At 38.3% G+C, this 72089-nt stretch overlaps 1 long non-coding RNA gene across 2 annotated transcripts; it reads left to right on the plus strand.

Moving 5' to 3' along the window:
• Window positions 1–2373: 2373 nt before the first annotated feature.
• LOC144379828 (uncharacterized) lies at window positions 2374–58013 on the plus strand. 2 transcript variants are annotated; one of them, XR_013443266.1, is made up of 4 exons: window positions 2374–2468; window positions 51622–51705; window positions 53830–53956; window positions 57902–58013. It is a non-coding gene; the product is annotated as an uncharacterized LOC144379828 (long non-coding RNA). The 2 variants fall into 2 exon arrangements; XR_013443265.1 differs by lacking the exon at window positions 2374–2468 and adding an exon at window positions 48363–48497.
• The last annotated feature ends 14076 nt before the right edge of the window (window positions 58014–72089 follow it).

Raw genomic sequence — 72089 nt, forward strand, 5'->3', positions numbered from 1 at the left:
AAGTCTGAGAGATCAAGTCTCCAGTTCTAATCCCCAGAGCTGCCTCTGTCCCCACCCTTTTTTTTTCCCTCACTGCTTGTGCTCCCATAAGATTTTTTGGTTGAGTTTTAGTAACCAAGAGTGCTGAGTTGGGTTTTGGTAGCCAGGAGTGTTGTTCTTCATATACTTTCTCACCCCAAAGTTTCTAACATGATGTCCACCATTTTTTCTCCTTCTATAGAAACCTAACTTCAAAAAGGTAAACTCTTTGCTGTTTTTTCTGTGCCCAAAGCTATAACATGTCCTTTTGACTTATCAAGTAAAAGGAGAGTAGAAACAATAGTCAATTCTTAAACAAAATGAAAGAGAATGGAGACACAGATATGTGTTCATCGAGGCTTTCTTTTTTATTCCCCACAGTCAGAGTCTGGTCAGGAAAACCATTGCTCTTTTTGAGTAAGAATTTCAAATTTCTCAAATTGATGATGTCATGACCTCCCAAATGAAAATACCATTCCCTCCAGGCTGCCTGCTGGGAACAGAAGTCATACAGACAAAGAGTGACTCAATATAGACAACTTCCAATGGAAAAAAACTATAAAATCATTTCAGAAATATGTGCTGAGTCCTTATTACAACCTGCACTCGAGGATTCTGTGACACTGTGGAGTTTGAGACTTCTGTAGTTAGCTAACTCATTGGCAGGACATACTTATCTATAACCATAGCCCTAAATCCTCCTTCGTAATAATAGGGCCATGATCTTCAGGTTGTGATAGTCTCAACTGAGTCCTTCAAGTCCCAAGCCCATTAAAACAGAAGTGTTCTCTCTGCAAGAGCTAAGGCAAATAGAGCTAAGGGCCCCTACCTTTTATTAATTCCCATCTCAGTGATGGAGTTACTAGACTTCAAAAACACGTTTCTTCCATCTATGCCCCCTTCCCACCACTAAAATTGGAAAATGAAATTCATGTTTTTCTCATGCGGCTTTATTAAGAAATATGAATGCCTTTCCCTATTAAGAGTAAAGAAAGGGAGTGAACAGTGATTACTTCCTCTAATCCTTCTTGTGTGGGGTCCATCTGAGAGTGTATCATCCTGAACTCAGTTGCTGATCCCCAGGGAAATGATCAGTAATGGCATCCAGTAAAGATTTGCTCTATTTAAGTGGCAAAAATGCTGATTAGAGGAAAATTTTTATGACTAAATACAATAATTTGACTTAATAATTATTTTTTGAAGGAAATTTATGAACTGAGTGATGTGAGGAAATGAAAAAGTCTGAAACATGGTCTCTACCCTCAAACATAATATAACTGGGAGAAAGGAAAAAGCCGAACACACAAAACTTCTAAGGAATAATAAAAGATAGTGTATAATTAGCTTCATGGAAAAGCTTAATACGTAATCACGAATAAATACTGGCAATACACATTTTATAATTTTTAACTTCTCTGGGTTTCAGTGAATTCATTGATAAGATGACAACAATAACTTGCCCAAAGTCAGGATTAAATGGGATAAGGTATAAAGTGCTGATGGCATTTTGATGTACAGCAGATCCTCAATATGTGTACTATTATTACTCTCGACTTTTTTAATAGACTGTACTGTTACGCCTTTCCTACAGGCTAAGCAACTGAATGTGAAAAATCTAAATCTGTTAAGGTAAGATTATTGTTCAATAGAGTAAAGATTATTGCACTGGGCAATCTATGTTAATAGAAATAAGATATAGACTTAGAAACTTAAATATAGCCAAAGAAACTTCTGGCTGTAGGGAAGAGAACAGTGTTTAAACTGATCTATATTTCAAGGCTTAAATAACCTGCAATAAGCCAATTAACTAATCAGGAACAGATTAACTATAATATGCTTAAAACAAGTCTGGTGTTCAATAAATATTTGTTGTGGGAACAAAACAAAGAACAAGGATGGGAAAAGAGACCTCTATGAATGTGGAACCTATGATTTGAGGGGCTACTTGAATTTCAGTCCAGGCAAATAGCAAATGTAACCCTTCACAATTTATTCCTTGGGTTCCCCCAAGGAAACGCAGGAACTAAGAAAAGAAAATGTGCTAATTTAGCAAACATGGCTTCAGGAGAAATAACCCAGTTCACCTTCGAAACAGGTTGACAAACCTAAGACACCCGTATAAAAATTCTAGCCCCATCACTGTATGCGTGTGGGGTTGCAGAGCCCAGGCAGAAGGTACAAGGCTTGCTTCAGTCACTAAACAGGGAGAGGAGGCCTTAGATTTGTATGTATAAAGATACATATGAGAGGAGCTACTGGAAATGGAATGAAAGGTGACAGTTCAAGTGTAATCATTATTTTAAGCTCAGTGAAGCAGAATTGAATAACAAGACTGGTATTTGTCATTTTAGAGGTTTGTCTTTGCAAGATTTTGTTGGATTTGCAACATTGTTTGCAACAACATAAGTGATTCTTACCAGTTGAGCACTAATCTGAACTACAGATCAAAGGTACAGACTTAACCATGGATTTTCCTCTCATTATCTTTGTTAAATGAAATTAGAAACCTTGATTGAAACTGCTTGGAAAAATGCATGAAGCAGTATTTTTAGATATTATGTTTGGATGAAACAAGATTTTAAAAATATACATCTGGTATTGTTATATAATCATTTAATTCAGGAGAGTTCAACCTTACTTGTTTACTTACTTTTTATTTTGCCTCTAAGTAAGTAAGTAACAAAAAATAAAATAAAATAGATAAAGAAGTGAGAAAAAAATTTAAATAGTACAGATAATTCTGTTCACCATTACACCCATGCAATCTGCACTATTTAAATAAAGTAAAAACAGAAACTATGAAATAGTATGTGTGTGTTTGTGTGGCTTGCTTATCTCAGTGATCCAATGTATAGCCCAAGATCCCCAGGTTAGTCGGATAGTAAGGGCCCAGAGATGGAAGGACAAGCAATGGGATCAAGCTAAAATCAAGTCAAGTAGGGCGGTGCTGTGGATAGTAGCTCTGCAAACTGGAGGTAGACCTTTAACACCTGCCCTACTGTTTGAAGGAGATATGGTCACAGACATCTTGTTGATTCTCTGAGCTAAAGTATCAGGTATTCTAAGCAAACTCCAACCTACCAAGTGGCAGCAATTTATCCTCACATAGAAGAGGTACAGGGCGCCTGGGTGGCTCAGTTGGTTAAGCGTCTGCCTTCAGCTCAGGTCATGATCCCAGGGTCCTGGGATCGAGCCCCTCATGGGGCTCCCTGCTCCACGGGGAATCTGCTTCTCCCTCTGCCTCTCTTCCTGCTCGTGCTCTCTCTCTCTCAAATAAATAAATAAAATCTTTAAAAAGATGATTAAAAAAAAAGAAGATGAGGTACAAAGTCTTGTAAAATTAGTACCTTTTTTCTTTTTCTTTTTTTAGTACCTTTTTTTCTTAAAACAATATTTTTAATTCAATAATGGACAAATGCCAAAGAAGTTACTAAATTCCTTTTATCTAGTTAAAATATTTAGAACATCAATTAACCTACTACATAGAAGTCTCAAGTTTCAGAATCAAACAAATACAGATTTTAATCCCTGCCTTTCCACTTAGTACATAAGAGACTTTTGCAATTTGTATCAAGTCAGTGAGCTTTGGTTTCTTCACCTCTTCATCAGGGATAAAAAAATAGCTAGCTTGAAGATTTGCTGAGAGTATGAAATGAGATAATACGTGTACCTACTTAGGATTCTGCCTGCCAAAAAGTAAGTACTCAATAGAGGTAACTATAATTATTATTTATAACTCTCTTAAAATCCATATTTTTAAACTTTGTTTCTAGATCTCATCTGAAGCTACTACAGGGTGTCGCAGACACACAAACTTTCACATCCTCAACTTCAATTACCAAGGAACTAATTACGTATTTCTAGACCTACATGGTACATCACTTTTACTTACTACCACCTTAAATTTTAAAGGTATTACATTAACATGAGCAAAACAACATTGATTTCTGACAAGTTTACTGTAATCACACACTTGAGCCCTATGTAAATATAGGTAAATATGTAAATGATGCGTTATTATCCTAAAGGGAAAAATAAGAAGTGATAGATTGAATTTTCAAGTACTTGTTTATTTTCAAATAACAAAAAATTTAAGCCACAATATTTAAATAACTAAAAAAAAAAAAAAAGACAAATCATTCAATCATTAAATATCACGTTGGATACTATTAGACAAAACTCAAGGACATATTTTCAAGTCATAAATATTAATAAGCCAGGTTTGACTTCAGATTTTAACATGATTGAATCAGCCAGATGTTCTTCCATTTATTTCTGTTATTTTGATCTGCACAGGTATTCATTCTACCATAAAAATGCCTTCAAAGATTGTGAAAATATCACTAGAAATTGAAAGATAGAAATAAATGGAATGCAGAATGATTCCTGATCCTTTTATTGGCTCACACCTACTTTGGCTGTATTAATAATCCCATCCCGATGTCAACATTTAATTTTGAGAAGGTATGTGAAACAGTAGGTCAGATAAAGGACCCCCTGAAGGATCAAATGATACTCTGTCTCTATCACTGTACTGTCCTTGTCTCTCTCCAGCAAGCATAGAAGATCAAAAACCCCTGGCTAAATATTGTACCTCCCACCCCAACATCCATACACAGTATGAAGGGAAAGGTTGTCATTATGGTACTTGTTAAAATGCAACATGACTTTCAAAACTTTGTGTTAAAAGATGCAGTAATTACCTGCGAAGCATGTCTCCTATGTCTGGTTTTTCTTGTTCCTTTATGTGCAGGAATTCTACCTCTCTGTGCAGGCCCTTGAGTGTGTTTATTTTCTCTAATACCTCTCTCTCTATCTAGACAAGTTAACAAGGGAAAAACAAACAGAAGACAGTAACATGTATATCTCCCATATACATGGGAGACCCTCAGGGAAATGAGTGACTCTCAAGGCAGTGGCTTAGAATTCAGGCTCAACGACCATCTTCAGCTAAATCAAAGAAAGAAGGAGGCCAGTTATGAAAAGGCGATCAGGAAAATATATGGCAAACAAGAGTAAGGCTGTTCATGCAAATTTAAGTGGTGCCTTCTCCGACTCTAAGGTTGTCTTGTGATTTACAATCATCCTTCCCTTCTTGGTATCCTCACAAATGGGAGATGGCCTTACAACAGAGTAACTTCTACTCTGTTTGCAGAGTTCTCCTGCATCTGCTCTTTCTCAAAATATTCCTTATGCCAAAAAGGTATATTTTGGGGTGGCATACTCTAGTCCCCTCCAGTCATAGTTGGGTTGGTGTACTCTGGTCTCCTACATTTTCATGAGATAAGAATCAAGACATGACAGAAGGAAAAAGGCAGTAACCATAAGAAAAAGTATTAATTACAAGTGGGATAAGGACCAAAAACAAATGGTTACAAACAGAAACAAATACACATTATAGGGACTCAATATATAGTTATGGAATGGATATTTCATTTTAATCTCACTAGTAACCCAGTAGAATATGTATTTTTCTTCCTCATAAATAAACAAAAAATTGAGGTTGGAATAGATTGTATAAATTGTCCCACAGCAGGAAAGTAGCAAATTGGAATGAAAACTGACATTGATTTGGAAACAAAGCACACATTTCTTGCCATGATGTCACACCTGCCTTCCCACTGGTCTCTTTCTGTATACGGATAGCTCTCTATCTCTCTCCATGTTGAAATCGTTTCTTTCTATCTCCTTTGTCTTGGACTCCCTTAAAAAAAAATACCACTATGCACATTTTTAAAAATTTGCTGTGATTATTGAGTAACATTTTTTGTTCTTTGGTTCTTAATTTTAAAAGGGATTGAAAGGCATAAAGGAAAATGTTGAATTTCTTTTATGAAATAGAGTAAGAAACAGAGTAAGGCCAAGACCCTACAATTTTTTTTTTCTCCCCTGTGGATCAGGTCAATGAGAAAAAAAAATAATTTTCTATCCCTCCCTCTAACCTAAAAAATGTCTCATATTTTACTGCTACTAGCCCCTCAAATCAAAGCCCCTCATATGTTTGAATGTTTATACTGAAGTCACTAACAATATAAAAGGAAATATGACAGATGTAGGAACAGACAAGATAAAGCCATTTTTAGCTAATTACATTTTTAAGTGGACATTTATTTTTAAGCCCATTCTGCTGCATCTATCCCAGTCACCCCAAAGGCAAAGGAAACAGGAAGAAAAAGGGGAGTGGGAGAGATCAGAGGAGAAATAGCAGAGAAAAGCTGTTAAGAGGGGCCGAGAACGGACTTGGGAAAATAATACTTTAAGGAGGATTCAGATATATACTTTTTTTTTTCCCTCAAAAAGATGTAAGGGGAGAACACAGAGCCCCAAAGTATCATAAGTCTTCTGCCTCCACAGGAAATCCATTTCTGTTGGCGGAGCATCCTCTTTACCGTTTACCCTTGGTGACTAAGATCTGCACATCTGAGCCTGACTTCAGGTGTCCTTTTCTGCTTCCTCTACTTCCCACATATGAGGGATACATGAAAGGATGAAAACCATAGAGACAGTTCAGCTCCCCTTTACATTCTAGTTTGTAAGGCTTCCCTTCACTTCTTCCTTCGAAACTGAATTGGGAACTCACCTCTTTCCAGAAGTTTTCCTTGATGAGGCACACTCCATTCTAATCTGCCTTGCATTCATATAGTCCATTTGTGCTAGATAATTTAAAATGTTTTAAAATGTTTTAATATAGTATCATAACACCAGCAGGGCATTTAGAGTAGAATTTAAGTTCCTTTCTGGTAATCTTTCTTGTTTTAATCAAATAAGGACTGGAGAGGTTAGGCAGCTTGGAATAGTCACACGGCCAATTAAAGGAAAATTTACGGCACCCAATCCTCATGTGAGGACTCATTCTACTATATTACATTGTTTGACTCATTTATTCTTCTGAAATAATTAACGGCTGTGCGATATTTTGGAGATTTGAAAAGAATCCTTCAGTCATTATTAAGCTTCTTGCATTTAAATAGCCCCACACTCCACTAGGTATAAAATGTCATACTTACTGTAAAATTCCATGTTTCAAGTATAATAATATTTTCAAATTTTTGAGAATACTAGCATCCACAAAGCCCAAAATTCCAATAACACTATTTCCTCTGAAATCCCGTTAGAGGAAAATATTCAAGACATATATTTGTCTTAGATAAAATACACACACACACACACACACACACACAGAATTAAAGGACCTTATATCCTCCGCAATCTGGAAAAATCCTAAGCCAAAATATTCTTTACCTTGACTGCGCAAAAAGACTCTGTTCTCAGCCCTTTGATAACGATAGCTCTAACTACCAAAATTTATAGAGCACTTCCGTGTGCTGCTAGGCACTGTGCTAGTCTTTGGAGGGAAGAAAAAGAGAGATGGGGGTGAGAGGGAGGAAAGAAGAAGGAGGAGAAAGATAGATGTAGATTTGCTGGTTAGTGGAACAGAGGGGCATATAATCAGATTTTTCATATAATACGAAAAGCGACGGCATTGAGTCATGCTAGGGTATCCTCAGTGACAGAGATATATCAGTAGAGTGCTCTATCCCATCTGAGTAGTGAGGGAGAGGGGCATTCTGGAGGTTTGCCAAGAAGAAGTCTTAAAGGATAAGTAAGAGCAAGAAAAGTAGGAAGGGCATTCTAGGCCAAGCAAAGAACTAGAATAATGTGTCATATGCAGGGAGCCATAAGCGATTTGAAGTTACTGGAATGTAGCATGTAACACGAAGAGCAGTGGGAAAGGAGTTTGAGAAAGAGATATGGGCAAGTTCTAGAAGGCCCTTCCTTAGTGTGGAATTGATGGGAAGTAATATCTGCACTCAGCTCTTAGTTACCTTATAATTATTATAAAATAGAGCTGTGTATATTTTCCTAGCCTTCCATCACCACTGCCACTTTTCATAAAAAATTTAAGTGAACATATAAGAAACGTAAGCTAATCTTCAGATTCTTTCAAAGGGAGCTGTCATTAAGACGCATGCATTAAATGTTTTTAAATGGAAGACTTAACTCAGAAAGATATGAAAATACAAGTGAATATTCCTAAGAGCAGAAGTGACTATTTATATGTCTCCCACATGGAGAAACCAATTTCAACCTAGGAAACATAATGGTAAATACTTCTTTTTTTTTTAAAGATTTTATTTATTTATTTGAGAGAGAGAGACAGAGATAGCGAGAGAGAGAGAGAGAGAGAACGAAACAGGGGGAGGAGAAGCAGGCTCCCCACTGAGCAAGGAGCCAGACTGGGGGCTCGATCCCAGGACCTTGGGATCATGACCCGAGCCAAAGGCAGACGCTTAACCGACTGAGCCACCCAGGCACCCAGTAAATGCTTCTTTGGGTCACAAGTGGAACGTGGCCATGTCATGCTTTTTCAGTTGCTTTTTTAAATAAACAAAGAGCAGCTAAAGCTTTTGAGAAGTATAGAGGTCCCCCCCAAATTATGAAGCAGCCTTGCAGCACTGGAGTCCTCTGTTTGTGATCCCGTTCCAAGCCTAATGACTGTTTTCAGTCTTTGTAAAATGTGAAATCAACAAAACCCAAATCAAGCTGCTCCACAGCAAGTGCCTGATCTCGAGGGGTCTACAATTTCTTTTCACTCAACTAAGATGGCTCCTTTCAAATCCTCTATTCCATTCAACGCATGCAATCTCAAGCTACCTAATGTGTTTACTTCTTTGGCTTTCCTGAGGAACATGTCCAGCTCTGGGCATGCTGGGATAACTAGATACATTTTCTTTCAAAAAGCCACCTTTCTCTAAGCTCCAAGATTTATCCCAATCAGCATCCATCCACTTTTGAGTATTTGTGTATGTTTAGGGCTGCCCTGGGATGGTGAGACATGCCAACTAAAGAAGGAATCCCAGCCTGGCTCGCACCGAGTTCATGATCAGGTTCGGGGAGACAAGACTAACATACATGCAACCACTGGAAACAATTGGAGATAATGTATAATTAAGTGCTGAATGTAATACTGACTAAGTGCACAATTCACTAATTACCAATTGCTTTAAGGAATTAATACTTAACTTCGGGGATTTCAATCACAATTTCTCTATAAGCATTAATTCTTGTAACCAGCAATTCGATTCATTTCAAAGAGTTACAAACATACCGTAGTTTTAGCGAATTATCAGCATTGTTCTTAGAATTTTGGTTTTTTCCATTAAGCAATTAATTTAAATCCTGATTGTTCTGACCTCCAGGGCCTTTGCTGGGGGCGGGGGAGTGCTGCTTACTCCTCAGACATAATTTAATTTTTCAAATGGTTTTTTTGGGGGGCGGGGGGCGCTGGTGCAGGATTCTGAGCCCTGAAGGGAAGAAATCTGCTTTCTCTCCAGAAGCAGGGAAACAGGATACTCTTGGTCCCTCATAGGCTCACTCTCCCCACCAGTGCTGGGCTTCTTGGCTTTACCTTGTTTTCCTTAATTCTCTTTTATTTCTTGTCCTTTCCCTCTTCCTGCTTCCCCTGCTTTGGTTCTCTTTCCCACCCCCTTCTCCTACCTTGTGTTGGTCTGACAGGACCATGTGCAGAGAAAGTTTCCTCAGCTGGCACCCCTTAGGATAATAGGGAATGTTAACCCTGTCTCTCCCACCAACATGTTGGAGATGGGCCTAGGAGGGATTACAGCCTCTGAGAACAAACTCAGTTCATCTTTTGAGTCAGCCAGTAGGTGTGCTAGAAGGATCACATACATATTTTTCAAATGTGCTTCCAGACAGAGACCTCACTGGCTCCTCACACCTTCCCTGAGCTTTCCTGGGCATCTTCATGGACCTGCTTCCCTGGGACAGCATGCAGGGCTCTGGCAAACAACCACAGACAGGCATAACCACATCCAAACCTGCTTTTGGCTCCTCTAACCAGGAAAGAACTGGCCACTAATGTGTGTGACGTGACACTTACCTCCCTATCGGCATGTGGTAGAGGGTAGAAGGCGAGTGCAAGTTACTTCACGTCCCTGAGTTCCAATTCCTCCTAAGGAAGAGACATCTACACAATGGCTTGCTGTGGGAATTAACCAGCATGGTGTGAAGAGCTGGATTTTCTGGCTTCAAGTCCCAGTTTTTTCTCTTCCTAGCTGGGGGGATCGAAGCAAGTTGTGTAACTTTTCTGTGTTTCAAGTTCCTCTTCTGTGAGACAGAAAGAAGAAGAGTAGTTACATCACAGACTTTGTATCTCAGGATTAAATGAGTTGAATCATGTAATACATACACAAAACACTCAGTGGATATTAGCGTTTATTAAAGTAACTCACACATAGTAGACACTCGGTAAATGTAACTTCTTCTTTCTGTTCATTTGTACCAAATAAGTGGAGGGTAAACTACCACGGTGTCAACTAGGAAATGTGACTTCTTGTAGCCAGAGCTAGACAAATCCCAGCATTTCAAATTCAAATTCAAAGGCATTGTATTTACCATTAGTAGAAGAATATGTTCTGTGATCTGATAAATGTCACAATGTGCACTGCAGGATTCCTGAGTAGAGCACTGAAAACATTAAAGGGTGGTCAAAAGAGGACGAAAACAGGTGCTGCCATCAAGAGTATTTCTGTAGTGGACAGCGCTCCATGAGCTCTTACCCAGACTGGACAATTAGGAAATTTGGATTGGGTGAAAATAAAAATACCCAAGAATGCCCTAACAAATTTAGAAGGTGGACGTGGGGCCAAATGGATGGAGAAAGGCTCTGCCATTGTGCTTCCTTCTGCAAGTCAATAGAAAATTAAATTGGGGAAATGGATGAATGAAGATAGCTTTTCTACCTAGAAGGAGGGTTCAAGAGTGGTTTTGACTATGAGCACATTATTAGATGGACCACACCGATGGTAGGGAGCTAAAAATACAACTCCCACCAAGTCTCCCACCCTTGAATTACTAAAGTTTAGAGGAGCAATTTCTTTCCAGAGTTAAATTCCTCAGGACCTAAATGACTCAGATGACGATGTTGGGGGTAATGAGGCTGATAGGATGGCTGGTGAGTATCAAGTGCTAGCTATACGTCAGGCGCTGTCCAAAACAGATCACATATATTATCTCACCGAATCCACTCATATGACCTCATTTAATCCTATCACAACCGCATGGGCAGAACCTATACTTATTTCCATTTTACTAAAGAAGAAACTGTTCAGAGAGTTAAGGATCAAGCAGCCAGAAGGGTAATCCCTGCTAGTAAGAAGGCAGACAAGGCAAATCCCAAAGCACTTTGCAATGAACTTTGAAAGCAATTGAGTTAGGTCGGATTTTGTCAGTAGCAGGAGTTACCCATAATATAAAAATCTGAACACTCATTAATTTTTATGGTAGTGATACTGATCTTAAATACCAACTACCTCCTTATTTGCAAAGTCGTATAGTTCTGCTCCTAGGAGCCAAAGACTAAGAAAACTCACGTGCCACCACAAACATCCAGTTTCATTGGTGCAGCACTAGATCCTTCCAGTCCAATTTTAAACCAGGAACCCTTTTGCAATAGACAAGATCAGAATACAATGTAATCATTCCTTTCCTTTCATAGAAGAACAAGTGACCAGGCTACTGGCCAGTTTACACAACAGGTACCATACCCTTCAAATTCCTCACTGCCTTCTGGTTATCAAGGAAGTTAATTATTATCACACTCCTAGCACTCAAAAGGAGGACAGAAGTCACCTTTCTCCAAAGCCCTTGCTGGGTAAAATAATGTAGGAGAAAAATGACAGTCTTACTCTGACCAAAACTCTCGATGCTCTAGAATAACAGATAAATTTAGGAAACCAGATAAAACTTATAAGAAAAGTTGCTACATGGGGCTTGGCGTGGGGAGAAAGGACATGGTAGAGAGTAAATTACTTAAGAACCACAAAGAAAGATAATTCAGAGTAGATGATCAGCTATTTCTAAGGCCAAATGATAGAGCTTGAGTGGTGTACGTTAGAACATTGCTTAATGAAGAGCTAATCTAATAAGATCGATTGCTTTCTTTCTGTGCCTAGAATCTTAAAAGCTACCCAGGCAGTGACTGAAGGAGAAATGCCCATAAAAGATCTGGATGCTTCGGAATTAATGTCTTACAGAATCCCTTCCATGCCCAGAACTAGTGGAGAGCATAGACTAGGGCATGATGCATCTGTCCACATATGCAAGGATATGATGGGGGAGGGAAAGAGGAGAGGGAAAGGGAGTGGATGATAAAATAATGCATTTCAAAGAAAAGCCAATAGTCAGAATATTTTTTACTTTATAGAATCATTTGAAGAGTTTAAACTCTTGCTTGCATGGGATTTTGGAAAAATTGATTTTTTTTTTTTTCCTAAAGCCAAATGGATAGTGAATTGTGATTTCACAAAGATTAAAGTAAAAGTAACCATGGTGGCCTATATCATTCTCACAGATGGCTCTCTTGGTTCTGAACATATGGACTGATGTGGATTTAATAGATTGCAAGGGAATTCTAATTTATAAGCCCAACTGGTTCAGATGAATTAGGGAAAAAACAAAAAACAAAAAAACGACTTAGACAGAAATATCTCTCAATGTATTTGAGCCAAAAAAGGAAAGAACTTTGTGGTGAAGCTGATAACATATATAAAGATTTTACTATAAAGTACTGATTCCATAAGCCACACTCAAAGAAAAAAGAAAGGAAAAGAAAAAACCATTCTAATTCACAAACAGAAGCATATCATAGCGTACGGGAACAGCACAATAGTGTCACATATAACTTACAATTCTAGAGCATGATAAATCATTGTTTTCTGGCAAAAAGAGCCCCAGAGTGTGGACTGGGTTTGCAACAAGCCCAGTTGCCTGACTGACATGGAAAGTGTATGCATCCCATACCAGACTTCTCGAGCAAAAGGAAATGCCTCTTTTAAAATCGGCGACTTCATGTTATCTCCTTTTGCAACGGTGATTACATTCGGGTTTATACATTATGAGTGTGAGGAAGCTGGAATTTACTGCCTGAACAATAGATCAAAGCAAATCAGTAAATAATTAGTTGATATAGCAAAGGGCTGTTTATCTGAATGACTTGGTTTATGGAACATCAAGGAACAAGAAACCTTGACTTAAGCTTTTTGAAAGAAAAGAAGAGGAAAACTATACCAAGTACAGTTTATTGTTAGAAGAGAAATCGACATCTAATCTTTTCTCTTGCAAAATAGTTCCCTTTCTACCTTGGTACTAAACTTCCTAATCTGAGAATCCATTTCCCCTCTCTGCATGTTTCTCTGGAGGCTGCATATTCATTTTCTGGATATTAGATACCCTATTTACCACAGCCTGGAGCCTGGAGACATTTTCTGTGCAGGGTTGTTCTCCTCCCCTTTTGGTGAAGAATTTTATAGTGAAAATTACTGATAAAGGAAGTGAGTGACAGACCCCTGTTGGGCAGCCAGTGATCGCTACACATTTAGATTTTGTATTATTATTATTTAGCATATTAAGTGCCCGGTCTATCATCATCGTGGGTGACTTCTCGGGGGGTAGCAGAGCATTCAGCTTTAGGAAGACAGAGTTTAATATTAGGTTGAAAATGGTTAACAACAGGCTGAAGGTCTAACGGAAACACATTTAGAAAGTCAACCAAAGAGATTTTTATTTTAATGAAAAAGAATAATGAAAAGCCCTCTGCAGGGAGAGCCAATTTGACAAGGTTATTTAAACATGTATGTGGGCTTTAATGTTTCAGAAGAGGTTTTTAAAAATAATGGGATTTAATCTAATTTGTGAGTTTGGACCTGAGTCTCTGGGTGGCTAGACGGTAGCCTTGGAAAGCAAGACTCCTTTGTCAAGTGAGAGTTTAAGATAGATGCTAGGATGCTTGAGTTGGATGGGGACTTAGAGATTATCTAACCTGACTGTTTCATTCACAGGACAAGACATGGAAACCCAGAAATCTGAAATGAGTTCCCCAAGGTCATGCAGTTAAGTGACAGAGCTAGACTGAGAGTAACCATATTATGAGCACTTACACACACCAAGTCTGTTAGTAACTTTACATTCTGTATCTGTAATCCTCACAATGGACCATGAGCAAGGATTGTCAGTTTATAGATAAAGAAATGAAAATTCGGAGGAAATACATAATTTACCACAAAGGTCGCACAGCCAGAACAAGGTGAAGCGCAGACTGAACTTGTATGGTCCTCGGGGGGTATTAACTGCTCACCCGCAGCAGAAGGTGGAACCCTCTGTGGCTCCCCACAAGGCCTTCAGCCTCCAGTACACTGAGCTTCAGCAGATCTAGCCAGATTCTGTCTACCAAACCAGTCCTGTTTTGAGTTAATGCCAAGCTCTTGACTTCATATCTTCAACCTACTCTGGTTTCCAATTCAGCCCTAACTCTCCGGATATTAGAACCTCTTCCCTTCAGCTCCTGCCCAGGATACTCCCGTCACTTTCCTCCTCCAGGTCCAGATCCTGAGACCCCAGCTCAGGCCAGTGCCCCTGGCTCAGAATCAACTAGGGGCAGGTCAGAGGGAAATAAAATCTACCCAATCCAAATGGGGGATGTAATTGGAAAACGAAGTAGAGGCCTAAGCCACTGTCAGGGGCTGGTCAGGTCTTCAGCCATGACACACCTGATAAGTAAGTTAAGAACTAAAGAAAAAGGGCCAAGGCTAGTTTTTCAAAGTGAGTTACTAAGGAAAAGAGAAAGAGGGAGATATAAGTACCCAAGGAAGGGAATCAGGGAGAAGGGAGGGATCTGAGACAGATCTGGCAACCCAGGAACTCAGTTATCAATTCTATCACCAGACCCTAGGCTTAGTAATAAAACATAATCCTAAACCCTGTCACAGAGTGGGGCAGAAGCTCCCACTCTGAGGAGGGCAGCTTCAGAGAAATGGCAGCAGGGAGCCTCTATGGCCCCAGCGGTGAGGGGCTGGGGCAGGTAGAGGCAGGGGATCCGGGGCATGGTTTAGCATGTTGCCCCCCACCCCTCCCATGGTGGCATGGAGGGACAGGAGCTGGGGAGTACCTTACCTTTATAGGTCACAGTTGTTTCTGTGATTGACTTAGTCTACTGACTTAGCAGCTTAGTCTTTTATTCTGGTTATAGCTCATCTCTTGCTTCCAGGCAGGTTCTTATTTCCTGCAGACATCGAACAAGTCATGGCAGAGTTACAATGGCCCCTGAACCCCTTTCCTGGTCAATGCGGTAACTGTGTGCTAGATATGGCCTCCCACTCCTCCTTCCTTTGTATTAATGGGGGATACCCTGAGGAAGCTGTGGGCATGCTTAATCATTGCACTTAGCTGCAGAAAAGCCTAGTGTTCCCTGTGCTTCTGTGGATAATGCTCTCTGGAGGCCCTGCTTTGATTCTTCTTTCATATTGCAATGTTGGATTGAGTATCATCTCTCTCATCACCTGAAAAGGCATGGGGACAGCAGGCAGCATGTCAGGTGTGGATTACCTGATCTGGTTCAGATTCAAGCAGATCTGGCCCATGATGCCTCGCTCACTGTGCCATCCCAGTCCTGGCAGAGCCCATGTGATTGCCTCTCTGCCTGCAGGTGAGACCGGTTGCAGACGGTCAGTGCTGAGAGGACCAACTCCCCTACTTTCTCTCCTTATCAGTGCCATCTGTGTGGGGAGAATCATGGTTTTTTAATTTTCCTCTGTTATATCCTGCGCCCATCCTTTACTATGGCTATTATATTGCAAGAGCCTTTTAATCTCCTTCAGCCTGTTTTGTTATCTCTAAAACTGTGTATGTGTCAAGACGTTGTTGTGAAGAATGAATGAAGCTTTGTTTGTAGCTGTGTTTCCAGCTCTGAGATTCCCTAGTGTGTTAGTGTCACTAATAAGTCAGGGTTCTCCAGGAAAACAGAGCCAATAGGATATATATACACATCATATTTCTTAATTTATTATAAGGAATTGGCTCACATGATTATGGAGGCCAGTGAGCCCCAAGATGTGCAAAGTGAGTCAGCAAGCAGGAGATTCAGGAGAGCTGACATGTGGTTCCAGTCTGCGTCCAAAGGCCTGGAACCCAGAGAGACCATGGCAGGGTTCTAGTCCTAAGGCTGGCAGTCTTGAGGTCCAGGAAGAGATAGGGTTCCAATTCAAGTCCGAAAGCAGGAAAAAGCCGATGCCCCAGTTCAAAGGCAGTCAGGCAGAAAAGATTTTCTGTTGCTTAGAGGAAGGTCAGTGTTTTTATTCTATTTAGGGTTTGAACTGATTAGTTGCAGCTCACCCACGTTGGGGAGGGCTAACTGCTTTACTCAGTCTACCTACTTCAACATTAATCTCACCCAGAAACATCCTCACAGAAACACTCAGAATAATGTTAGATCAAATATGTGGGCCCTCTGTGGCCGAGTTAAGCTAACACATAAAATTAACCATCACACCTTGTGAACTTAAACATACTAAATCTGAGCCAACTTAGGCCAGCAAGTACATGGGAATAAATTCACACCTGTATTTCTAGTCTTTATGGTGAATTTGTATGTCAGGTAGATCATACAATATGATCTACCAGGACTGGGATGGCACAGTGAGTGAGGCATCATGGGCCAGATCTGCTTGAATCTGAACCAGATCAGGTAATCCACACCTGACATGCTGCCTGCTGTCCCCATGCCTTTTCAGGTGATGAGAGAGATGATACTCAATCCAACGTTGCAATATGAAAGAAGAATCAAAGCAGGGCCTCCAGAGAGCATTATCCACAGAAGCACAGGGAACACTAGGCTTTTCTGCAGCTAAGTGCAATGATTAAGCATGCCCACAGCTTCCTCAGGGTATCCCCCATTAATACAAAGGAAGGAGGAGTGGGAGGCCATATACATACATACATACATGCATCAGATCACAATCGATGTGCCTGAAAACCACCATTAGAACAGCATATATCATAAAAATATGAGAACTTCCAAAGGACTTTAAGAAACCATACCTTAACAAAACTAATTTTTATTCTTGGGTAAGTAAGTAGATCGAGAATTAAATTAAAGGCAAACCAATATGCCTATAGTACGAAGTTTACAGAATCAAAGAAACAACCCCCCCCAAAAAAAATGTTTGTCTCTCATCTATTAATTCCCCCCATTTTAAACAAGATCTACTTATAGCATACTATATAAGTGACCCAGTAGGTATAATCTGCTCAGTTTTTCAAAAAGCTTCTGGAGAAGTTTCCTTATAACAGATTAATAAAGGAAAGAAGTCACCAGAGGGTAAATGGCAAGATACTGTCAAAAGTTGCCATGAAAAGTCATCACAGCTGTGTTCATGAACAGTCGTGGCCGAGAATGAAGTTAATAATTAGACAGCAGGGGTCTACCATTGGTTCTGGCATTGTTCAATACAACATATTTAACACGAAGGAGGAGAAACTAGGAGGTGAGTTGGTAGGGATATAGAGTCTGACTGCCAAATCTGCCAAACACTTTGCTTTTGGTAAATGATGGTACTCAGTCAAAAACCATGAATGTTATCACATGGATTTAGCATTTCGGGGTTTCAGCAAAAATGAAAGCACTGTTAAGCCAACTTATACCAATAGTCATACCAGCATAAATTAAATTGAACTCTGAAATCTCTTTTGAGACGAGAACTGGTTAAAAGAATATCTAATGTCTACATGAACGGACAAGAGAGAAGATAAAAATGCAGTTGTAACATAAACCAGTTGTCCAGATAAGAAATTTAACAGGTTACCCATGAATTTCTGTGAAATTATGGTAAGAAAGACAATCACTTGTTGATTTTAAAAAGATTCAATACTTTCTGGTTTTAATTTGAAGAAGTCACTTTAAAGATGGATTCAGAGAAAAGAGAAATAATTCCATGATATTGAGAAACAAAATCTCTGGTGTAAAACCATACTGCAGGAAAGTTACTCAGTGATTGTTGGATATTCTCATTAGCCTGCACTGCTCTAGGCCTTACCAGCCTGTGGTCCAAAAGAATTCATGTTAGCACTGATACATGAATTTCCATGGCTAATAATCCTCACTCTCATAACTGCCTCAAAATCATCAAGGTTTCTTGGGGAGCTGGATATAAGACTAGCATCATTCCTTTCCTGTTTTCTTATGTGGCTCCCCTGTGATATCTTCTGCCTAAGAGCCAGGAGAAGAGCACACTTCACCACAGGACTGGTGCCTGGATGCTTCAGGAGAAACCTATGTGCCTAATGTCTCCTCAGCACTTCGAAAACTGTTTAACCCTAGCGAGCTCCTGCAACCCCATGAGTCTTGAAGAAAGACTGCATTTTCCAAAACTGGTCACAGCATAACTTCTGGTCCCACGTGCTCTTCCATGATTTTGCCACTCCCCCATCAAGAAGTAGATTCTCTTTTCCCTCTCCTTGAACCTGGGTGGCTTATGGATGTTTTGAACAATAGAGTAAGGCAGAAGTGATGGTATGTGACTTCAAAGACTAGATCATGGAAAGGACATAACTTTCTCCTGGCTCTTGGCTCTTTAGGATCTGGGCACTTGGAAGCCAGCCACCATGTTGTGAGGAAGTACAAGCCACATGGAGAAGCCATGTGTTTCCACCAGCAGCGCTAGCCAAGCTGCCAGCCTACAACCCGCATCAATTGCTGGATGTGTGAAAAGAGAGACCTTTAGGCCATTCCAACTCCCAGCTTTGGAGACGCTCCACCTGACAGGTAGTTGAGCATCAACGAGTTATTCCTGCCAAACTCTGCCCAAATTGCCAAAAAAAGTGAGCAAGAGAAGTGCCGTCATTGCTTTAAGCCACTATTTTGGGGTGGTTTGTTACATAGCGCTACATGGCTAAAACAATCACACATATTTCAGCACAGAACTGAGAGGAATACCAACGTCCTCAACTCTGTGTGGACCTTTGGACATAAATTCCGGCCTTATGCCTGCCCAAATACTGAACATTCCTTCGTGATAATATGGTCTCGGCTTCTGCTGTAGACACTTCTAAACAAGAAGCAGCTGACCTTCCTTGGCCAGGCACCACATTGCCTTCCTCACCTCACTATTTCTCCCCAAGGAACATTAACCCTACATTTCCTCCTAGCAGATTCCTCTCCTGCATGCATTTTGACTCATGTAAATAGATGCCCAGAGATTGGGAGTAGGGGTAAGGAACTGGTCCATAACTTCAGACGAAACAACCAGATTGACTCAAAACCCCACTTCAGGCCCAAACCTACTTCTACTATTTTTTGTAAACCACCTCTGAAAAAGAAACCTTCTAAGAGGCTGTGATTTCATTCTGTTGTGGTGATGTCATTTTACAAGGGGTAAAGTGACCAGGAAATACAAATATGAATAAAAGAGATCTTGGAGAGAGAAACTTTCTGGTCAGAAATGTACTTTGTGAAAGTTATAGGGCCACAATAGAAGAAAATTCACGAATTTTATTAGCACTTAGAAAGCTCCCGTGCTACTACCAAGCTAACATTTAGTGAGTTGAGGTGGGAGGGTTATAGAAAAAAACTCTTTATGCTTTAAGAAAAAGCACCAGCAAGAGGATCCTACAGGAGACAATTAAAGAAGAGCTGAAAGAGTATTTCAAATAAGAGAACAGGAAGTGAACAAATCTCTTGCTAAGAAATGAATGGCATCTAAAATCAAGTGAAAAGCTGTGTGTACTCTCACGCCACCCTGTGCATGCCCTTTATAGCAGAGGACTCTCCAATACAAAAATTGCATTTCAAGGTAGTTAATTGAGATATTCAGAATTTGAAGTAGGTACAATAATTATATATTTTCCTTTTTGTTACCCTAATTCTACTAAGTAATACAAATTGAAAAATTATACATTTATACTCAAAATGAATACAAATTTGAAAAACATACATAAATATAATGCTCTCTAATGTCTCATAAGTCAATTTTAATAGTTTCATTTGGGGCTATGTTTGGCCTTTTTATTTCTAAAAAATTATTTTTTAATTTTAATATCTAATTACAGTTAATAACTGTAGCTTCCAGCTCTTTAGAGCTCAATGGAGCAAGTTGCTCTACAAATTGCTAACAGTATCTCACTTCAACCTCAAATAACCCTTTGAGGTAAACATTATTTTTATTTATTATCTCTAGACCAAAAAAACAGAAATAACTTGCCCCATACCCACAGCTGGTAGAACCTGTCCTACAAGGCAGGTCTGCCTGGTCCAAATACCTATGTTCTGGAGTCCTGAAACAACATCCTCCTGCATACAATCACACGAACTGCAGCATCAAAACTTCTGTGTTTAAAATGTCCTTCGCACCTCAGTTTAGAGTTAAGAAGACACAACGGCTAAATCCGATTCTGACTTTTCCAGTTCTACCCCTCTCTCCCTCTTTTCCCAGAAAAGAAGCCAGTTCTCTTCCCTCTCCCTTCTAACAACCACACAGCCTCTGCCTCAGTGATCTTGATCTTCATGGAGTATAGGAGTGGTGATCCAGGACTCAGGATTTAAGGAGTATCAGGAAAAGGAATTTATTACTGTGATTGGGGGCGGGGGGGAGACTATTACTTCCATGCCAACTCTAACCACAACCACATGCCTCAAAACTCCACCAACTTCCAAACTTCTCTTTTGCTTTTTTTATTTTCTTGAGAAAATATTCAAAATATGTGCAAGCCAATGCAATGACACTGCATTTTACTTTCCTCTTATTTAGAAGGTCAGAGAATTTGGCTTTTAGAAAAGGAAGTAATGGTAGGCACATTCCAAATGTAGAAACATCTAACTGGTTTGGGCAGAAAAGACATTCTAGTCTGTTGAACACTCAGCTACAGAATCACTGAGAGCCAGCCTTACAAGATCAGCAGTGCCAGAGACTTGAAATAAATGCAGATGTGCATTTTACACATTATCATCATGACCATTGGGTCTTCATCTTGTCTATTAGCCAGAACAATTCATCCTTAATATGCCTTATATTTTTATGATGGAAAATTATATTATTTAATGTACTCTCAGGCAACATTTGTAGGATGGCTGCTTTAATCATTAAGATATAACTAAGAATGGAAATTCACACATAAAATAATATTATCAAGCAACCTGTACAGATTTTCCAGGGGATGTGACTGAGGTTGACTGCTTACAGAGAGTGACCGTAATCTTTTCTGTGAACCTTTGCTATACAACCTTGTACCTCCTCCCATCAAGACGAGGCTCCTCTTTCCTCTTCCCTTGTAGCTATACTGGATTTATGGCTTTTTGACCAATAAAATGTGGCAGAAGTCATGCCCTGCTGATTCCAAGCCTATGCCACAAACAGCCTGGAAGCTTCCACCTTAAGTCCTGAGACCAAACACAGCAGTATGAAAACTAGCTCAGGCTGGACTACAAAATAATGAAAGATTCTGCAACAGAATGGCCCCAGACTTCAGCCATCTCAGGCACAGATGAAGATACAGTAGGCCCTCCAACTCTAGCCCAGCTGACCCCTCAAAGGAACGAAAAGCATGAGAGATGCCAGACAACCAGTAGCAGGCCACAGACTTGTGAGGCATAATAAAACATTGTTCTAAGCCACTACATTTTGAGAAAATTTATTATCTAGCAATGGATAATCGATACAGTGGATTAAATCAATGCAAAAGTAAGTTTTGCTCTCGTTGCCCTAGGACCCAAATACCATTATTATCAGGAATAGCCTCCCAAATTGAATAGACATGTTTATGTTACTGGTCAATCAGCGTTCTTGTTCAATGTCAGATATAGACCAGATATTAGACCTTACTCTTATCAATAATTAATAAAGAAATAACATTGTTACTTTAGTTCTATATCGATTGCCTTGCCTAAAAGAATTAGTCTATGGCTTAACGCCGTGTTTTGGCTTTGGCGAAAATTATATTTTTCCCTGAAACACAAATGTCAGATTTCCCCACATCCTTCCAGTGGATGAAAGGGAGACCCTTTATCCTTCTAAATCCCATCCTAAGCCTAAAAGCTTTGACTCAAACTCCGGGGGGGGTTTCAAAATTCAAAACCTTTAAAATAAAGCCATGTTTCACGAGAAAGACAATAAGTACTTGGGGGGAAAAAGAAAAACTTGTATTGAATCTAATTTATAATCCACTCACACGTGAACCGCCAGTGTCACTTAGTTAAGAACCAAACACGACCTTGAGGGGTCACTGGTTCAGTGTTTTTTAAATACTGTTTCTAATCCGCTGATTCTTTTCCCCCTTCCCTTATGCCTTATTTTCCCCAATATCAAAAAAGCCAAAGAATTCCCCAGCTTAATAATGACTTGGTTAAGAAGTATTTTTATTCAAATATACAAAATTTTGAGTGGGAGGAAATTTTATTTTTCTTTCATGTAATCTTTTGCAGTTGGTGTGCTGGAAAATGTTTAACGAGCAGCTCTCAGGAAGTAGAAATGTGTGCATATACATGCACGCATAATTTTACTCTGCGTTTTAATGATATAAAAGATGTGTAGTGCACAATTTACAAAAAATAAGAACATATGAAATACTATTATTACAAATGCCATGTAGCCAATTGGTTCTCACAGAATGCTTTCATCGATCTTCACCAATTTTTATCCATAGTCAACTTATAGTGCAATTCAACCATGATTGGACAAATGGAATTGTATCCCGATCCGGGAATTGTTTTCTCAATAACCTTATTGTCATTAGATGTGATATGTGATGTGTGATTAAGCCAATTCTCACTTTTGTACAAATGCCTACCATTAAATTGAAACCTCTTTCAGCCTCAGCACCAGACATGACATACTTTTAACTTTAGTCTTCATTATTAACATTTTCTTCCTCCCTTTCTCAAGTCTAGACAATTAACAGAACAATAAATCAAACCTTTACAATTAACAGAACAATAAATCAAACCTTTATCATAGCGTTTGCTGATTTCTATGGGATAAATACTCTCACTGCACCTGGCCTCCAGGTACCAACGTGACATCATTAATTCAGGGTCGGAAAGATGTATGCAGTAGCACATGGTCAGATAGCATTTCCACACTCAAAGGTGTAGATGACCTTAGATGTCAGTAAAATAATTAGGAAGTAATGTGGCTTGAGAATTTATTACCTCTGTTTTGGGTATAATTTATTTAATTTTAACTCTATGTAATTTCTTTTTAAGTAATGAAATTATGATTAACAGCTGGTTTGTAAAATCTGGTGAACCTCTATTAGCTGGGGTCAGCATACATTGTTTAAATGCAGTTGGAGGGAGCTTGGTCTTTTTGTTTTAGTTTCTAAAGAAACCAGTAACTATCATTAAGGCCACCTCTATACCAAAGTCAGACCAATGCAGAAAGGAACTGCCGGAAGACTAAATTTAGTGAACAAAAGTCACAGCCTTGTATGTGGTTATGAAATTTTTTTTTTGCCTTAATCTCTTATATTCCTATTTCCTTATTCTGTTCTTTGTGGATATGAAAAATAAATGAGTTTTGACATATATAACAAATCTGTTCTGTCCTAAGCTTAATATCTATTTGCCTATGATAGGTATAGTTCTTCAAATATGGTTTTATTTGTCATTCTCCAATGTGAGAAATCCTAAAGTAAGAAGATAAAGATAAGCAATTTGAATTTAGGAAGATGAATGATATTTGAAAGGGAGTCAGGGAAAGTGTTTAATGTATTTAACATTAAGACATCTTCATTTCCATCTAGTCACAGCGTAGATGCGGGCAGTGCTCATTCCTTACAAACAAGCAGCCTCCAGGCTGACAGACCCACAGTTCCAGAAACCCTTGTACTCTTCTCCCACCACCTGATCAAATAAAAGCCCTCCAGATTCCCGGCGCTCTGCTCCAGGAGAGAGGCAGTTGGGATGGCTGCCTTTTAAACTCTGGTACTGCAGATATGCACTTCTGAAGAGCTCATTAACGCGTCAGGTGAATATCCATTGGCTGCTAAAGCACGCAGAGAATGCTCTTCTGTATTTACTGTGCAGGCTCTCAGAACCCCCATTAAGAAAGTACATATTCAAGATTGAATTTTCACACTTCACTCTGGCCAAGTTTCTGAGTGATAAGCTAAGCACTAATTTTAGGTAAATGCCTTTATTTCTTTGGCTTTATTGGACTGCAGGTACATGGTTTCTCTGGGACCTTCTTTGAATGTAAAATGTGGTCTCTCCTGGCAAGCCATTTATAGCCTTTACCTCAATTTCCAGTGTTTTGGTCTTTGTGTATCTTTCCAATCCCTCTTTCTAGACTGTAATCTCTTTGAGAGGAGGGATGGTGCCTTATTCTTCCTCATACAATCTTCCTCTAAAGGTCTTAGTAAAGTGTATTGTGCAAATCATGATCAATGTTCTGTCAGGTATCTTACAGGACCTACATAAGGCAAAGCCTGAGGTCTTTGTCTTCTATTTTAAAAGTCATAAGACTGAAGAATACTAGACTCATTGATTCCTTTTATGTCTAGGTAAAAGAAGTATATCAGTCAAGCAAATAGATCTTGTGTTTACTTAAAGACTTTTCCCCATAACGAATGGATTTTTTTTCTTTTAATTTGACAAGAAGGTGGAGCACAGTATCAAGAACCAGAAATTTCCAGCAGGTTGGTCGCAGGTGTCAAAAACAAAGCTATAGGAAAGCATAAATCACCTTTAGTGAAAGTGAATTTAAGAGAGTGAATTTTCTTTCTTACACAGTAAATATTGCCACTGATTAATTCGGGAGGTATTTTAGAGACTTTTACCTCTTTCCTTTCAGCTTCTATTCTGAAGAAAAGGAGTGCTTTCTATGCATGCTTGTCTCTTAAATGGAGTGTGGAGGACACAGAGATTAGGAAGATATTGGCCCTACCTTTAATGAACCACAGTCAGTTGGGAAAAAGAACTTTGTCCCTGACTGGGGAGAAACCATCAACATTTCTGGGTCAAGCCAGTAGAACAGCAACCACAATGTACTGAACATTTACTCTGTGCTTGACACTGGCTGGGTACTGCGGACATAGTTTCTCATTTGCTACTGTGTTTATTAGGTGCTACACCATTACTGTGTTAGCTTATGTGGCTGTGGGTCTTACCTTCCCAGGGAGCTTATCAACTTCTGTCTTTAAATTCTTTATGCTGCCGTGGTACCTTAGCAAAGTAAGTAAATCTGGATGGACCATTTTCCAAACTGAATTTTATTTTTTAGTCTTCAAAGAATTGCTTCTTTTACCTCCTTTAAATTTTTTTATTTGTCTTTTGTCTTTTTTTATTTGTCTCTATAGTCCCCTTATCAATTCTATGCCAAATTCTCCTTTTAAAGCCCCAATAACCCACCCACTTCCTCCATGCTCCTAATACCTGTGCATTCATATGTACTTTCATGTATTGTCCACCAGCATTCCTATAATACTAGATACACATTTATTGATTATATCTACTTAGACCTTCCCTATATATTTTTATATTTTAAATTCAAACAATACTAAATGAAATATTTAAGGGAAGATCTAATGCTTTTGTGAGCCTACTACATCAGAAGTATTACATAACAAATTAGCTTTTGCTACTACAATAACCTTGCATATCAAACTACCCCAAACTCAGTGACTTACGAGTATTTACTTTTCTTACCAATGCATGTGCAAGTTGGCTGGGCCATCCCTGATTCAAGGTAGTTTGGATTTTTTTAAGACTTCCCCATATATATTCATTCTGGATCATCCTAGGCTGAGGGACAATACCTTCCCAAGGCATGTTCTTTTTATGACAGGTCACAGGAGTGAAAAAGTAAACTCTGAGATCTCTTAAAGCTTTAGCTTGACACTGGCACACGGCCACATCTGCCCTTATTCCATCCACCAAAATGATCCACATGATGAAGCCCAGATCAAGGGATAGCAAGTATATGTCACTTACCCCTATACATTGCAAGACCACGTGGTAAAAGAGAATAAAGACCGGGGAACAATCCAATCCATAGCACGTGGTTTATCTTATTTATTCCCCATATAGGGAGATTTTAGTACCCATAATTATATTCACAAGTAGACTGGCATTTTGATAAATTAAATAAAGAGCCCCAAATCACACAGCAAATGAAAGCACAAGGAAGAATTTGAATAAGGTGTAGTTTTTACTTTATAGACCCCATACTATTTTCATGACAGCAGCAATATCATTTATAACACTCATATTCCTAGTTTAAAAAAAAAGAAAGAAGTTGAGATTTTGCAGGTGGTAGAGTCTTTTTGCTATAATATGGAAAAAGATACAAAAACAAATGAAGGTACTCACAGTTGATAGCCTCAGTTACTCCTCTGTTCTTAGCAGAGGAGTATTGAAATGAAATTAGCCTCAAAGTGACTCTCCTTTTCATTCTTACATAAATTATCTATTGTGGCTGCAGTCACTGGACCCCATACAACATATGCTGTTAATTAGCCATGTGTGGAGGCTTAAAATAAAGTCTTTCATGAGGCTTGTAAAGTTAATTTAACTTTCTCTTTCTAGCTAAAGAGGGACTATAAAGAGTGACTGTAGTAACAATGATAGTCATTTTAATGCAGTTCTTCTGAAAACAATGAGAACCAATAGAAGGTGTATTTTGGAACAGATTTGGTTTTCATTAATGTTCTATGAATTTGGGGATAAATCTATTATGACCAGTAGTTTATGCTGGGGGACCAGTGAAGTGAGAGGGTCACCTTGGGCCAAGGCATCCTCTCAAAGTAATTTCCCTCCATAGACAGAACTTATGCCCATGACTTTGGCTCTTAAGTAACATTCCCTAATGCATTGTTTTCCAAATTTGTCAGATCTGAAAAATCATCTTTAATATCAGATTTTTTAAAATAAAAAATTGCAGATTACCAAGTAACTTCCCTGGAGAATCTGACTCAGTAGATAGAGTACATTCTGGAAAACTAAATTTTTAACACATGCTTCTGATGATTTTCATGATCAAATAAGTATGGGGGGGTTAATACATTAAAAAACTGTGTATCTTTAAGGAAGAAATTACACCAACTTTCTACAATTTTTTTCAGAGGATGGAAGCCTAATTCTTTCTATGATGCTAGCCTTGCCCTAATACCAACACCAGACAAAGATAGTCTATATCAAGTTGAGAAAGTTCTCCTCTAGTCATAGTTTACTATGAAATAGTAAACGAGAACAGAAAAAAACTACCAACCAATATCTTTCATGAACATACATGGAAAAAATCCTCAACAAAATATTAGCAAATCAAATCTAATAATACACCACAGCCAAGTAGGATTTACCTCAGGTATGCAAGGCTGATTAAACTTTTGAAAAAAAAACAATGTAACTCATTACATCAATAGACTGAAAGAAAGAAAGAAAGAAAGGTCACACGATGGTATAAATAAATACAGAAAAACTACTTGACGAAATCTAGTATGCATTCATGATAAAAACTCTCAGTAAACTATGAATAGAGAACTTTCTCAACATGATATAGACTATCTACAAAAACCTCGCAGCTAACATGATATGTAATGGTAAGAAACTCAAAGTTTTCTCACCAAGATCAGGAACAAGGCAAGGATGTCTCCTCTTACCACTCCTTTGCAACATTGTGCTGGAAATTCTTGCTAATACATTAAGGCAAGAAAAAAAAAAGTATACAGATTGGGATGGAACATAAAACTATCTTTGTTCATATATGACAAGATTGTCTATGTAGAAAGTTCAAAAGAATTGACCAAAAAACTCCTGGAACTAATAAGTGATTATAGCAAGGTTTTAGGATACAAAGTTAGTGTATAAATCAGTGATTTTCCTATATCCCAACAATGAACAAGTGGAATTAAAATTAAAAACACAATACCATTTATGTTAGCACCCCCCAAAATGAAATACTTAGGTATAAATATAACAAAATAAATACAAGATCTGTATGAAGAAAACCATGAAACTCTGATGAAAGAAATCAAAGAACAAATAAATAGAGAAACATTCCATGTTCATGGACATTGAAGACTCAATATTGTCAAGATGTCAGTTCTTTCTAATTTGATCTATAGACTCAATATGGACTGACTCAAAATCCCAGCAGGTTATTTTATGGATATAAACAAACTGCTTCTGAAGTTTATAAGGAGAAGCAAAAGACCCAGAATAGCCAAAACAATATGGAAGGAGAACAAAGTTGGAGGACTGACACTACTCAACTTCAAGGCTTATAATAAAGCCCCAATAATCAAGATAGTGAGGTATTAGAAAACATAATAGATGAGTTGATCAGTGGAACAGAATAGTGAATCCAGAAATAGACACACATAAATACAGTCAACTGATCTTTGACAAAGGAGAAAAGGCAATACAATGGACCAAAGAGAGTCTCTTCAGCAGGAGGACAACTGAGCAAATAGATGAATGTAAACATAGACCTTATACCCTTTACAAAAAAATTAACTTAAAATGTATCACAGACCTAGATTTAAAATGCAAAATTATTAAACTCCTAGAAGATAATATAAGAGAAAATATAGCTGACCTTTGGTGTGGTGATGACTTTTTAGGTATAACACTAAACACATGATCTACGAAAGAAATGATAAATTGGACTTCATTAAATTAAAAACCTCTGCCCTGTAAAAGGCAATATCAAGAGAATGAGAAGACAAGCCACAGACTGGGAGAAAATATTTGCAAAAGACACATTTAATAAAGGACTGTTACCCAAAATACACAAAGAACTCTTAAAACTCAACAATAAGAAAACAAACAACCCGATTAAAAAATAGGCCAAAGATCTTAACAGACACATCACCAAGAACATATAAGGATGACAAAAAATATATATAAGAAGATGCTCCCACGAAAATATGTAATCAGGGAAATACAAATTAAAATAACAATAAGATACCACTATATACTTACTAGAATGGCCAAAATCCAGAACACTGACAACACCAAATGCTGTCAAGGATGTGGAGCAATAGAAATAGAAACTCTTATTCACTGCTGGTAGGAACAAAATAATACAGCCACTCTGGAAGACAGTTTAGTGGTTTTTTTATACAACTAAACATAATTTTACCATATGATCCATCAGTCGTGCTCCCCGGTATTTACCCAAAGGAGTTGAAAACTTATGTTCACAAAAAACCTGCACATAGATATTTATAGAGCTTTATTCAAAGCTACCAAAACTTGGAAGCAACCAAGATGCCCTTCAGTGGGTGAATGGATAAACAGTGGTATATTCAAACAATGCATTACTATTCAGCTCTAAAAAGAAATGAACTATCAAGCCATGAAAAGACGTGGAGGACCCTTAAATGCACTAAGTGAAAGAAGCCAATCTTAAAAGGCTACATACTGCATGCTTCCAACCATACGACATTCTGGAAAAAGCAAAACTATGGGAACAGTAAAAAGATCAGTGGCTGCCAAGGATAGAAGTGGGAGGAGAGATAAATAGGCAAGGCAGAGAATTTCTCAGGCAGTGAAAATATTCCGAGACTATAATGATGGATATATGTCATTACACATTTGTCCAAATCCATAGAATCTACACACTAAGCGTGAACCTTAAGGTTAGCAACAGACTTTAGGTGATTATGATGTGTCAGGGTAGGTTCATCCTTGGTAAAAATGTACCATTCTGGTGGGGGATGATGATAATGGAAGAGGTGATACATGTTTGAGGGAAGATAGGAGGTGGGAAATATCTGCACCTGCCTCTCAATTTTATTGTAAACCTAAAACAGCTCTTAAAAGAATAAAACTAAACAAAACTGAAAAACTGAAAAAGAAAACTAAAACTAAATAAAAAATTGAGTAGTCATAATTTGTGTTGAGAGGTTGTTCCTCACAACATATGAAATTTTGAGGAAAGCGGATAGTTTAAAAATTTGTCTCATTCTTAAGCACTACCTATTTTCTAACTATAAAATGATAATATAAATGCATTTTAAATTGTAATTAAATTCTTATAATTCTATTTGGGTGAAGTGATGGAATATTCAAATTTTCAAAAAAATTTTCTTTATATCCAATTGTTTAAACTCTCTCAAACTTCATTCTCTCCATTCTTCCTTTTTTTTTCTTTTTTATTGCTTGATCCTTTATTTTATTTTATTTTTTTTAAGTAAGCTCTACACCCAACATGGGACTTGAACTCACAACTCTGAGATCAAGAGTAGCGTTCTTTACTGCCTGAGCCAGCCAGGCACCCCTCCGTTGCTTGATCCTTTATATCTTGACCCAGATTCTCCTACAGCATCCCCGATTCCTCTCCAAACCACATGGATGCAAGTACCCATACCCATGGTTGGTCTTTGTCCTGTGCAGCGCATCCCTCCCTCAGATAGCAGCAGCTGCTTTTCACTGAATTCTCTCTCAAAAAATTGGGGCCATGAGCTTCTTATACTGGTTATTAACTCAAAACTAATGGAGAAAAAGGAAAATCTGATGGGATGACAGATAGTTCTATACCTGCAAAAGTTCTGTATCTGCAAAAGGAGTATCAGAAAAATACTATAATTATGTCAGGATTATAAAGAGATTAAATCAAAGGTAGGACTTGGACTTGATTTATTTTTAAACCAAATCTTGTGGCTATTTGTGGACTGTGTGTCCACTGAATGCCAGTTTGAAATGAGATTACATATCTTCCATTAGTAGCGATTGTAGACAGTACTTGAATTTGCCTTGTTTTATAAAATGCTGATCAAAATTATCACTTTAGATATGCATCCAGCTAGAACTTGGCCACATCTTAGTACGTGTCTGGTGAATGGCAAATTACCCCGAATGACAGGAAGCTGAAAATCTATTTCCCGTCTTGGTTACAGACTGGCTATCACTGTGGTCAAGTCCTTCAAATTTTTCTGCCTCAATTTTCTGCCTGCAACAGAAATGAGCTGATGCAAAACACGTTCTCTATAAAACAGCTGTCTTCAAAATTCTAAGCATAATCATTTGTGATTGTTATCCAGGCAGTTTAGAAGCAACTGACAAAGTCAGTCTTATCCTTCCATTTTTAGCAGAAGCGACACAAATTAGTAATGATATGTCCAAGAAGGAATCTTGATGGTATATCTTTTTTTCCTTTCTTTTTATACTCCAAAAGATTTTTCTTCCTTCTCATTATACCAAGAATTTCTAGAGAAGAGGGCATTCTTTAAAACTTCGCATCAGCATAAAAGAGATTGCTAAATCTTTGAATAATCCCAAAGGGTATAATCCCAGTACCTGTCTCATTGTGGTCATGGGTATATTGTGTGGCAACTAACAGCATCTGCCACACAACTACTATGTTCTGTTGTGTTTTTCTTTCCCCTAATACTGAGAGAAAATCTGCTACGCTGCAGGTTTCATTCACTGGCTATTTATGTGTTTGTTTATTTCATGATCTCTCATTACTTAAGAAAATGTACACAATTAAATAGGATAAAATAAAATTTAAATTAAACAAGTGAAAAAATTAGAGAAAATGAAAGAGAAAATAAGGTAAAACCAGAAAGTAAATTATTGCGTACAAAGCTGTCCTTGATCTTGTACATTTGCTAAAAATGGGACAACAGTTTGCCTCTGAGATTTCTAACAGCTACCCATTGGTCTGACTTTTGCTCCCTAAAGCTACATATAATAAATCAAGTCCCTTTTCCACAAAGAAGTCCCTCAAATATGCAAAAAAAAAAAAAAAAAGAATTTCTGAATCCTCTAGGCTAAATCAGAATGAATAATATTACCTATTGCCCAGAAAACATTGTTAATTTATTTCACCTTCATATGAAAATTCTAGTCTGTCCTATTGCTTCTATGCTAACAGACTCTAGGGCATTTGACTGCCTAACTTCATTCCATTTAACTTCTTTTTTTTTTTTAAGTAGGACACATTTTTACATGGAATTGAGCCATGTGTGGGTGAATAGTGGAATTGACAATAACAAGGTCATGGCCATTGCAAAGTCCAACTTGAAAACTTTCTATCCTGATCTAGGTGAGATCAGGACCCATGTTTATATTTCCTTCTAGTAATCCGCATAACCTGCATAGATGGAGAGTCATTTTACTTCCAGGGACTTGAGTAGTTATTGATCTTCTCTCTTAGCTTGATAGAATTCCATTGAAACTGTTTAACATCCTATATTTAAAAGTCTGGCAAAGGGGATTATGTGCAGGGATTGGATGTTAACATGATCTGGCTCTGATATCAGTCATGCTTACAATGTCAGCCTTGTAGTTCAGTGTATTTGACTGTTAGGTGTGCTTTGCCTTTCTCTCACACTACTCCATGTATGTTCCCTCCAAAGCCTCCCATCTGGTGGAAAAGACATTGTCAGACAAGAACTCTCCCTCAGAAAGTGCGTAGGAGTGTCTGAACTCACCTGTTCACACCTCCATTGAAAAAACTGGGAGTATTTGAGCAAAAAAAACCCTATGAAATCTTTTAATCTGTGGTCATTTGAATAAGATCCTGACTCAGGTGTAAAAAGTTTTAGAATATACTGAAGCCCATTCACAACCCCACCCACCTACTACCACTACATATCAGTCTGAACCACATACCACCTGGCAACTTTAATAGGTTTAAATGTCCCTTGCATTCAGGTGGCAATTATGCCTCAGCCAGCTGTGATCTTCATCTAATCCATCACCACATTCTTCTCAGAGATCATTTGATTAGGCATTCTAGAAAGATTCAAGATGAACCAAAGAACTCAGAGATCAGAGATAAATATGTGCCCACAGTTGTGGCCAAGGTACTTAGAGTTCAGAATTCCTAAGAGACAAAAATACCATTGTGCCTATATTATGAACTAACAACAAGCCTTCTAAGCATCTTGTTATTGTCCTCATAGCTTTAGCACCAAAGTTTTCACAATGACGTCTCCTGGGATTTATTTTCACCTCTGACCTCTCAGAAGTAAGTGGCTCAGAGTTGGTGATGCCATAGCAAGGAAGGCAGTATTCAGTTGTCTTGGCAACAAGATGCAAAGGGAGCCCAGGATTCAAGTACTGCTCTTGTTTCCTATTTTTGGTCCTGGCCCCCTGGCCTTACTCAGCCATCTAGTTAACAGAGCATTAAGATGCCAGTTCATCATACTGCCATAGAAACATAATGATGTGAAAGATAGTCACCATGCCTCTGACCAAGAGAATAGCAGTCTTTTAATATTCATCCCAAATACTTTGAAAAATCCTACAAGTGCAAAGACTGAAAAGGACTAAAATAAAGCAATCAGAACTGCAGGAAAAGAAATATAACTCTACAAGAAAGGCATGGTCCGAATAAAAAGAAAACTGTAACATAGCAGCATGAGTGGGTGATTGGTGAAATATATACCCCCCCCCAAAAAACTTGAAATTGATACCAAGACCAGTATATTTTGTGAGTCACAGAGGCTGTGACACTGGAACTGTAGAAAAAGATATGCAATCCTTGTAAATGACTTGGGTATATAGTGAACAATTTTTACTTTGCATTTTGATATAAGCACACTTTTCCTTTTTAAAGGTTTAAGGTCAATCAAGAGACAAATTGCAGGAGTCATCAAGCTTGACTGTGAGTAGGTCATTGTAAGTTTCTAGGTAAAAGTGTTGAGAATAGGCAAAGGAACTATGTCCTCACGTTCCAGGGTGAAGATCAAAGTATTCTGTATGATCGATGTAATCAGAAATAAATATTTAAATGATGTGGATAGAAGTTGAAGTGAAGGAATGGAGAATCGTAAAATATACATTTAGCAATAAGTTGGAGCCAGAGATGGGTAAATGAGAACATTTATATTTCACATAATAGGAAGGACATCTAAAAATAATTTCTAAAGTTAGTATATTGAGCAGTAGTTTTGGCAGCATGGTTAATAGAGTTACAGAGGCAACCACCAGATGAACTAAGTAGAGAAATGGTAGGAGGTAATTGCTTCAGGGGCGTGGAACTGAGACCAGAGGACAGAGTAGGGGACTATAATTTTACAGTATAAAATTTTCCATATTATTTGTATTTACGTGATGACATAACTAGATGTTTTCAGTAAATCCTTGGCTATTTACTCCATACATTCAACAGAAATTCACCTAAACCCTTACCATTGAAGTAGAAACTGAGCACCCAAGACCACTTCCTGAGAGTTCTAGGTAATGTCTATAACATTTACATTAAGTGCATGCTTGGGTTGTTTCATTAGAAAAAAACTTCATAGATTTCTGATTTTTAATAAAGACAGAGCTAATTTTAGTTTGAAGTTAGATGTGCCACTGCATTTAGTATAAAACTTTCAAGATCTACAGATCAATTTGTGCTTCCAATTACCCCCACAAAGCCTCTTTGCAATGAAACATGATTCCACTATGCTAAAACACTGACAAAGAAATGTGTTTAAGAACATAAAGATAGTGCTATCACTATTTCTTTATATAGCACAGGGACTCTTAAAGATTCAGATTTCTTTTGGTTTGCTATTAATTTATCTTAATTTTAAGTGGAAGAGGTTGGAAGAGTATAGTTATTTCTCTAAAACTTAAGTGACTTCTGATAAGGTCACCTGCTCAATGGAGAATGCAGGCCTCAAACACAAGTGATTTGATTCAAATTCAGTGTTCAATTTGCTAGACCCAGACCCACAATAATAATATCTACCCTTTACTGAACACTATGTAGTAAGCTGTATATACAGCTCCTTTACTCCTTATCTTATACTATTATTATACCCATTTTACCATTAATAAAACTGAGGAACAGAGAAATTCATTTACCCTCGCAGATTTGGCTAGCAAGTGATATATCTACTCTTTGACCCCAGAGATCACCTGCATAACATAGGGTTAGATGGGTAGGGACCTATGAAATCATTTAACCTAACTGCTTCATTTTATAATGGGATAGAGCCTGGATCACAGAAGAAAATTAACTTGTCCAAAATTACACAGCTGGTTAGTAACAGAGCCAAGACTAGAACCCACGTATTTTGGCTTCCAGTCCAATTCTCTTTCAACCACAGAAGGTCAGAAAATGTTAAACTTTTTGAGACTCTGTAGCCCATCTGGGGTTTTGAAGTGCCAGAATTCTAAGTCTCAATACTAAGTTAACTTAGGATCTAAAGATATTTAATGCCACCACACTTTCATATTTGGCAGAGCCATGAGATTTCATGGAAAATTACTGCACCAAATGGTACCACAGCCTTCCATATAAAATAGCACCACAAATACGCGAAAAAATTCCATCTTCTCAGCTTGGTAGGAAAAAAAAATCAGATTATTTGTTGTTCGGATGTCTTCAGTTTTGAAGAAACACTTCTTGGAATTTCCTAATGGTTGGAACCAAAAGTGAAACTTGGAGGGGGAAATTCATATATAGGAAAATTAAAACACAAGGTCAAAAATTCAATCCAGGCATTTTGCATTGACTCCTAGTTCATGATGCTCTTAAACTGGTGGTTTAATTCAACAACACAGCTCATGCTTGTAGCTTTACTTACTAAAGTATGATGTTACCACATCAATAAAAATATTGTGGTGAAGTCTTCCATATTTATACATAAGAACTTGAAACATCAGAAACAACAAATAAACACAAGGGAATCACAATGATTACTCTTTCAAAAACATCTTTAAGTGGCTCTTTACTGGCAATATTAACCACTGCAATGCCCATGCAAACTTCCACTGCAAGAAAAGATTTGTGGACAGTTTGCAACTGATTTAGCAGTGACATTAAAATAAGATCTTGGAAAAACTACTCTTTGATAAAAAGAAAAAAAGAAAGGGAGAATGCAGTGGAATTAAAAGAGATTTCATGCCATTGTCTCTCTGTTCTGGGGACAAACGGATTGCGGTTTGGGGGCATAGTGGGGGAAATGCATGAAGAATCCCTGAGCAAAGTATTTACAGTAAAACAGTTTTCCCTTTGAAAATCTCCACTAGGCTTTGGATTATGCTACTAAACATTTATAGCTCAGATGTCCATGTATCTGCTGCAGACTGCTTGAAGGAAAAAAAAGAGACTGACAAGGTTGGATATGCCTCCAAGAAAGCAAAGCAAAGGTATTTCCACACCTGATTCAAATGCAGCCTCATGGAACATGAAATATCAGACAGTGTCAAGTAGCCTTCTTAAAAAGTCTAGGTACACCTAATACTTCCAAACGCACCGGTTCTTAAAACAATATTATCTCTTCTTTATTATAGCATCTTACTCTCTTATCTTGTGGTCTGATTAAAACCATGTTTGAGATATCTGGCTTTGAGGAAGGATCTTAATAAAAGTGCCTTAAGTTGGCTTAAGCAGTAAACCAACAAAAGAAGCCATTTACTGCTTCCTAATCCAGCCTCCAATTTTTTGAATATTGACTTTTAAATAGTAGGATGCCCAGTGAAGTTTCCTTCAGCTCAGGAAAAAGAAAAAAAAAAATCTGTTGCTATTCTAACTGTATCCATCCAAGTGAAGTAATAATTATTGAAAACAGGCAGGGGGGACTGGTTGGTTCACCAGTCAAATTTGGTCTTTGGAGAAATATTTTATTGGGTCTATAGTCTCCAGTGCACCACTGGCCTCACCAAGTCCAATCCATACTTTCACGCCCCGTGCCTGCGGCCTATGGACGTTTTCACGGGTGATTCCTGCGACAGCAATGTGCAGACCTCCTCCTCTGAGTTCTAGATTTAAACACTCTTCGATAAATGTGGGTACTAAAGATATTTTTAAACCTGAGGGAAAATGGTCAAGGAGATGAACTGTTAAGCTTCTATGCTTATATACCTTTTAGGTATGTTTTCCTTTCTGTCTCAAAATGCCCAGATCCCAGGGTCTTTGATTTTGGCCTTTCCTGATTCTGAAACTCCAAATAAAACTTATTGGATCATTGTCCTAATCCCCAAGCAAACTAAACCCCTGGTTTCCAAAATCAACTCAAATTGATAAATTAATATACAAGATGTGAATACGTTGATGTTTTCCTCATTCAGATAGCTTCACTGAAGTAGAACAGGGAACCTTTCAAAACACACATCATTACCCCAAGGACTTTCAGAATTTTGGAAATTGTGGCAGCCAGAAAAGGAAATATTTTGTCGTAAGAAGCAGGCCTACCCATTGGCCAGCCCTGCTTAAATGAGATGCAAGAACGTTTCACAATAATTACTTTCTGCTAATGATGAGAGACCAGATCAAACACTTTGTTCATAAGGATCAAAACAGAAACTTTCTCAGGATATTTTCATTAAAAAAATAAAATAAAAAATCTACTACAACAGCTACCAGATGACTTACTTCTAGCCCAGATTTGGTGACAAGGTCTTCTTGTGTATCTGCAACAAGCAGAAGCTCCCTGCAAGGGTATCGATGTATTTGGTGGGGGAGAGAGGGTAACATGCAGACAAGTTCCTAAACTTGAGAGACACTGTTCATTCACACCAATAAAGAAAAAATGATAAGGGGCACCTGGCAGGCTCAGTCGGTTAAGCATCTGCCTTCGACTCAGGTCATGCTCCTGGGGTCCTGGGATTGAGCCCCGAATCAGGCTCCCTGCTCGGCGGGGAGTCTACTTCTCCTTCTCCTTCTGCCCCTCCCCTGCTTGTGTCCACTCTCTTTCTCTCAAATAAATAAATAAAATCTTTTAAAAAAAGAAAAAATAATAATATTCCAGATAGATCTTATTATAAAGGCTGCACATTTCCTTTGAATAAATTATTGGCCAATGAATGAAGGACGTGTTCATTCACAGTAGGAAAACCAAGTCTTTATATCATGTTGCGATTTGTTTAGTATTTTCAAATATTCCATAACTGACAAGATCATCTGAATCTCTACTGGGTATGTGACTATACTGTGCTAGATACTGAGGGAAGGTCTTCTTCCCAGGGAAATTTACAGTCTCCTTAAGGAAACAAGATTATATTTGGAAACAAGATTATCCTGTAAGCAGGTGCTTAGTTAATGCAACTAAGTGCTGCTGAGGTTCAAAGACGATATGAATTAATGTGACCTGGAACATTCCTTCGCCTACACCAAAAGTTGAGGCCTGACAGGTCAATACATGTATAAGACAGTGCTCAGCAACTATGAGAAGCCTTGAACCCAGAGTTCATGACTCGCTTTTACCCAGATCCCTACACTTGTCCCAGTGACTTCCATCCCAACCAGAGGATCCAGTTCTATTTCTTCTGGTCTCCCTTCCTTAAGTAGCATTTTCATCCTTGGCACAGGCTCCACACGTAGATGTCCACTGTTTTTTGCAAAGCTTTAGTAAAATAATAGGAAGTAACTTTTATATCTAGTCACTGTATTTGTATTGCAATATAATCATCCTGTGCTATATCCAATTTATAGCTATTGAAACTTAAAACAAATAAAGGATGGGCTTAAGGTAATAGAGCCAGAAAGGGACAAACTTGAGATTTGAACCCACATCTCTTTTGATTAGAAAAGACACATTTTTTCTGCTGTATCATGACACCCTCCTGTCAATATGAAAGACACATTATTTCATTGTTCTTCCAAATTCCTACCCCAAAGTCCCACCCCAAAGTCCCCTTAATGTAAAAGAGAGAGTAGGCAACAATCCAGAGAGGCCTAGAGATGTAGTCAGAAGTGATAGCAAGTTTTATCTTAAAAATGTGCACAAATTTTGTTTCCTACTCAATAATATAAGTAATACAAGTAAATTTATGTCTTTATGTAAATGGATGTCCTGGAGCATATGATGTGTTCATACTGTGGCTTTGCATAACTTCTAGAGATCCCCTTTGAGACAGAGACCCCAATTTCAGAATTATGATCATTGGTAGCATGTGGAAGTAGGAAAAAATGTAATTCAAGGTGAAAAGAAAGTACTCTTTCAGTATGCCTTTTCATAAACTAGAAACAACCTTACACAAACTCTTCCAGAGTTTGAAAAAGTGGAAACACTTCCTAACTCTTTTTATTAGTCAAGCATAACCTAGGTTCTAAAATCTGCTAAAGATGTTAAAGAAAAATCTAAACCAGGGCACTGAATAAGCAAACTCCAGGAGCCCAAAGATGCTCCCCTGAAGAGAATCAGTCTCAGGTACGACCATTAGAAGCAACTGTGCCCAAAAGCTGGGGGAGAAATGCATAGACCAGGACCAAGGGCTTCTGGGCAGAGCACCCCAACAGTGTCCATAGAGGCACTCCAGCAAAGAAAGTACCCACATGGCCACTAGGTGTATAAAAGTTTTTCAGCTTCATCTGGAAAATACCAGTTATAACCCAGTGAGATCCCACTTCACACCAACAAGAATGACCAAAATTAAATAGACTCATAATACCAAGGGTCAGCCAGAATGTGGTAGACTGTGGTGAACATACATCCTGCTGCTGGGAGTGTAAATTAGGAAAACTGCTTGGTGATAACTATGAATGCTGAACCTAGACATGCTCTTTGACCTTGGCATTGCACTCCTGGGTATCCATCCCATGGCAATTCATAAATATGTTTACCAAAGGCATGTCCGTTAATGCTCCTGTTACTGCTATTCATAGTAACACTAAACTGTGCAATGTTACAAACGTCCATCAAAAGTAGAATAATACAAAACGGTAGCATATCTACTTAAGGAATTCTATACAATAATGAAAATAAATGAAATGCTGCTGTGCACAACCACTCGGATGAATCTCACACACAGAGTTTGATTAAAATAAGACAGTTAAGGGGCGCCTGGGTGGCTCAGTCGGTGGAGCGTCTGCCTTCGGCTCAGGTCATGATCCTGGGGTCCTGGGATCGAGCCCCACGTCGGGCTCTCTGCTCGGCAGAGAGCCTGCTTCTCCTTCTGCTTCTCACTCGCATGCTCTCTCACTCTCTCTCAAATAAATAAATAAAATCTTTAAAAAAATAAAATAAAATGGGGCGCCTGGGTGGCTCAGTCGTTAAGCGTCTGCCTTCGGCTCAGGTCATGATTCCAGGTCCTGGGATCGAGCCCCGCATCGGGCTCCCTGCTCCGCGGGAAGCCTGCTTCTCCCTCTCCCACTCCCCCTGCTTGTGTTCCCTCTCTCGCTGTGTCTCTCTCTCTGTCAAATAAATAAATAAAATCTTTAAAAAAAATAAAAATAAAAAAATAAAATAAAATAAGACAGTAAAAAAAGTACATATTGTATGAGTCTATTTATAGAAAGTTCAAAAACATGCTAGCCTAACTGTGAGAAGAATTAGGAAGAACTTTTGAGGAGTTTCTTTTGGAAAGTAGGGAGGACAGAAAGGAATTTCTGCTAGGATAGCAATGCTATTTCCTGAGGAGAGTAGCATTGAATTGATATGCTCTTTTTGTGTATATTAAGATGTATACTTATGATCTGTACACTTTTTGTATATATGTTGTACTTCAATCAAATTTACTTAAAATGAGGAACTTTGCAGAAAAATGTCACAGGAAACGAAGCATTGTATGTTCTAACATTCTTGTAATCGACTCATGAAAACTTTAAATTATTAAGTTACCAATGAAATTGTTGACTGACTAAAAATATAGAGCATAAGTGGGGAGCGAGGTTTTTGGATAAAAATAATATGAAATTTGATATTACTGAACATTAAATTTGGCTCTGAGTGTCATGACTGCCAAGAGAGAAATGGAAACATGATGGTTTATATATTTGCATTTTTTGAAAAATGTTCACAGAGCATACCAATTCATCAGAAAAGACGATGGCATTAGTTCCAGAACAAATTTATCATATTATTAATATATCTCGAACATGAAATGTTCCAAAGCCTCAAGAGCAAGATCCATTGCTTTCTCATGATTAAAAATTTCCAACATACTGATGTCATAGGAGATAAAGGATTGGGGAATATTTTTATCAAAATTATCTTGAACTTGGTAATTATCAATATTCAGAAAGCAATCCATATTTCTTGAGGATCACTATTTTCTGACCACACTATCAAAAATCATGGCGAATACAGATAAACGTAAGTTGTCGCCTTTGTCTTCTTTGAGTGTTTAATTTAATTGGACACAAAACTAAAATAAAAACAGATCCTACCTATATCATGACCATATTAATGCTGTATAACAATCACTAAGTCTCAGCAGCATTCAGTGTAAGCATTTATCTAACTCACAAGTCTGCAGGCCAAGTGGCTGTTGTATGATCTTAGATGACTTGTTGGAGATGTCTGGTAATTAGCATTCAAAGATGACCCTCTCATCAATTCCAACTCTTGATTTTCTCACCCTTCTAAAAACCCTTCCCTTGCATTTGGACTGGGCTTAAAATTCATTTTTTTTCGCTTTAAAAAAATATTTCTAGATTCATAAGAGTTTGCAAAGAAATGTACAGAGCAATGCTATACATCCCTCTTCAGCCTACCCCAATATTAATACCTTATACAACTATAGCTCAATACCTAACCCAAAAAATTGACATTGATATAATCTATAGAGCTTATTCATTTTCACCAGTGGCACGTGCATTTTATGTGTATTTGTGTTTATGTGTGTATATAACTCTATACAATTTTATCAAATGTGTTGCCTTACAAAACCACCATCTAAATCAAGATATTCAAATGTAGCATCACAAGACCCCTCATGTTACTCCCTCACAGACCTACCCATCCCTTCTTCCCCCAATTCTCAACCACTATGCATCATAAGTCTCTGTTCTTCATTTCTGTAATTATGCTACTTCACAAATAATACATAAATGGAATCATGAAGTATTTATTCTTTTGAAATTAGCCTTTTTCATTCAGCAGAATTTTCTTGAGGACCATCTAAGTTATTGTGTGTATGAATAATGTGTTCCTTTTTATTATTGAATCGTATCACATGATATGGACATACTAGTTTTTTTAACCACTGACCTGTTGAAGGACATTTGGGTACTTTCAAGTGTGGAATATTATGAAAAAAGAAGCTAGGGATATTTGTATACAAGTTTCTGTGTGAAAATCTTCATTTCTCTAGGATAAATGTCCACGATATAACTGCTAGGTCTTGTGGTAGGCCCATTTTTAGTTTGGAAGGAAACTGCCAAACTATTTTCTAGAGAGACTATAGTATTTAACTCTTCTACCAACAATGTATGAGCGATTGAGTTTCTCTACATCCTTCCCAGCATTCAATGTTACTATTTTTTTTTTGTTTTAGCCATTCTGGTAAGTATGTAGTACTATCTCACTGTGACTTTAGTTTGCATTTCTCTAATGGCTAATGATGTTGAACACCTTTTCATGTGCTTACTTGTATTTATATATCCTCTTTAGCAAAGTGTCTGTGCATGTTTTTTTTCCCATTTTCAATTGGTTTTTTTATAGGTCCCACCCCCCAAATCTTCCCCAGAAGTAACCCTCATCCTGAATTTCTTTAATAACCACTCCAGGTGATTCTGATGCACACCAACATTCAAAAATTAGAGCCCCAGGGATAGAAAGATGAGAGGGAGAGCTTGGGTAGACAGTCAAATGACCTGCTCTGATCATTCAAAGGACATCAAAGGACTAAGGGATTGCGGAAGGAGGGATAAGAAGATGGAAAATGGTCTGAGGAGGGAAGTGAAAAGCTCCAAAGATAAATGTGATTCCCTTTGTATTGTTATTCAGCCAACTGTGCTGCTACTGAAAATCCACCCTTCAGAGGCTGCTCCTCAAGATGGCGCTCCTGGGGACCTGGCAGAGAGGGACCATGACTTTGCTGAAGGCATGAACCTGAGCCAAGTAGTCTTTCAAGGTCTTTTCCATCTTTGTGGCTATGACAGCTATGGAAAATTAGGGTAGAGGGTGTACTGAGCCAGAGCTGTTAGTGAGAACTGATAGCTGCCAAAACTGGCACATTAACCTTAGAGTCACCTCACACTCTGTTGCATCTTACTTTGCTCCTACAACAAGAGAAACTTACACCTTCAGCTGAAAACTTCACTGATGTTCCCAGCTGTGAAGGAATCGAAGAGAAAGGAAGGGAAAAACTCAGACATACCCTTCAAATGTCACAGGAAACAGAGTGGAACTTTGGACTGCAGGAAGTTGAGTGAGTGAGCCAACCGCTGCTCTGGTCTTGGATAATTAGTAACAGAGAAAGCCCCCTGTGCACCGGACATGCCCCGCTGTCCCCTGCCCATGGCCGGAGTTGCTTGTATGAAGCAGTAATAAACTGGGAAGTTTCCTAAAGCACTCTAGCAAAGTTTCCTAGAGCCAGTCTGTAGAGTCTCCTGGTGGTATTTTAAATAGCTGATGTGGACTTCATCTAAGGTTGCTAACCAGCCGAGCTTAGATCTGCTATTTCTTTTGTCAGCTCTCTTTCTGGTTCTTTTGGAGTCGGACAGAGTTTGATGTCCCACAGCAGATGGGACTCACCTGGGCAGGCTTGGGAGGGTCTCAGCAATTCACAGGCAGTTATATGTTTTGTTGTGTTTTTCTTACACATTTCAGTCAGTAAGAAAAAAGTGATGTTTTAGGAGCCAACTCTCCTAAAGACAGTATAGACCAAATGCCCCTCTTGAACAATAATCCCCAGTTGAGTCAAACATACTTCAGAAGTTGTTTCAGCAGAGATTTAGAATAGAGCAAATCCCCAGGCCTGAGAGAATAGCATATCAAAGTTTAATGAGAGTATAAGAAGTTAAGGTATCTTTTTTATTAAATTTATGCTTGAAAATATTTTGATGAGTCCAGTTTTTTGGGTTTTTTTTTTATAGCCTCCTGGCTTCATCCCACCAGTTGCCACATTGACCAAGTTCAGCATAATTGCCACAGGAGAAGAAATGCCTCTAGCTATCAACACCATTAATTAACTCTGACTATAAAATTTCAAGCAAGAGTTATCATCATCATGTAGGGCAACCTTTGTTTCTCTTTAAGGACAAATCAGGCAGTGGCTGAGGGAAATGTAAATCTAATCCATTGATGTGAACATTGCTTAGTGTCAGAAAGTACTGAAAGGGAAAGAAAAAGAAAGAGTACAGACAGAAGATGAGGGGAAAAGGAAAAGCAAAGACAAGAGAAGAGAATCAATTTAAACACTGAAGGTTTATGCTAAATAAATCATCAGTTTCCGGGAGCCTTGCAAATCTCCATGTATTTAATAGGCCTATGTTATATATCAATAGAAAACATATACCCTTCTGATGCCAAGATTTCATTAGAATATCAATTATCTGTCAACTGTCTCATTATAGAGAAAAAATGGAACTGCTTACTACAAATGCATTAAATGCATGGGTATAACTGGGGAGGGAGCGGGAGTGTTCTTTGAGCAGACATGCTAGTCATTGATCAGAATGTAAGAAGCAATTCTTCCTCCAAGTCAGAACAGACAGCCGGAAGGATGAGAGACAAGAAAGGTGAGAATCGATGCCCTCTCAACACAGGGCCATTAAGGAGAGTGGTTGTCTCATATGATCCCCTGTTCAACAGGAAGAGCTACTCACCATCATGGCTTCCCAAAGACAAATGTCAAGAGATCTGGCTCAAAGAAGCAGGATCTGGGTTGGAAGCCTTGAGAGAGCAGGGGCGATGGACATCTGCCTTCACTATTAAATTCCTGGCACATAGAACAGGGCCTGACATGCCATAAATACACAGTGGGGAGGAGACTAGTTTGACCCAGACAAAGCTGAGAAATAATTCCTCTAAAAGCCAGCCCATAGCGCCTGGATTGCTCAGTTGGTTAAGTGTCCGACTCTTGATTTCGGCTCAGGTCACGATCTCAGGGTGGTGAGATTGAGCCCCACCCTGGGCTCTGTGCTGGGTGTGGAGCCTGCTTTAGATTCTCTCTCTCTCTCTTTCTCCCTCTATGCCACCCTCCCCACCCCCCGCTTGCACTCTCTCTCTCAAAAAAAAAAAATTTAAAAGTCAGCCCATACTCATGAGTCCTGGGGAACTTGAGGGAGGGATGGAAGAGGTAAGATAAAGAACTCCATGCCACTCAGGAAAAGAAATTAAGAGTTACTGATTATGAAGGGATGATTTGAATAGATTTTACAGACTGAAGACCCCTAGGTACAATTAATGTCTTCTGCATTTGGTATATTTCAAATAATATACATATATAATATATACCACTTATAGATTATAGTATATATTATATATAATATTAGAGTATTTGTTTATTCTCCCTCTATAATAAAGAGTATTACATTAGAGTATTTTCATTAATTAAACTTCTTAATATTATTTTATGGAAAGACTGCTTGCTCTTGTTTGAAATGTTATCTAGTTTGGGGAAAGTTGATTCATTCACCCTGAAATACCTCATGGCCCCAACTGCCTGGAGAAATTGATAGAAAGTTACTTGGATTATGATGCTAAAAAAAGAAATTTAAACACTGGAGCCAAGGGAGAATAGAGTTGACAGTGAAGATAGGGTAACTAAACAGAATACCTAGATCATGATGAGCAAAGGCACAGGTGCACCACCTCCCTTCCATTCTTACTACTGGGAGAGTAAGCAGTGAGTCCCAGCTCTCCTCCCTGTAAGCTTGCGTGCTGCTACCTAGCTCCCCAGCCAGTGCTCCAGAGATCCAGAAAGAATTGATGAAGGCTGCTATGCTTCACAATCCCAGACTTCCACCACGAGATGTAAACAGCTACTCAAAAAAAACCCCCCCAAAACAAATAACAACAACAACAAAACACCCACAAATTTGGCCCTAAGCTTCTTACTAGCCTAAGCAAAAATAAATAAATAAATAAATGGAGAAGTTATACAGTTTTTATTGGTGAAATGAAAGCAGTCCCTAGGGAAGCAGCACATTTTTCTAGTACTTTTTTTCTAGAAAAGAGATTTCTCATGTAGGCTTTTGAGAGACACAACCCTCTCAAAATACTGCTTTAGGAAATGTAACAGGTCTCATGTTTTCTTGGAGCCTTACTCAGTGAACCCAAAAGAGAACACTGCTGCCCGATTTGGTGAAAGCAATGGTCCAAGAGGACAGCATTTTGTCCCCTGGATCTGGAGGCTGTCCGGATCCAAGGAAAGAGCAGAGAAAATTTAGAGAAACGACTGGCCTATGTGTCCTTCGCCACTTCTCTCGCCATACCTTTGATAACAATTTGAAGTTGCCCTATCTGGAAAGGGCAGCTTGCTGTGTTTTTATTCTTACTAGAGATCAGGTTATTATTCTTTTACAGAAAATAAAGAGCACAATCAAATTCCTCAAGGAATTTTGCCCTTGGAGGAAGGTGGGTGATGAAAAATTTTATTGATTTTTAAAGGATTATTGAATACCTAAGTCAGACGGAGAAAAACAAATACTGCATGATCTCATTTATATGCAACATCTAAAAAAAGCCGAACTCCTTGAAACGGAGCAGAGTGGTGGTTGCCAGGGGCTGAGGGTGGGGGAACAGGGAGGTGCTGGTCAAAGGGTACAGACTTCCAGTAATAAGATGAATAAGTTCTGGGAATCTGATTACAGCATGGGGAGTAGAGTTCACAATACTGCATTGTATTCTTGAAAGTTGCTAAGGGAGTAAATCTTAAATATTCTCGCCACAAAGAAGAAATGATAATTATGTGAGGTAATGGAGGTATTAACCAATGCTCCTAGGGCTATCATTTCACAATTCACAACATGTAAGTGTATCAAGTCAACAAACTATACACATTAATTTATACAATGCTACATGTCAATTATATCTCAACAAATCTGAGAATACAAATGAAGATAATGAGAGCTAGCATTCTGGAGTATATGTTTCTTCTCATCATATGCATGTTTATATACATACATATGTATGTTTATATATATATATACACAAATACACACACACTTGGAAATAACATGTACAAACTTAAAAGTAACTGTTTTTCATTCAACAGTGTAATGATCATTTTTTGTCCTATCTTCTACAACATGATTTTTAACAGCTATATTAATTTCCCAGTGTGGATGCACTATAATTTATTTACTCAATGCTCTATTGTTGAAAATTACATTTTTGTTTTTATCTATTGTTGTAATAACATGTATATGCCTGGTTATTTCCTTAAGAAATTATCCTAAGTATATAAGAAGTAAAATTGCTGATTAACAGGATGCAAATAATTTTAAGTTTTTAAATTCACATCCTTTCCCATTCTTCAAGACCCACATGTGTGTGCATCATGGCCTCTGTCACCTTCTTACTGACCACTTTCCATCCCCCAATCCACAGGCAGGAGAAGAATCATTTTCTGTTCTCTTCCACTACATACCTTATAGCTGCATCTACATACTATACATATAACACAGTTATGTATCATTATTTCTTTTTTTCCAAAGATTTATTTATTTATTTGAGAGAGAGAGAGAGAGATCAGGAGCAGGGGTAAAAGGCAGAGGGAGAAGCAGACTCCCCGCTGATCAAGGAGCCCGATGAGGGATTCGATCCCAGGACCCTGTGATCATGACCTGAACCAAAGGCAGATGCTTAACCGACTGAGCCAACCAGGTGCCCCATGTATCATTATTTCTTAATAAGGCTGTCTTCTCTCCTACCAGAATGTGAGTTCATTTAGTTAGTAACACCTATGACTCATTTTTCTCTATATTTCTAGCACAATATCTGACACAAAAAGTGTCAGTGTCATTTAATAAGTACATTTTGGAAATGGAATGATGAATGAGTGGACAAACATAATAAATGAAAATTTGAGTCAAGAACACTATTTGGCCTTTTTGACCACTAAATTTAGGTTTTCCATTATCCCCATGTGAAAAGTTCTTATCCCTCATTTTGTGAAGGGAAAGACAATAGTTTTTCTCACCTTTCCTCAAATTGCCCCAATTCACCTGCCCTCCCAGTGGGCTGAGTGACAGAGCATTTCATCTCAAAGCTCAGAACACTTTTTAGTGCACAGGAATAGACTCAGGCAAAAATCATTGTCAGTGCAGGATCTGGGCAGAGTAGCCAAGTAAATAGAAATGGTGTCCTCTTGCATTATGATATAATAGGATTTTCTCTGACCATCACAGTCATGGTCATCTTTGGGAAGAGTAGTGGTTGTAATCTTTTATTCCCTTTCCTCAATTGTAAAGGCCCACCCTGTAAATATGATATGAAATTTAATTACTCATTAAGGAGGAATATATACCATTTCAATAAATATATTAAATGCCCATTTTTCACATACATTATTTTATGTGATAATTTAACAAACCAAGAAGAAATTACTGTTCCCAATTGGAAGGCAAGAAATAAAAGGACATCAACTATACAGGGCCCATCCCATCCCCCAACACACAGATAGATTCTTCTCCTTATCATGCCAGAAGCTGTGGAAAAAACAGAAACATGGGTTTTGTTCTCTGAGATCAAAAGACAAATATATCCATCTCTGAGATCTGCTCTGCCTGACAGAGGCATCCCCACCTCATCTTGAGATAAGGAAAAGGATGATATAGTTGGTCTCTTAATCTCTCTCCATTTTTCTGCATCACTAGCAGATTTCCTAGCATACTCCTGTCTCTTTCTATATGTACAGAGCACGCATTTGCATCAGAATCACACAAGGAAACTCGCTATGGTCAGCAGAAGTCCAAAATCAGCCCCTATGCTAAGTGGTTGTCATGGATTTCCACGTCTGGGTTGTCAGATCTCCAAATACCTGCAGATTTGGACAGCCGCCTGTTTGCTGACCCTGGAGAGACAGAGGGGCCGAATGGCGAAAGCAGAAGAGGCAAATGGGACAAGCGAAGGTATTTCAGGGCTCAGGAAGGATAACTCAGGAAGGCTTAGCTCCTCTACCCCACACCTCTATCCCCAGAGAGGAAATTTCAAACATTTGGAGGGGCTGACAGACTCCATTTTCAAGGATGACTAGAGCAAATTTACTTAAAGAAATGCCTGGCCTTTTTTAAACATCTCATTCTTCATATGAAGAAAATACTAACAATCGTTGTATTTGAATGTGGGTTTATAAATAGCAAAAAGTGGATGTCGGTTCAAACCTTAATATTCCAGGATACAGCTACTGCAAACAGATATTTTTGATGGGATAAGTAGAAAGAGACCAGAGGCACAGAATTAAGCATTCTCTGGAAATCTTTGTGCTTTGAGTCAGTGAAGGAAATGCTTGGCAAAGCATGTTACACCATATCGAACCTGCTGGAAATCATCTTTAGTTGTTTTGCAGGGCCCATGTACAACCTGGTTATTCTTCTGTTCAGAACTACCTGTAAAAAGCAGTTTACCAGTCTCCATTTCAGTTAATAAGTTAGAACTTCTGAAATGTATACATAATTTAATCCTGTGACACCAGCAGGGGCTCACTGTCAACGGGCTCATCCTGTTTCTTTCCCCAAAGTCAATATGAACAATATTAATCCTGACCATCATCTAAATCCTAAAATGATGCTTAAAGAAATGACATCTGGCTTCATCTGAAGTTAGAATATACTGTAGAGCCATTTCTCAAAAGTATTTAAAACTTGACTCCAAAGAAATAAGACAGAATATTCACTCTCTTTTTTCAATACAAAGTACTCTTTGAACCCTACTAGTCCTCCTTCCTAAAGTAATGCTCAAAGACATTTGCCTATTTGTTCAATTTCCCTACATAGCAGGGATATTGTATATATCATTTGCCCCACTTGCCATATACCAGAATGGTTTAGAATCTTCGAGAACTTTGCTACTCAAAGTGCAATCCACACATCAGCAGTGTCTTGTAGATAGGGGAGGAGGGCTTGTTAGAGATGTAGGCCTCACCCCCATGATCTGCTGAATCAGAATCTGCATTTTAACAAGACCCAAGGTGATCATATGCATATTCAAATTTGAGAAACATGCTTTAGAATCAAAATAGGTATTTTAATCATTTTGGGCTGCTATAACAGAATACCAGAAACATGGGTGGCTTGAAGAACAAACATTTATTTCTCAAGGTTCTAGAAGCTGGAAGGTCCAAGATGAAGATACCGGCAGATCCAGTGTCTGGTGAGGGCTGGCTTCCTGGTTTGCAGATGGCCATCTTTGGTTCCATCCTCAAAGGTCCCAAGTCCCAATGCCATCACACTGGGGATTAGGACTTCAACATATGAATTTGGGGGTGGTGGGCACACAAACATTCAGTCCACAAAAAGAGGCAAATAAATCCCACTCTTTTCGACTAGGCTTCAGTGAGAGAAAAGCAAATATGTGAAAGTCTGTAAGGACAAATGAGAACTGGTTTCACAGGAAAATGAAGTGAAAGCGAACTACGTGGTGTGATTTAATGTTCTCCAACAACAATTAAGCAATAGTTTTTGCATTGGACCAAACCTAAGTCAGGAGCCATTTTGCAAACCTACTATGCCATTACAGCAGAAAACAACCAAACACACTGTTCTAAAACCTACTATGCCCTCTTGGCCAAAATCTTTCCGGGTGCCTGGATCTGAGTTAGGGATTTTATGTGAATTAGCTTGTCCAGTCTCATTCAAATAATCCTTCTGTGCTACTCCAGTTTTATATCCCTATTTCTTCTCGGGACAGGGCAGCTACTAAAAAGAATATATAGCTCAGAACCAATCCAAATGGAGGTGGATGAGTAGGAAACCAAGAAAAATGTAGGCCTCAGGCTCCATATTGGCAGTTACTATCAGCAGAGACTTTGCACATTTCTGGTTGGCGACTCAGAGGGGCCCATGGTTGTAAAAAGAGCAAATGCCAATAGATCAAGAGTGAAAGGCCTCCAACACCAATGGAGTGTGATCAAGATAATGTCAATCACAGGGTCAGAAAAGGCAAGAACAAAGGAATAAACTAGAATACGGATGTGAATTTTGTGGTAATAGCATCAGGGGCCTCCTAGAATCAGGGAGAAAGCTGGATTGGAAGTTTCCAGAGCACAACATTGAGGCAAAGCTGGGCAGTCCTTGCTTTGGCCACAGCTCGCTGTTTGTAATGGTTTCCATCCTGCCTTCAGCCATAACCTGATAAAAGGCACCATCTGATACAAAGTGGACTCTGGTAAAATGCCATTCGCACGATTGCTCATCCTATGTAACTTAGTTTTAACCCACACCAAGCTTAGTTGCATGGGTCCTCAGAAGTCGGAGTTTTGAACTACGATTTGTGTCAAACAACATCAAAGGGCTCAAATACATGCAGGCATACACACACTTTAAAATATATAGTTCATTGTATTTATGTGATTATAATTCTCCTCACTGCCAGGTGCTCTAAGGAGGGTTATGCTCAGATGATATGATAAGTGTTAATGACAGCTGGGCTGGCTGACTTGCCACTTCTATAAATATTGCCTTCTGGTAATGCTGATTCTCTGGGCACAAATTTTTTTTTTAAAGAACTGAGGGCTGGGATTATGGAAAAAGAAGTTTGTATTTTTACATGTCCTTATGGTTTTAGGTATGCATAGTTAGTAAGAACGAGCTTTTTAAATTCTAGCAGCTACCTTTTAAAGAGAAAATATTGAAGTCTCTTTTTTCTTATTTTAACTGGGTTTGGTCTGTATCTGCTGTGCATGAAAAGTCAAGAAGACTTTTTTTTACTATTAATGTCCTATGAACCGTGTAAGTAAATACAGGAGAAAATTAGTATGTCCCACCTACAAACCAGCATCATTTAATATTGAATTCATTGGGGAAAAAACTTGTCTGGGATTAGATCCACAGGGTACTATGCAGATGCCAGGAAGAATCCTAGAAAATCCTCAGAATTGCAGCTTCAGGTCTATGTACATTTTGGCTTATCAGTTCTCATATTAATTAGCCATATATCTTGCAATCATAATGAAAACTCTGGCAGATAATTTTTATGGAATATTTACATGACTTTTGCTAGTTGGTTTGTATATATTATCTCATTTCGTGCTTACAGCAAGCCTAGGAGGAGAAACAAACATTCTTATTTGGTGGTCCAATGCACTGAAGCTCAGAGAGCTTACTTCCCAGCATGACACAGGTAAGAAATGATGGAGCCTGAATTCAAGTACAAAGAGGCTGGCTCTGAGCTCAAGAGCCCTCAGCCATCATGCTCTGTTGAGCTGAAAGGAGGAAAGGGTTTTCCCAAACTCCATTCCAGGACTTCAACGAAACAGATAGCAGAGAGTAAGCTTCCAGCAGGTCCACTAGAGGAAGGCAGAGGGTGGGGAGTACTCTCCAACACCAGATCCCTCTATATGCTCAACCCTTTGAAAGGGAAACCCAAAACCCAGAGGCTCCCTTTTTCTTAAGAGGATTAATTTGTTTTGGGTTCAGTGCAGAACAAGGAAAACAATAATGAATGTTTCTAAACATGGGCACAGCTGTGCTAAGAATGGCCTACTTGGCAACTCTCTGTTTTCCAGAAAGCTCAAACACCAGGAAAGTGATTTTTTGAAAAGCAAGACCTAAAAGTTTCTGTTAGTAAGTTCTGGGAATAATTGACATCTTTATGCTACACTTGTTTTATTTTACAACCTATTCACCTGCTATCACCTAGCTAATTATCAGCTCCTCAAGGGCAGGGAAACAGTTATACACATTTTGGTATCTCTTATCCAATGCCAACACGCTAAAGGAAAAGCACGGGAGGCGGTCCCTCCTCTCACCATCTTCCTCCCCCAACCTTACTCTGCTCAGTCATTGCTTGAGCATATTCCAACAGAAATAAGGTTCATTAAAACAGCATGTATAAATGAGAGCAACTTATATGGCCTTTATCATTCAAGGTATCAAAATCTGACTCCACCAGTCAGAGACATTTCTCCAGTTTCAGTTTCTATATGGAACAAGTTTAGAAGGTATCTTTTTTTTTTTTTTAACTATCTTGAAGATAATTCTTTTTTTTTTTTTTTTAATTTATTCATTTGAGAGAGAGACAGAGAGACAGAACACAAGCAGGGTGAGAGGCAGAGGGAGCAGGGAGCCAGACATGGGGCTCGATCCCAGGACCTGGAGATCACGACCTGAGCCGAAGGCAGACGCTTAATCATCTGAGCCACCCAGGCATCCCCAGAAGGTATCTTTAATTCAAGTCTCTCATGAGATGGCTGCAGATGATATCGAGTGGGATTACACATTCTGACATGCGTTCCAAATTCTCTGCATAGATGAATCTCTATAAAAAATGCCCAGAGGATTCCTATTCACTAAGAAACTTGAGGAAATGGCTGTGGTTCACCCGACACTTCTTTCCTTTGGAGCGCTTGGGCTACTGGACTGTGTGTCACTCTGGCTTGTCTCATGCCCTCCATGCTAGGGTGCCTCTGGGGAATGCTTCACGTGTCAGGCATCAGGAGATTTAGAGCATCAGCCCCGCTAACCCCCAGCACTAGCAAGAGAAAGGCACCACCTCAACCAACCACTTCTTCCCATGAACATTTGGGACACCCATTCCTTCCGGAATAAATGCTGCCCCTGAAACTGGGGTGTCCCTGGTCCCACGGCCTTGGCAAGACATACTGAAGTTATTGCAACATTTGTTCCTTTTCAGAAATCCAGGTCATTCCCTAACTTTGCCATGATCTCTGTATCACACCTGCTGTGGACTCTTATTACCAAGCTCAACCTTAACTTTAGTACTTTCCAGAAGGGCAGTCATTAAGTACCTTCTGTGAAACGTGCCCCTTCCCTCCAGTAAGTTTGGAAAATATTGGTTGATGACTTATTCTCCTAGTTAGCTCACTTGAATACCAAAGTGAGTAAGAACACAGCCTCAGACCTGCAGGCTGTGACTCTCGCTTCCGTGGGACTGTGGAGATGTTAGAACTCCTCTTAGCCTGTGCCTTTATCTAAAACATTTGTATGAGAGCGGTTACCTCAGAGGGTCAATGGGAAGGTAAGATGACTCACATCGGGTGCCTAACCCAGTGTCTTACACACGGTGAGCAGTAAATGTTAGGCTTTAGTATTATCTTTCCTTCTGACCCCTTAATACTCGACCTGCATATATCATATCCCTCTTTGCCGGCACTGTGAACCTTCCTGGGTACCATCTCAAAATGTGACCCTGGAGTCAGTTGCCCATACCAAGGTATTGGAGAGAATCATTGGAGGCACCACGATATCCCACTAAGTGTCCCTAACGCACAATTTCTCTTCACAGAACTTTCTTCACCTCTCTTCATTCTGAAGTGGACCCCACCTATCTCAATCCGTGGGCTTTTTTTTTTTTCTCTGTGCTCAGTGCGGCTTGAAGGCAATCCCAACAGGTTTTAGTCTTGCTCTATCAGGTATGATTTATTGTATATCTTTAGGGCCCGGGTTAAAATAGTCTAAATGTGATTAGCTATAAACAAAAGCAATACACGATAAAGAATGATACAGCCACTGTCTTGTCCTTCAGGGCATTAAGAGTGATCACATTTTCCTATTGCACTGGGGAAAAGCTCATTGTGCTGAAGGTATTAGGGCAATGTGATTAAATGTTACTGTGTATAATTTGATATTAGGTATTACCTGCATAATACCTATGTCTTCCTGCCTCTGAAGCTAAACCATTTGCAAACATTAGTGTTGCACTGTTGAATGCAAACCATTTTCCTTTGTGTCTCCTTGGCTATAGTGGAGTTAAAATGATAATAATAATCATAAAATGTGTTTTCTTTGCAACATAAATGATTAGCAATAAAGATGAATAATAACTTTTATTAAAAAATTAGAGTAAATAACAGATGGCTGTACCCTTGGATACCCCAATAGAAAGAGTCTGTGGTGTTCTAGCTTGAGCACTTTGGGAAATGTGTATGGTACTCACTTTCTGGTAACAGCATGCAGCATTGTTAAGCTTGATTAAACAAATTTAATTAGTGTTAGTCAATGCATTTTCATAAGTGGATAAAATATTTCCAGCTTAGGCATAACTGTTAATATTTAATTTATGAGATAAAAGTTAAAATGTAACCATAAAAAATTAAAATTGCAATAAACCACATTTAAGGGAACTGATTTTTGGGTAAGTTTCCTCAATTATTTTTTAACCCTACAATTTAAAGGAAATTGCCTTAGCGTTTTTCTGTTTCTTTGGTTTTGCTACTCTATAACAGCTGGTAGAAGTAAAAATGAGCCATGCATTCCCAGTTGAAGATACCCAATTTCTAAATGACCTGGACCACATTACTCTATAACCAGACTTTATAACAGTCTTCAAAACTGGGTTTTTTATTGTATAGAATTTACTTATTTAGGGTTCTTGAGACTAAAGACAGGAGAAAAATCTAAAATCAAGATCTTACCTTAGAAAATAAAATGACTTTAGGGGGGGCACCTGGGTGGCTCAGTTGGTTAAGCATCCAACTCTTGGTTTCAGCTCAGGTATTGATCTCAGGGTTGTGAGATCAAGCCCTGCGTCGGGCTCTGTGCTCAGTGTGAAGTCTACTTGAGATTTCTCTCCCTCTGCCTCCCTCTCTCTCCCTTTAACCCTCTGCTCCTCTCCCCACTTGCATGCTCTCTCTCTCTCTCAAATAAATACATAAAATCTTAAAAAAAAAAGAAAAGAAAATGACTTTACAAATGAAATTTTAATGATAAATTAATTAGCTAATTTAAAAATTCAGGAACTATTCAAACAAGATATTCTCAATGTTGGAGGAAATCGTATCCCAAACTAACTTGAGACTTTTCAAATCAAATTAATACTTTCAATGCTAGTCACTGATAATTAACTAGACCCTGGCAGGGTACAAGGCCTTCTGCTCCGCACAATTAGCATTCCTGAAAAATACTGCAGCCTGGTAAGTACCGGCCAAGATTTGAAGGAGTTTTGTAGAACTTGTATGTCGCAGTCAACCATGCTAGCAGAAAGGTTTGGGAAAACATTGTTTTATAACTTCGTTTAAAATTATTCTCTCTCTGATTCCTGTTTTCCCAGATTCTCTTTTTCTGTCTTTCTCTCTTCCAGATCAGCTACTCTGAAGTTTAAAGAAAGCTGGTTTAATAAAGTGTGTGTGTGTGTGTGTGTGTGTGTGTGTGTAGTTGGGGGCAGGCAGGAGGAGCATTTGAGCTTAGCTGCTTTATAGGAAAATAGGAGTATCAACCATTATCAACCTTATTGCCAAAAGAAAGTTATCAAGTCTCAACAGGATCTCTAAAAAATGGTAGCCCCATACATTGTTCCCAAGAGCATGCATGCCTTGCCACATAGGGAGACCTCTCCCCACTGGCGTAGAAGCTGAGACTATATACCTTACAGGTCATTGACTAAGGATATAGGGAAGAAGGGATTGTGAAAAAAGGAAAAAAGTTATAAAGCATCAGAGTGAGGAGATGAGTATAAAGTCAGAATGGGAGAAATACCCTCATTCAGAACACTCATTTCATTTATTCATTCAATCAATATTTGCTCATATGCCAGGCACTGTGTTAACTGCACAGGTTATAACATGAGGGAAACTCTTCATGGAAACCTTGGATGAAAAGCTTACCAGACGAAAGAGAAAGGAAAATCCCACAAAGTTCTTTCATTTTCTGGTTTCTGTCCACCTCTCTTGTCTTACCTCTCATCACTCCTGACTCAATACATTTGTCCCATTCATACTAAACTAATGGGAGCTTCCCCAAGTACATCATCATTCTTTCTTCACTTTATCACCTCCTCTAGGAAGCTCTTTGATTTCGCTTTTCTGGTTTGGTGCAAACCATTGGATCTTAGCCTCTTCCGTGGGTAAATACAAAAGACTACACATACATATGTCTATATATATGTATGTATTTCTTTTCTTCTCTAAATTTCTTTAAAAGCCATATGATATTTAAAAGTAAAAATTATGGGGCACCTGGGTGGTTCAGTCGGTTAAGCGGCTGCCTTCGGCTCAGGTCATGATCCCAGGCTCCTGGGATCGAGCCCCACATCGGGCTCCCTGCTCAGCAGAGAGCCTGCTTCTCCCTTTCCCTCTGTCTGCCGCTCTGCCTACTTGTGCTATCTCTCTGTCAAATAAATAAATTAAAAAAAAAAAAAGTAAAAATTATAACCTTGTATTGTTGGCATGAAACTATATCTATGTTATAGATATATATAATACTTCACTGCAAGTAATTTAATGCTTTTAGGATTCCATTTTAATTTGTCTATTACAATTTTGATTGTCTTTGTATTTTTTAGCAATTGTTCTAGTAACTGAAAAACACATACTTAACTTTTGACACTTTATTTAGCGTCCTATTTTGCCATTTCAATTGTAATATAGAAATCTTACCATTATACAGGTCCTATTATTCTCCCTTCTTTGTGTTATAGTTGTCATGTATATTGTATTCATATACTTTGAAAACCCCATCAGACAATATTATTCTTTTTGCTCTCAAATGCCAAATGTATTTTAAAGAACTCAAGAGAAGATTTCCCCACTATATTTAGTAATTTTGTTTCTCTTCGTTTGTTCTTGATGTTCCAAAATATTTATCAGTTTTTGTATTTTTCAGTCTAAATTTCCATTTGGTTCTTCTTTATATTGTGTATTTCCTTGTCAATTCTTTTATTTTTAACTTATTTCTTCAAGAATATTTGTAGTTACTCTTCCAAAATTTTATAATAGCTGCTTTAAAGTCTTTGTCAGGTAATTCTTATCTTGCCATTGACCTCTGTTAGTCATCTTTCCCCATGAAAGTTGAGATGTTTTTTGTGGTCTTTGCATGCAGAATGATTTTTTTTTTATTGTATTTTGGATGTTTTGAATATTCCCTTATGAAAATCTAAATCTTGTTTAAACCCTGTGGGAAATACCGTGTTTTTGTTTTAGCAGACACTTGACTTGGTTAGTTTCATTCCACAAGTTCCTCATGGCCTATAGTTCCAAAGTCAGTTCAATTATCAATGTCTGTGCAGTTAGGGCTGCCAGATGAAGTACAGACTGCCAAATATTGCATGAGATATACATATACTAAAAATATATATATTTTTTGTTTATCTGAAATTCAAATTCAACTGTATTTGTATTTGCTAAATCCAGCAACCCCATTTGTAGTACTATTGGCATTTGCCCTACATGTTAGCTACCCAGTGGTGCTCTGTATCTTATTTCTCAAATAAGACCACTGTATTTGAGAAATAACTGTATGTCTATACCTTTGTTCTCAAAGCCATTGGTGTGCTTATAATGATCAGGTTCCTACTAATGCAGGTCAAGGAGAAGCCCAGGGGTACATCTTCTCATGCTTCTCCTTTTCTGCTCATTCTCCAGTGGTTTCTGATTTCCTGTGGCTCCTCTTTTCCATCCCCTGACCAGAGACTTCTCACATCTATAATTGTACTACATCCTGTCCCACGTGGAGGGAGGCCACAGAAACAGGAAGGTAAAAAACCAACAGGCTTCAGCCATGTCCTCATGGAGCCACAGTTCTACCAAAAGGAGAGGAAGGTTGCTTCTCCTAGCATGCCCCTGCCCTCACTGCCCAAGAGCCTGGTCCCGGGGATTTGAGAACAGAGTAAAGGGAGAGGGGGGAAAATGGGCACTATGACCTGAATGTTTGTATCACCTCAAAATTCATATGTTGAAATCCTAACTTTAAAGACGAGGTATTAGAAGATTTCAAGAATGGTATAGGAACCTTGGAGAAGTGAGTAGGTCATGAGGGCAGAGCCTCATGAATGGGATCAGTGCCCTTATAAAAGAGACACCAGAGAGCTCCCTTACCTCTTCCTCCACTGAGGACACAGAGAGAAGTCAGCGGTCTGCAACCTGGAAGAGGGCCTTCACCAGACACCAAATCTGCTGGTGCTTTGATCTTGGACTTCCCAGCCTCCAGTACTGTGAGAAATAAATTTCTTCTGTTTATAAGCTGCCCAGTCTTTGGTATTTTTGTTATAGAAGCCCAAATGGACAAGACCTGGCAATTTCCCCCATCTCTTTCTGGAGCTTTAACATTTCCATTTTCTATTCCTCAAGCCAGAACTGGAGAATTTCTCCAAGATCCTTCTCTTTATGTCCCACAATGCTCATGTCAGGGTTTCAGACTGCTGCTGAGTTCAGGCTGGGAGATACTGGAGGGGAAAAATGGCAGACTCTCTGCCAGCTCAGTAGTACTTCAGAATCTGGTATTCTTTCCCGATTGACATGCTAATATTTACTTTTCAGAGTTCTGTTCAAGGAAAGCTACTCATCTTTTCCCTCAGGTTTTCATAGCTGCTTTCAGTGGAAGAAGAATTTTAACATATTTATTCCATCTTACCCAGAAACAGAACCTTCAGTGTTAAATCTTGGAAGATTATAATGAGTTAAAAATACAGATTATAATCCCTACAGAAAAACAGATAATGAAAATATACATAAGAACAAACCTGGAGAGGAATTAAAATAGTATACTAAAATAATTTTTTAACATAAAAGAATGCAAGAAAGGAGAAACAGAAGAAGCAAAAAAGAAATGTCAAAATATAAATAGCAAGATAGCAGACCTCAACACAATCGTATCAATAGCTACATTAAAGAAAATAGGCTTCTACCTAAGTCACTTGACAGGACTAGAGATTAGCAAAGAACATCCTGCCGGCAGCTCCTTAAAATTTAATTCAGGATGTTGCTGAGAGAATGGAGGTCAAGAACAGCCTTAAGTATTCAAGATGGTTGTCTGTGGTAGAGAGAAGATGAGGCAGGGGACTGCCTGGAAGAGACCATGCCTAGGCTGGACATGGAAGTCATTCTTGGAAAAAATGGAACACTGATGACTTTAGCTACTTCTGGATCTCTTAGTCTTACTTCTCAAACATCATTTGGGCAATAGATCCTCCTTTAGATCAGACTCCTTTTAGATACTAAAAAATCACTGATATTAGCCAAAGCCTTTGGTAACTTGTTCCTAGTTTGAGTAAAGTATTTACACACAGTCAGGTGCCATGTTTTGATAGATGAAAGAGATAGATGATAGATGATAGATAGATAGATAGATGATAGATAGATAGATAACTATTTTTATACTCATCAAAAATCTGCATAGTAGCCATTACAGTCCATTTTATAGTTGAAGGGACACATGGTTTAACAGGGTAAATGATTGCCCAAAGTAATATAGCCATGAAGAAGTAGAGTTTGGATTTTGAATCCAGAATTTTCTTTAAATCAAATCCATGTTCTTTTAGTTAACCAATGCTTTCTTCTTGTTAGCAGACCTTGGCGGCTACAACAGATAAAGTGAAGACACTTTATTATTAGGAGTCTGTGCAGGACTAAAGCAAGACAAATTTAGACTCCAACAACCCAAAGAAGGATGAAAAAGAATGAAGGCCTTTTTAACTTACGACTCAATGTTCATAGCATATTTCCAGCTTCCAAAGAAAGGAAGAAATGCCTGGTTTATGATTGAAGGAGTAAACAAGTGAAGCAAATATCAACATTTCATGAACAACCAATCACTGAATACATGTCAACAACCACAAAGCCATTTATCTGGCAATTATGCAATTAAAATGGATCATTCTAAAAAAAGGCATTATAACTGCAGCAAGTATAATACTTGACATTTCTAACAAGTGCTAATAGTTAAAAGGTAAGGACCAATGTAAGTAAAACAATATTAAAATCAAAATCAAATTAAAATTCTAGAGATGCAGAGCATCTGGAGATGAACTTTTTGCAGGACTTTAAGTTAACAAATAGAATTCTAAATGTACTCAAATGTTTTTAAATCTCTTAACAAGAATTCTGTATTCCATTTTTTTAAGATATAGCTAATTAATTTTTAATTCAATCAAATAGAGAGTCATTTTCTTTTCTGTGCTGAACATGCAATAAAGACTTTCACCATTCAGTTTATTTGGAGGGAAGAGAGCCTGATAATACACATGCATTTAAATAGAAATGCATGAATGATCTGACCTATGCTCCTACATCATACATAAGTACTGGGGACTCCCCACTTTAGGGTTAGCATTCATGTATCTTTGGTATTCCTGTACTTATGAGCTGCAGTGATTCAGGGTGGGGTTAAGCCAGATCATGTTTACAGCAATAAAACTCTCTTTTTATTGAAGACCTAGTCATCCTTTATTTCCGTGGCAGTTAGTCAGTACCACCCCATGTGTTTGAGAATGGGATATTGTTACAAAATTACTCAGCAACAGTAGGCAGTGTAAACTCACTCTCAAGAATTGTTGGCACACAGTGGACATGGCCTCTAATGAAGGAATCTTGATGCCCAGCTTCTGAGGACATATGAAATAATCCATCTGCCCACTTTTTAAGATTCTAAGAAAAGAAAAACACTAACATTTTATGAAGCACTTAACATGCACCATGGTCCATGAAAGTATCTCATTTAAACCTTACGACTAAGCCCTTTTTGTAGAGATGAGGAAACTGAGACTCCATGCTGTTCAGATACTAGAACAAGAGATTTCCACCCCCTCTTTAAATGAGGAAACCGAAGGTCCCCTGGTTGTGGTATACTGTGTTTCTGTCTGCCTGTGAAACTAAATGTTGGCAGGTGTTAACACTCCAACACATGAACTATTCCACCCACAAGTAAAACGCATCGTACTAAGGTCCTGCAGAGATCAAAAGGGTGGAGAGAGGCCGGGGGTGGGGCGGGGGATACAGGGTGAGAGAGAGAAAGAAGGAGAAAAAGAGAGAGAGAGCAAAAGACAGAGAAAGAGAGAGAGACACACAGAGAGAGAGAGACAGAGAGAATAGGGAATTGACTCACATGATTATGGACGCTGACAAGTTCCAAGGTCTGTAGTCACAAGTTGGAGAGCTAATGTAGTTGCAGTCTGAAGGCCAGCAGCCTCTAGACCCAGAAAGAGACTATGTTTCAGTTCAAGTTTGAAGGTAGGAAAAAACTAATGTCTCAGCTCAAAGGCAGGCAGGCAGGCAAGTCCACAGGAGGAATTCCCTTTCTTTCAACCTTTTTGTTCTATTTAGGCCTTCAACGGATCGCATGAGGTCCACCCCCATAAGGGAGAAAATTCTGCTTTATTCAGTCTACTGATTCAAACGTTAATTGCATCCAGAAACACCCTCACAAACATACCTAGGAAAAATATTTGCCCAAATATCTGGGTTCTCTGTAATCTAGTCAAGTTGACACATAAAATTGAAAAATTAGAATCACACACATGCTAGAGGTGTGGGACCATTAACTTTACATTGTATCCTTTCAGGCTGTGAAAAAAATCCAAACTGTGGATTTTACTAATAATATGAACAACTGTACAAAAGTATTATGGGTTTTATTGCAACCTGTCTCAACACCAACATAGAGATTGTCTTAAATGTGACGGTTACCATAACTTTCAGTGGTGTCTACCGGCAGTGGCCGGTTTGGTATTTAAGGAGCTTAAAATCTATCCTGCTGGAATGCACAAGGATGTTTACAATATATATGGGGATTCCAGCTTTATTTGTAATAATGAAAATTAAAATAAAGTAATGAATTAAATAAATCAGTGCAGCTATATCATGGGGATACTATTTGGTCAATAAATTAATTCAATCCATGTTTATTGGCATGTAAAATGTTCCTAATGAATTGTATGATTTTATTTTTATACATATTTTTAGACATGCATATGCACAGGTAAAAATCTAGAGGTTTGCAAACTCGATGGTTTTCCCCGGGGAGTAGGAAGAAGTGTGCTGTCATTGTGAGAAGAGACAGTTCCTGCCATGTGGCTAGGAACTGAGGGTGACCTCTGGAAGACGAGAGTGGCCCATTGAGGACAATCAGCAAGAAAATGGGAACATCATTCTTACAACCACAAGGAATTGTATTCAGCTAATAACCTGAAAAGATTTGAGAGGACTCTGAGCTCCAGATGAGAATGCAGTCAGGCTGACACCTTGACTTCTGCCTGGCACAGAAGGACCTTGAGCAGAGCCCCCAGCTGTCCTGTACCTGGACTTCTAACCTACATATCTGTGAAGTATTAAATGTTTTTAGCTGCTAAGTTTGTAATAACTTGTTACACAGCAATAGAAGACAAATACAATCACTTAGCATAATACAGAAACCTTTGTGCATTCTCAATAAAAAAAAAAAAAACCCTATAATATAATAAATAGTGGGAAAGATAGATTTTCAAAATAATCACTTGATTTACTATGTGGAATCATGTTATTAAAATACATTCCTGAGCAGAGCTTTAATTCACATATCAACCAAAAGGAAGGAAGGAAGGAAAGAAGAGAAGAGAAGAGAAGAAGAGAAAAAAAGAAAAGAAAAGTAAAGTAAAGAAAAGAGAAAAGCCTTAAAGCTGCACAGGTTTCAAATTATTTTCAGTTTTAAAAATATGTATGAATATCTTCATTAAGTGACATGCAGGACCAAATAATAGGTTTGATTAAGAATTGGTAAATCATGATGAAATAAACTAAAAACTTTCAATGTTTCTAAAACATTGACTTTTATTTCAAAACATCTCAAATTATCAAAATAAACCACGGAATAGAGCCTGACAATTCTCCACAACTGGAGAATTGATTTTCTTCCCAACCTGTGACCTGACCTCACCTATTGACCTCATCTTACTGACTGTCTACTTACTGTTTTCTTCCCTTTTTATGTCTTTGTTCAAGACACTCCCTCAGCCTGCCTCTCAGGTGGAAGTCTTACCAGCGAAGCAAGACACGGCTCAATTCCATTGTGAAGTCTGCCTTCTTACTTACTCCTTGCCAATGGAACTGTTCTTGCCCTCCCCACATTCAAATGACTTGTTGATTCTATTACGATAGAACATACTGTCACCTGCTTTGTTTTAGATTTGTATTTGCACTGATGTTACCATCACTACTAGGCTCTGGGTTCCAAAATGTCAAGGACTGTCCTCTTCCTGATCCACAGTGCCTGGGAAAGGGCTATATACACTTAGTTTATGGTCAAAAAGTGATTACTGAGTTTTTTACAATTTCCGTCATACCAGTATATAAGAACAAGACACACACCATAATGTACATAATTTTAATTTAGGAAAGGCTGAGTCAAAATAAAAGTCTGAAGAGAAACAGAGGGAGAAATCTAGGTTCTTAAAAATGAGGTTGAATGATTTTGCTCAGAGATTGAACAGATCATAACAATTGCTAAGTGAAGTTGGGAGCACAATAAAAAAGATTCAGGACAGGAGGAAGGTCATATCTAAGACCTAGAAATAAAGCACAATATATATAATATTCATTATAACTCTACAGTTTCTGCTGTAACATTTTACATTATTCAAGTCCTTTTATCGCTGCTTATGACAATATTTGCCTCCCTTATGAATTCATTTTCAATACAGTCTTGTACTGTGGTTGAATTGGAAAGATATTCTAATTTGAGATTATCAGAATTGGACAGAGGACTATATTGACTGAATAACAGGAAGTTTTATGCATATGAAATTCCAAATGCCTCAAACATAACTAAAATCACTGCAAGCCCAAGGGAAATATAAAATATTATGTACTAGTAACAGTTTACGATCTCTAGTTCACATGCAATTATTTTACACTTTCTGAAAATAATATTGATGTACTTGTGTAAAATACAAATAATATAAAATGCTGGTTAAGACATTCCATTCATTCAGTTAAATATCTATTGAGTACACAGCATATACAAGATTTAGTACTATATTCTAAAAAGGATACAAATATAAGGATATAAATACAAGGAGGAAAGATAGGGGAAAAGAAACAGAGAATTAACTAAATTTGTTTAGTGCTCTATCTACGCTAGGCCCTGCCTTGGAATAGTAACAGTAATAACTAATACCTACTGAGTGCTTATTATGTCTAGATGTAATTGTGAGTGTTCATATGGATTGCATCATTTAATCTTTAGAACAAATCTATGAGTTTAGTATTATTATTTTTTCCATTTTTCAGATGAGGAAACTGATGCATAGCAACTAAGTAACTTGCTAACTGTTGCAAAGCTAGGAATTTCAAAGGTGAAACTTGAATTTAACAGCCAAATACTTTGTACTTAGTGTCTACATTATGTACTTCTTGGTGGGTCCCATCATGCGCATTCTACAGAGCAGGAATTGGAGGTTCAGAGGGTTAAGGGGGTTTCCCAACCCCTGATCAATGATAGCATTCACACTCAGATCTGTCTGATTCCAGATCCTTTGCCAACTCTTCTATATCACCTCCCAAACTACATGAGATAAAATATTAATGAAATCTATTCAAACTATATTCCATTATTTCTATTATTTAAATCTAACTGCATTTCTTCCTGACTGTGTGACATTAGGTGAGTCAGTTAATTCCTTTCTGCTTTAGTTCCCTCATCTATAAAATGAGTATAACAATACTTCATGCCAACAATAATTGGGGGAGGAGGAGTTGAATATGACAGGTAATGCAATTGAATAGTACCTAACAGAAACCTATTATCATTGTTATTATTATCATTATTACTACTAATAATATTATTTGTAAATCACTATACTTAAGGAGATAAGGACCATATATGACTACTACTACTATAGATTGAGTGCTGAGCTAAGTAAGCATTGTTTCAGCATTATCTCACCCTAACAACCTCATTTTACAAAGGATAAAATGGACGTTTCGGAAAGTTAAGGAAGTCACCTGAGATCACACAGCCAGTGAGTGGTAGACCAGATACCGAACCTGGGTTTATTGACTCCCGAGACCACAGGGTAGCATGTGATCAGTGTCAAAACAAAGGTGTAACCAAGCACTGAAAATGTTCAGAGAATGCAGAACACTTCTTGCTTAGATGACCAAGAAGGATTTCCCTGGGTGGGTTGACTTTGGAGCTAAGCTGTGAAGGTAGCCAGAACTTCAACAGGTGAGAAGTGCACCTTTTGAAGGATGAAACAAGCTTACCTGGAACAGTAGGAACAAAAGTCGGGAGATAGGGTATAATCCATTTGACATGTAGGGAAGAAGCAGAAGAAAGAGCTGGCAAGGTGAGTTGATGTAAACCCCATGGACATAGGGCCTGTGTTTCTAGAACCGTGCTGTTTAATCAGCAGCTATGAGACACAAGTGGCTCCTGAAATGTGGCTAGAAAGACGAAGCAACTGAATTTTAAATCTTATTTCATTTCAATTAATGAAAATTTAAATCTAAAGACTGATACTCAATTCAGTTATGGAAGAATTTTAAGTATGTTTAGAGAAACTTAGATGTGTGGGTCTACTTTTCCAACTGTATATCTTATGAAATCTAAATACCAGTTTAGGGTTTTCAATGAAAATTTACTATCTGAATGAAGATGTGATGTAAGTATAAAATACATACTGGATTCCTGAAATGTATTTAAAAAGAAGGTAAAATATCTTATTAACAATTTTAATATTAATTACATTTTGACATTGTATATATGTTGGATTAAAGCAATGTATTATTTAAATTAAGTCTACCTATTTATTTTTACTTTTTTTAATGCTGCTAGTAAAGAATTTTAAATTATGTATTGACTCATTACATTTCTGTTGGAAATGTTCTAGTCTGTTCCTGGCACACAGTAGGCACTTAATAAAATACTTGCTAACCAACTGCAATAGGAACCAGACTGTAACCTCAAAGTCACGCTGAAAATTTTGTATTTTATTCAACAGATAAGAGAACCACTGAAACTTCTCAGTTGGGGAAGTGATATACTCAGAGTACTATTTTCAGAGGCTCCATCTGGAAGAGTAATTAAAACAGAGAAGAAACTAAAGTTAGGTTAGAAGTATATTGCCATAATAAAGTAGAACCCGAAGCCCCTCAAATCCTTCCAAAGCAGCTCAGCTCAGTGGCATGACATTGTGTAAATGTTCAGTGTTTCTCATGAGAAAACTCAACGCTTGCAAGTTAAAGGCAATTCCTTCTTGAGTCAAATCTTACCCCTCGATGCACACAAGTTCATCATTGTTACTTTTAAAGAGGATCAAACTCAGAATCAGTGTAGTTATCTCTGTAGAGAGTCATGTGGGAAGGAACTCTATTATAGTAACAGTCCACCAAATACAGCTTCATAACATAATTTTGAAATAAGCACAGATGGAACTATAGATATGAAAAAGCCTGAATATCACTGTATTCTCCATCCAGTGACCAGAGTTGTCTTTTGATCACATGTCTGTGTCATTCCATGTTGGAAAACTTTAACAATATAGCATTACTTAAAGGATGAAACCCAAACTCAATCAGCCATCCCTAACTAATCCCATTTAGCCTTAAGTGCCCTCCAATAAACACTGATTCACTCAGGCCTCTGTCAGCGAGTGACAGGCTCCAACCCAAACTAGTCAGGTAATTTGTTGGTCCAACAATAGGTAAATATCAATAGAAAGATAGACTCATTAATATATGGGTGAACAGCTATCTCCATCCTGTTGCTCCCTGGTGCTGGTCTCATTCATTCCTGCTGCAGACAGACTTGCTTTATGAGGCAGAATGAAAGTCCACCAACAACACTACCTCACTTTCTTTTAACCTCTTGACCAAAAATAGGAAGCACCTGCCCCTCCCCGCCCTAAATAAACAAATGAATGCTACCACATGGAGAGTGTGTACCATGTTCCAGCCACCGTGCTACATGTTTTATATATATTCAGTGAGTGGATCCTCACAAAAACCCTATCTCTTTAGCAGCATTTCTTCAGTCCCCACAGGCAGAATAAATCACTATCTCCTCTGTGTTCCTTTGGTGTCCCAGGCAGCCCAACATCAGCAGGGCCGACAGAAGTTCTCTGTGGAAGCCTTGTCACTCCTGCTCCTTTCAAAGGAGTCTGTGGTAGCAAGACTCAGTCAAGTAAGATTAAAATGGATCTCCCACACATTTTTTTCATTTATTCATACTTGTTTCTTTTGATCATTTTAGGATCTTGAGATGATTACTGTTCGCCTCCACTTGTGGGTTTTTCTTTGATATTCAGCATTGGTGATGGCTTTCCTCTCAACCCTCCTCTTGGCCTACCAGTGTTTTCTATACTTAACTCATTTCTTTAGTGAGGACCCCTGGCATAGTTTTAACGAACTTGTCTCTGACATACCAGGCTCTGGGCCTATCCCCATTATGGTGCTCATTTCATTGATTTCCAGGTCTGTGTTTTGACATCTGTCGCTCCCATGAGACTTTGAGCTCCTTAGAGTGGGAATTATGACCTAAATCTCCGTGTTATCCCTGATGTTGAAAGGAGTTCCTGCCACAGTGGGGACTGAGTGGATCTATTTCCTGAGATGAAGAAACAGAGAGAAAGAGGAAAGGAGAAAGAAAGGGAAAGAGGGATGAAAGAAGGAGGGAGAAAAAGAGAAAAAAGAACATTGAGATTATTCTGATGTCTGCATTTTTTTCCCTTGGGAAAAGGTAAATAGGAAATAAGTCTGCTCAACTCAGACTTCAGTCAAATAACCTCCTCTTAAATTTATAATAGTAAAAATCAAATAAATTAATGAAACGAGAGGAAATTGGCCAGGAAAGAAAATCCTCCAAAACGAACTTTTCCCTTAAGACATTGGGCACATTTGCCTCTAACTCATATGACAATTTGAAGCTAGTGTGGTAATGCAAGGCAATTGGGTTGATTGAAGTAAATCTCCTTATCAGGCCCAGAAAAGTAGTCTAGAATAGAGGACTGCTCATCTGATCATTTTGTCCTAACCTAAATCTAGCCTTCAAAGAGAAGAGGGCTGACATTACACAGTGTTCAAAATTGGCATTGACCTTGGCAAGTCACTGATTCTGTTGCCCAGTTTCTTCTTTTGCTCTGCCCTGGACAGAGTGGTGTGGTTAAAAGTAGCTGATGGCTGTACCTCTGACCAAGAGAGCTCACTGATTCACATGTGTATATTCCTTGACACGTGTTTCAAGAGAGACTGATTCTGACTCTACAGGACAAGTACTGTGAGAGGTAATTTCCTACGAGTAATATCTGTATCTTTTTCTAAAATGAAGTTAATGCAAGTAGTTAACACATAAGAGATGATTTGGGTTCAAATCCTGGATTCTCCATTTCACTGACTATTTGACCTTGGGCAAGCTATTCTAATCAATCTATGCCTCAGTTTCCTCAATTATACACAGAGATAATAGCCCTTACCTCATATGGCTGTGAGGATTAAATGAGCTGTTTGTTTTTATTTTAAGTACTGTGCCTAACACACAGAAGGCACTATGTGTTTGTTAAAGAAATAAAATAAATTCAGCAGATAAATAAAAGGTATATAAATACCTTTGAAATATTACCTAAAGTTACTGAGTAAAGACAAATCCAAACAACAACAACAACAAATACATCTTACAATCTATCAGGTATATGTGAAGTAACAGGGAATAAATTTCAGGCTTCTTGAAAAATTTAAATAATGTGGACACAAGAATTTTATGGTTTTTGGTTTGTTTGTTTTGTTTTTAGTCAATAGATTAGTGCATTATGAAGTATTCCATTGGCTAAAGTTCAAAAACCCTCATGATTCTTGGTATAGCCAGAGTTTCTTCCCTGAAGTTAAGTTTAATGTTTCCAACAACCCATGAAATATTGCTTAAAACCTTTTAAGTAAACCGTTAATTGTATTCAAAGCATTCTAGGAGGGCAGTTCCATATACTATCAGAGAGAAGAAAAATTAGAAGTTCTATAAATTCTACAAAAGTGTGAACGTGCCCAGAGATCAGTAAGTGCTATGTCCCCTAAACTCTATCATTTTCTTCTCAGGCCATATCTTCATCAGATCTCATCTCTATCTAAGAACAAAAGATTATAGCCCTCGGTTTTTATTTTTTATTATTTATATATTTATTTTTATTTTATTATGTTATGTTAATCACCATACATTACATCATTAGTTTTTGATGTAGTGTTCCATGATTCATTGTTTCCAGATAACACCCAGTGCTCCGTTTAATATGTGCCCTCTTTAATACCCATCACCAGGCTAACCCATCCTCCCACCCCCCTCCCCTCTAGAACCCTCAGTTTGTTTCTCAGAGTCTATAGTCTCTCATGGTTCATCTCCCCCTCCAATTTCCCCCCCTTCATTTTTCCCTTCCTACTATCTTCTTCTTTTTTTTTTAACATATAATGTATTATTTGTTTCAGAGGTACAGGTTTGTGATTCAACAGTCTTACACAATTCACAGAGCTCACCATAGCACATACCCTCCCCAATGTCTATCATCCAGCCACCCCATCCCTCCCACCCCACCACTCCAGCAACCCTCAGTTTGTTTCCTGAAATTAAGAATTCCTCATATCAGTGAGGTCATATGATACATGTCTTTCTCCAATTGACTTATTTCGCTCAGCATAATACCCTCCAGTTCCATCCATGTCATTGCAAATGGCAAGATTTTATTCATTTTGATGGCTGCATAATATTCTGTTGTGTATATATATATACCACATCTTCTTTATCCATTCATCTGTTGATGGAATGGACATCTTGGCTCTTTCCATAGTTTTAGCCCTTGGTTTTTAAAGAATAAATAAACCTAATAGAGAAATTTTGATGACTGTGCCTCTCAATGACCTTATTGGTTGGTTGTTTGCATGTTGCTTATTTTTAAAATAGTGAATGAGGCCCAAATTTCAAAGTAAATTATGAATCAAATCAATGCTAAAAGAAAAGAAAGGCCCAGCAACAGGACTCCATGTCTATCTGCTTTAAGCAAAGTATCATCGTCAACTCTCAGCTGTTTCCCATGTTGATTAGACCTTTGGAGAAGTCCTCCAAAGTTCAGAGATTTTTCCTCTTCTCTGTGTTTTTGGGAATATATTTGAAAAAATCAAATACTACTAAAAAATCATCACATGATTAGCAAGGCCAAAAACATTAGGTTGGAAAAGAAGGTCCATGTTATTGTAAAATGAATAAAAAATATTTTTCCAACTGTACTGTCACAACAGCATAGAGTAAAGAGAGTGAAATGTTTTTCATTGTTAAATGCTCAAATTATCACAAGGCAGTCATCTCTTAACCCTATTCTTCCACCAGTACTCTCCCTTCCCCCGGACAGGAATCAACGGCCAGTCTACTTCATGTTGTTGTCACATAGGCTATCCCTGGGCTTAACTGTTCAAGAGGAGAATTGTACAGCCAAGGGAAGATGAAGCAAACTTTATAAAAGAAAGGATGTTGAATGAAAATCCTAAGCATACCTAAAGCCTAAACTCACTGACTTGGTCACAAAATGAGCTTAAGGGAAAAGGGGAATTTATTGGAAACATACAGGGTTATCTCCTGAAATCCAAGGTCAAAATATGCAGCTGGGCCTTTGAGAGAGTAGGACCAAGAACAGGAAAGTCAGAAGGAGCCAACACAGCTGTTATTCCCAACATGTTTGTTTTCTTAGGGAAACAAGATCTAGCATCTCCCTTTCTCTCTACAGATTGGCTTCATTCTTCAATCTTGATGTGGACCTGCTTCCTAACTCTGCTTACAAATTAACCACCTGACTAATGTCATCATAAATTCCTGGGGAGAGAATCTGATTAGAGGAGACAAGCTTCCAGATTGGTTCTGGTGGTCCAGTGAGGGTTGGCCATTGGGTTATGATAGTAGTGCATGATGAGCGTCATGGCAATAGTTACATTAAGAGTTGGCAAAGTTTTTTTTCTGTGAAGGGCCATATAGTAAATATTTTACACTTTGGGAACCAAGTGTTCTCTGTCAAAACGACTCACCTCTGATGTTATAGCATGAAAGCAGCCACAGGCAATGCATAAATGAAGAGGTATGGCTGTGTTCCAATAAAACTTCATTTACAAAAATAAGTTTTGAGCCAGATATCTTTCACAGGCTATAATTTGCTAACTCCTGGTCAGTCTGCAGCTATAGAGTAAGCAGGAGAGGTTTTTAAGAAGGGGCTGGGGCAGGTTGGAAAGGGTAATCATCCCTAATATACACACCAAGCACTGAGCATTGGAAGCAGAGTCCTATAATAGATGGGGGAACCTGAAGCCTGGCTGCAACTGTCAACCACTAAGTTATAAAGCATCAGCCTTATATTCAGAAAAGGGCTTTCATTCTAGCAATAAAGTCCCCACCCTGAGAACATGCCTGTATCCCCTCAGAATAGTTAGGGAAGAGATGATTCAGAAGGAAAGTGGCCATTTCAGCAGATTGGACCTGGAATAGAGAAAAACCATACTATTTTAGAAGGAGAAGGTTTTCAGAAATGTATGCCCAACAAACTTGTATCTAGCTACAGTATATCTAGCTATGCTGGAGGTTATATATTATAGGGAAAGTGGTAGATAAGTTCACAAGGTAAAGTTGGAAAACAATGCAGTACCAATTTTAAAGTCCTATTTTGAGCTAAGGAGGAAAACATGATATAAATATTACATGAAGTAGTATGCTGAAATGATATTCTGTCCATTTCTGCAAACCAGAAACTCAGTGTCTAATAGCACTGAAACCAGGTGTGATAAGTATGAAAGGGAGACAGGTACCCCCACTGGAGCAGCCACCCCAACTGCACTGGAAAAGCTA

Source organism: Halichoerus grypus, chromosome 1 (genome assembly GCF_964656455.1).
Source record: "Halichoerus grypus chromosome 1, mHalGry1.hap1.1, whole genome shotgun sequence".
NCBI lineage: Eukaryota > Metazoa > Chordata > Mammalia > Carnivora > Phocidae > Halichoerus > Halichoerus grypus.